Source organism: Spinacia oleracea, chromosome 3 (genome assembly GCF_020520425.1).
Source record: "Spinacia oleracea cultivar Varoflay chromosome 3, BTI_SOV_V1, whole genome shotgun sequence".
Taxonomy (NCBI): domain Eukaryota; kingdom Viridiplantae; phylum Streptophyta; class Magnoliopsida; order Caryophyllales; family Amaranthaceae; genus Spinacia; species Spinacia oleracea.
The window spans coordinates 112,117,338-112,189,426 of NC_079489.1; the positions used below are offsets into that span (position 1 = coordinate 112,117,338).

Here is a 72,089-nt window from a genome sequence, read left to right on the forward strand (position 1 = left end):
CGAACCAGTAGCGACCTATTATGGTCGACTTTCGACTTTGTGGAAGGATTTTATTGCATACGCTCGTGTGCCTCGGTGTTCCTGTGGGGCGTGTAAGTGTGATATTGTTGGACAAATTGCGAATATCCGGGCAGAGGATTACTTACATTATTTCCTGATTGGTCTTGATACTCCGTACGAGGCCATCCAAGCCCAACTGCTCGCTCAATCTCCTCTACCTAGCGTGGAGGAAGCATACTTGACGATATGCAATAATGAGGATCTTCGTGATGAACAAACTCAACAGGGACGCGCACTTGTGGTGGCATTCAAGGTAGATTCTCGTTTGAAACACCGTGACGATGATAATAGCAACAAACTTTGCAATCATTGTAACCGAGTAGGGCATGACAAGGAAGGGAGTTTTCAATTAATTGGGTTTCTAGAGCGGTGGCCGGGTGATCGGAAAGGAGGTCGTGGCTCCGGCAGGACTGCAGGCAGAGGTGGCCGGAATAACCGTAGCCGAACAAGTTGTGTCGGAAGCAGTAACAATGGAGGGGGACCAAATGCAGGGGCAGGTTCGAATATAGGGACACTCGTAAGGGCTAATAAGGTGCAAAGTCAAGGTCCACATAACCAGGCCTCTAATAATTCGAATGGGCTTGGAGACGGGCTTGCTGGTGTTTCAACTAGTCAAGTCCAACAAATTCTGCCATTTTACAACCCAAGGGAAAATCAAATTTGCAGGGTAAGAATACTAACACTTCCACTTGGATCGTTGATACAGGAGCGTCGAGTCATTGCACATACGACCTTTCGAAATGTACAGACAATCCCGAATAGTCCCGTAGGACTTCCGGATGGTCAAACAGCAAATGCAAATCAAAGCGGTTTGGTGAAATTAGAAGGAGGATTGGTGTTGGATAATGTGTTATTTGTGCCTCGTTTAAATTGCAACTTAATTTCTGTAACGCAATTAAATGATGAATCAAATTGTGTTGCTCAATTTACTAACAAAATATGTGTTATACAGGACCGGTCTACGAGGACGATGATTGGCCTGGGTGAACGAAATGATGGACTTTATTTTTTCCGTGGCGTTCCGTTAGTCAAAGTGCGTGCAGTTGAGACAAATTGTGTGGTCGAACTGTGGCATCACGAATGGGACATCCGTCGGAAAAAATAGTGAAGCTTCTTCCTTGTTATGGGAGAATTATTCTAGATCATTCCAGTTAATTCTAGTTAAGCAAGTTGCTGAATAATTTGTTTATACTTACCGTTTGAATATTAGGCGGGAAAGTTTGTTATGACAGTTGTTTGTATTTCCTTTAAAATAGGAGTTTGTTAGAATATTGTTAGTATTGGTGGGCTGAAGTGTCAGCTTATAAGGACCAATATACATCGCATTTGAACAATGAATACAATACAACTAATCTCCTAATCTCTCTCTTTCTCTCTCTTTGATTTCTTCTTCTCTACTCTACCTCTTCTTTTTCTCTTATTCTTCTTCTCTTTCCATCAGTAAACTCAAGCTGACTGCCATTGAAGGTGAGCACCTAAGCTCCCTTATCATTGGTATCAGAGCCAACCGTTGCCCAACTCTTTCGTTTCCTCATTGTTGAAGATTAGATCTGGCTCCTGCTGCTACTCGAAGGAAGGCAGCCATGGATGATCAATTCAAAAACCTGGAAAAAAGGCTAGAGGAGCAGAATTCCAAGTTAGAGGATCGGAGTAAGAAAATGGAGCAGAAATTTGATGAAATGTTGAAGTTCATGCAAACAATCAAAGATTCAACTACCAGTCATGAGGATACATCCTTCTCAAGCCCAAAATCCAATCACACCAGAACACTAGGTATGAATCCGAAACTGACTTTTCCTAAGTTTGATGGTTCAAACCCTAGAATTTGGGTTAAAAAGTGTTGCAAATACTTTTCTCTGTGTAAGATTTCTGAGGAACAGAAGGTGGATTTGGCCTCACTTAACATGGTTGATAAAGCTGAAAGTTGGGTGATGAATTACCTAGCAGTTAGGAAAAGTGTAATTGTTGATTGGAATGACTTTGTAACTGATTTGTATGCTTGATTCAGGGATAACACTGCTCAAAATGTGGTAGAAAACTTTAATAAGCTGTAACAAACAGGTTTATTAGAAGATTATGTTGATGAGTTTGAAAACTTAAGATCGATTATGATGATGAACAATCATATTTTACCTGAAACTTATATGCTGGAGAGCTTTGTTGGTGGTCTTAAGTCAGCTGTTAAACCCTTTGTAAAGGCATTTAAGCCAGACTCCATTTCTGAAGCCATAGATTTGGCTAGATTGCAGGAAGAAAACTTAGTTGCTACCACTCAAAAACCCTCCTATAAACAACCTTATTTTAACCCAAAACCTTTACAATCTGTACCACTCATAACCAGTAACAAACCACCACTCCTACCTACCCCACAAAACAAACCAAACACTACCTTATCTCTAACCAAATACCCCCAACAAAGAACTAAAAATTTCAGATATATACCTGCTGATGTGAGACAGGAGAAAATAGCCAAAGGGTTGTGCTATGACTGTGATGCACCCTATGACAGGAACCACAAGTGTCAATTTAGAGAACCCCAACTGTTTACTGTGGAAATTGCTGGTGATGAAATTGAAGAGTTGAGTGACAGTGAGGAATTGGAGGTGAATGAAAAAGAAGTTAGTGAACCACAAATATCCATGAGTGCATTATCTAGTAGTCAGGGGTTTAGCACCATGAGAGTTAGAGGGGTTGTGAAGGGTAAACCCATACAAATCTTAATAGACTCTGGTAGCACACACAACTTTGTGGATTTGAATGTAGCTCAAAAACTGGGATGTAAGTTGGAAAGTATACCCCCTCAAGCAATTACACTGGCAGATGGCAACCACTTAGACTGTCAACACATTTGTAAGGGATTCACATGGGCAATGCAGGACAATATCTTTGAGGCTGATGTACTGCTGATTCCTTTGGGAGCTGTGATATGGTGTTAGGTATCCAGTGGCTCAGTTTGCTTGGACCCATCTCTTGGGATTTTCTACAGTTACAGATGGAATTTAACTTCCAAGGCAAACAAATTCTGCTGAAGGGGATTCCTAGTAAGAGAATGAAGGTAATTGAAGGTGAACCCTCATCCAAACTGTTCACTACTGCAGCAAATTTGTGTTTGATACAAGTGCAGGAACAAACTTGCCTAGCCACAGAACTCAATGATCCAGCACTACAATCTATTTCTACTTGTGAGGAACTAGAAGAGCTTAAACTAACTTACAAGTGTGTGTTTGATGATCCTGTTGAATTACCACCATTGAGAGGTGTATTTGACCACTCCATTCCCCTTTTACCTGATGCAAACCCAGTCAATATAAGGCCATACAGGTATCCTCTCAAGCAGAGAGATATCATAGAACAGTTAGTACAGGAGATGTTAGATAGGGGTATTATTCAGAATAATGCTTCCCCTTTTGCTTCTCCAATGGTTTTAGTGGGTAAGAAGGATGGCACTTGGAGGTTGTGTGTTGACTATAGGGAACTCAACAATAGGACAGTGAAAAACAAGTTCCCAATCCCTGTTATTGATGAATTGTTGGATGAACTATCAGGTGCAGCTGTGTTTTCCAAACTGGATTTGAGGGCTGGTTACCATCAAATGAGAGTAAACCCATCAGACATGTACAAAACAGCTTTCAAGACTCACACTGGACATTATGAGTTTTTGGTCATGCCATTTGGCCTTACCAATGCACCTGCATCTTTCCAGAACTGGATGAATCAAGTATTCAAACCTCTCCTTAGAAAATGTGTTTTGGTATTTTTTGATGACATTTTGGTTTACAGCAAGTCACTTGATGATCATTGGACTCACCTTGCTTTGGTTTTTGAGTTAATGAAAGCTAATCAAATGTTTCCTAAGCTTAGCAAATGTGTTTTTGCACTGACAAAGTGGAATACTTGGGGCATTACATATCTGCCAGTGGAGTGCAAACTGATCCACACAAGATCAATGCAGTTCAAAGCTGGCCAGTTCCTGTCACTGTGAAAGACCTTAGAGGCTTCCTTGGGTTGGCTGGCTACTATAGAAAATTTGTGAAGGGATATGCTATGATTAGCAAGCCACTGACAAACCAGTTGAAGAAAGGTAGTTTCAATTGGTGTGACAAAGCTCAACTGGCTTTTGAAGCTCTCAAAACAGCTTTAGTTACAGCACCTGTGTAAACTTTGAGAAGCAATTCATTGTGGAAACAGATGCATCACAAAAGGGAATTGGAGCAGTTTTAATGCAAGATGGGCACCCATTAGCTTTCATAAGCAGATCTTTGGGGCCTAAGTGGCAGCAACTGTCAGTATATGAAAAAGAGTTGCTGGCAATTGTCTTTGCTGTCCAGAAATGGGAGCAATATCTTATGGGAAATCACTTCCTCATTGGAACAGATCAGAAAAGCCTTAAGTGGTTGCTTCAGCAAAAAATTTCAACCCCATTCCAGCAATTCTGGTTATCTAAGCTCATGGGCTTTGATTATGAGATTAGAGTGGGAAGGAAAATGTTGTTGCTGATGCTCTCTCTAGGGTACAGGGAGCTGAAGTCTTACTCATGACTTTATCTGTGGTTGATTCAAATTTGTCTACCCTGATCTTAGCCAGATATCAGTTGGATGACACTTTGAAAACAGTCATTCAGTCTCTTATTGATGGACACTCAGTGGAAGGTTACTCATTGAAACATGGTTTAATCAGGAAGAAAAATAGGATCTTAGTTGGACCAGATGAAGACAGAAAATCATTAGTGACAGAAAATCATTAGTTGGCAGCATGCTTCACCAGAAAGTGGACATGGAGGGAGAGAACTTACTCTATATAGGGTCAAGGCTATCTTTATTTGGAAAGGTTTAACCAGGAATGTGAGACACTTTGTCAGAAACTGTGTGACTTGTCAAGCTTCCAAATTTGACACCTCAGCTTACCCTGGCTTGCTTCAACCTCTGCCTATACCTGAAGAAGTGTGGGTTGATGTTTCCATGGATTTTATCACTGGACTCCCAAAATCTGGGGGTAAGGAAGTGATCTTTGTGGTGGTGGACAGATTGAGCAATTATGCACATATACTGCACATGTCTCTCTCTCACCCATATACTGCAGTTTCAGTTGCTCAATGTTACTTGGATAATGTTTTTAAACATCATGGCTGGCCTAGAACTATTGTGAGTGACAGAGATTCCGTTTTCTCAGTAACTTTTGGAAGAGTCTTTTCTCTTTACATGGTACTGAATTTCTGCTCTCTAGTGCTTACCATCCTCAAACAGATGGTCAAACTGAGGTAGTGAATAGATGTGTGGAAAATTACCTCAGGTGCATGACCGGTGAACATCCTACTGATTGGCACATGTGGTTACCTATGGCTGAGTGGTGGTACAACACCCATTTTCATACCTCAAGTCAGCTCACCCCTTATGAGGTGGTCTACAATCAGCCTCCCCCACTCCACTTACCCTATCTTCCTCAAGAATCTAGTAATGCAGAGGTGGATAGAAGCATGTTGAGGAGAGAATCCATGATTGACACACTTAAATTTCATTTGGCTAAGGCTCAGGAGAGGATGAAGGTTCAGGCTGACAGGTCTGAAAGGGTGTTCACTGTTGGGGATTGGGTATGGCTCAAGTTACAAGCTTATAGACAACACACTGTCCAGAGAAGGTCTAACCAGAAGCTGGCACATCAGTTTTATGGTCCATTTCTGGTGTTAGCTTCTGTTGGCAAGGTGGCTTATAAGCTGCAGCTCCCAGTGGATGCCAAAATCCATGATATCTTCCATGTATCCTAGTTAAAGAAGTTCAGAGGCTCCCTTCCTATTGCAGCTCGTATTCCAGATTGGTTTCATGGTGTTGACCTAGCCAATACTCCTCTTAAACCAGCTGCTGTCCTTCAAACTCGAGTAGTGAAGTTCCAAAATGCTCCTCAAGTCCAGTATTTGGTTCATTGGCATGGTTTTGCTGAACATGAAGCTACTTGGGAGATTGCTAATGAATTTGAAGCGAAATTTCCTTTTGTTACTCAGCCTTGAGGACAAGTCTGCTAATGGGGGAAGTTATGTTATGGGAGAATTTTCTAGATCATTCCAGTTAATTCTAGTTAAGCAAGTTGCTGAATAATTTGTTTATACTTACCGTTTGAATATTAGGCGGGAAAGTTTGTTATGACAGTTGTTTGTATTTCCTTTAAAATAGGAGTTTGTTAGAATATTGTTAGTATTGGTGGGCTGAAGTGTCAGCTTATAAGGACCAATATACATCGCATTTGAACAATGAATACAATACAACTAATCTCCTAATCTCTCTCTTTCTCTCACTTCTGATTTCTTCTTCTCTACTCTACCTCTTCTTCTTCTCTTATTCTTCTTCTCTTTCCATCGGTAAACTCAAGCTGACTGCCATTGAAGGTGAGCACCCAAGCTCCCTTATCATTCCTCCTGTTAGTGGTGTAGTTAGAAACAATAATACAGTATGCGATCTGTCCTCATGCTAAGCACACTAAAAATAGTTTTCCTGTTAGTACGAATAAAGCAAGTAGAATGCTAGATTTAATACATTTGGATTTATGGGGACCTTACAAGACACGTTCGTCGTGTGGGGTTCGATATTTTTTAACTATTGTAGACGATTTTTCTAGAGGAATTCGGATTTATTTGCTTCGAGATAAAACTGAGGTTGAGATTATGTTTATGAATTTTATTGCAATGAGTAAACGTCAATTCAATCAAGATTTTAAAATAAAACTAAGCGATAATGGGACTGAATTTAATTGTCTGTAAGGTTATTTCTATAAAAATGGCATTTTATTTGAATCTTCATGTGTGGGCACTCCTCAACAGAATGGTAGAGTAGAACGAAAACATCAACATCTATTGAATGTGGCACGAGCATTGCGTTTCCAAGCACAATTACCTAATTTTTTTTGGGGTGAATGTGTGTTGGCGGCATGTTATTAATCGAACACCTACTCCGTTGGTTGAAAATAAAACCCCATATGAAATGTTGTTCGGGAAAGTACCGTCGTATGACTTAATTCGGGTTTTTGGATGTCTTTACTATGCTCATAATCAGCGGAGTAGAGGAGACAAGTTTGATTCTCGGGGCGGAAATGAATTCTTATCTGGTATCCATTTGGTAATAAAGGGTGGCAATTATTTGATTTAGAAACCCGAGAATTTTTTGTATCTCGTGACGTTCGGTTTCATGAAAAGGTATTCCCATACAATGAGAGTTTGAACGGAGTTACTGAAAATATATGGCAAGGGGAGAATATGATAATGTTTGATTCTGATGATGATTTGGCATTGTTGGGTACTGCTGGTGAGGGTTCTGCGATTTATTCTACTGCTGGACAGCAGGGTCTGTCTGCTTGGTACAGTAGGCGAGGCGACCCAGAGGCGCTGCATATCCAGCCAGCCTGCGCCTGAAGCTTCGCCTCAGCACTCCAACGAGGCTCTGCATCCTGCCCCAGTGAGGCGCAACATAATGCTCCTAGTGAGGTGCTGCACTACTATTCACGCAGACCTCGCAACACCACGCAGCAGGCTGCAGTTGACCAATGCACGCAGAACGAGCCACGACAGGCAGCAGATGTACTGGGCGATAGATCAGCCGCGAGCAGCGATGCAACACAGTCACACACACTTGGGGACGGTGAATTAAATATAGGGGATGAACTAGGTAGAGGGAAGCGACAAAAATTCCCATCTGAAGATCGGAGAAAGCGACTCCAAGGGTGCGTGACACACACTATACGGAAAAATATAAGTCCATCATCAAATTCACCCTCGACGTCATTTTCCTCAGGTAGGCCCTATCCTATAACATATTTTGTTAATTATGACCGTATTTCTGCAGACATTTTTTTGCAGCCATTACAGAAGGCAAGACTCCAAAATCTTTTAAAGAGGCAATGAAGTATGATGCATCGAAAGAGGCTATGGGAGCAGAAATTGACGCCCTCGAAGGGCAAGGGACATGGGTACTAGAGAAATTTCCTCCAGGAAAGAAAGCACTTGGGAGCAAGTGGGTGTATAGGAGAAAAGAGATGAGGATGGAAATTTAATCAGGAACAAGGCGCGATTGGTCTGCTTAGGCAATCATTAGGTAGAAGGTACAAATTATTATGAAACTTTTGCCCCGGTTGCTAAAATGTCAACAGTATGAACTTTCTTAGCTGTTGCAGCAGTGAAAAATTGGGAGGTACATCAGATGGATGTGCACAATGCTTTTCTCTATGGTGATTTAGATGAGAAAATTTATATGAAAATCCCCCCCCCCCCCCCGGTTTTCATAAAAAAAATACTGACATGGTTTGCAGGATGAAGAAATCTTTGTATGGTTCGAAACAGGCACCTCGGTGTTGGTTTGAAAAATTGTATACGGCACTAACAAAGTATGGATTTAAGCAATCATGTTCCGATTACTCGTTATTTACTATGTCAAAGGGAGGTCTCCTCATCTACGTGGATGATATGATTATTGCCGGAAACAATGTATTTTCCTTGAACAGTTTTAAAGCATATTTGAGTCAATGTTTTAAAATGAAGGATCTGGGTCATCTGAAATATTTTCTAGGACTAGAAGTTGCCCGTAGAAAGAGTGGATTGTACGTGTGTCAAAGAAAATATGCGTTAGATATTATTTCAGAAACAGGTCTATTGGGTGCTAAGCCTGCAGATTTTCCGATAGAGCAAAATCATAAATTAGCTTTTGTAGAAGGAAAAGAGTTGGATAAGGGGGAGAAACACAGGCGTCTAGTGGGACGTCTAATTTACTTGGCGGTAACCAGGCCAGATTTTGCATATTCAGTCCATATTTTGTCACAATTTATGCAAGCACCAAAGGAGGAGCATTGGGAAGCAGCGTTAAGGGTAGTCCGATATTTGAAAAAGTGTCCGGGTCAAGGTCTTCTTTTACGTTCTGACAGTGCCTTACAACTAGAGGGATGGTGCGACTCTGACTGGGCTAGTTGCCCATTAACTCGTCGCTAACCGGATGGTTTGTTCTGCTGGGTCTTTCACCTGTGTCTTGGAAGACTAAGAAACAACATACAGTTTCACGTTTGTCAGCCGAAGCAGAACATCGTTTTATGGCAGCAGTAACTTGTGAGTTAAAGTGGTTGAAGCAGTTACTCCAAGATTTGGGTGTTGAGCATCCGCAGGGTATGAATGTGTTTTGTGATAGTCAATCCGCTCTTCACATTGCACAAATTCCAGTGTTTCATGAACGGACAAAACATATTGAAGCACATTGTCACTTTATACGTGATGCAATCAAATACGGGATTATTTGTCCTTCGTACGTCTCAACGAAAATACAGTTAGCAGACATTTTCACCAAAGCGTTGGGAAAAGCACAGTTGGAGTTTTTTCTTGGCAAGATGGGCATTCGAGATCTTCATGCTCCAACTTGAGGGGGGATGTTAAACTAAAATAGTAGTGCAGCTAGGATTCTAGTGTTTAGAGGTTTCTTATATACTTCGTATTAGTGTTAGACTAGGATGCAGCTATTTATTTCCTAGCTTCCGTAGAGTTACAAGACTGATTATTTGTACTGCTATATATTCTTGCCTCTTCAATAATATTAAACACAACTTTGAACAATATTTATCATTCTTCCTCTATGATTGTGAGATTTGTAATGTTTTCCAATTGAGGTAACCTTTCAAATGTTAATTTATGTGACTTAATACGGCGACCCTTGAAATCGCCACCCCAAAAAGAAAGAAAAACAAAGAACTTCGAAGATATATTTTCATCCTAAAAAAATTTGGGAACTGTGTTAATCTTGCATACACCTGGAAATATGTGATTTGGTGTTAGGCCATTATGATTTCTTATTGAAGATCCGTGTGTTGGGTGAATATCATAGGTCACATGGCACTGAACATTGTCCTGACTCTTGTGCTTAACCGTTCTTTATGCAGAGGCTTTTATAGGTATCAACATAGGAATGGATCTCTCTGATGCGCCTAGTCCAACTCAGGTTGTTGCTCTTCTCAAAGAACAAAAAATCCTACACATACGGCTTTTTGATTCTGATCAGGCTATGCTCCTTGCACTTGCAAACTCAGGAATACAAGTCACTGTCTCTGTTCCTAATGAGCAGCTTCTTGGAATTGGTCAATCGAATGCTACTGCAGCCAACTGGGTAGCTCGGAATATTGTTGCTCATGTACCTGCCACCAATATCACAGCCATAGCTGTAGGTTCTGAAGTTCTTACTGCCCTTCCAAATGCTGCTCCTATCTTAGTCAGTGCCATGAAATTCATTCATTCAGCTCTTGTTGCTTCATATCTGGATTCCAAGATCAAAGTGTCAACTCCACATGCATCTTCGATTATACTTGACTCTTTCCCACCCTCACAAGCTTTCTTTAACCGTACGTGGGACCCAGTCATGGTCCCCTTGCTGAAATTCCTGCAGTCTACGGGTTCTTATTTCATGCTTAATGTGTATCCGTACTATGATTACATGCAGTCAAATGATGCGATCCCCTTGGATTATGCCCTTTTCCGTCCTCTTCCTCCAAATAAAGAAGCTGTAGATGCCAACACTCTCTTGCACTACACCAATGTTTTTGATGCTGTGGTTGATGCTTCTTATTTTGCAATGTCGTATCTAAATTTCACCAATGTTCCTGTGATCGTGACTGAATCAGGTTGGCCTTCCAAGGGTGACTCAACTGAGCCTGATGCCACCATTGAAAATGCTAATACATATAATAGTAATCTCATTAGGCGGGTTCTGAACAACACAGGGACACCCAAACATCCTGGAGTAGCAGTTAGTACATACATATATGAATTGTACAATGAGGATTCAAGACCGGGATCGATCTCAGAGAAAAACTGGGGTCTTTTTGATTCAAATGGCGCACCAATATATACTCTGCACCTAACAGGTTCAGGGACGGTATTAGCAAATGACACCACAAACCAAACCTTTTGTGTTGCAAAGGAAGGTGCGGACCCAAAGATGCTTCAGGCAGCATTGGATTGGGCTTGTGGGCCTGGAAAAGTAAATTGTTCGAGTCTGTTGCAGGGAGAATCTTGTTACGAGCCTGATAATGTTGTTGCCCATGCAAATTATGCATTTGACACTTACTACCATAAGATGGCTATGGCATCTGGTACCTGTTATTTCAATGGAGTGGCTACTGTCACCACTTCTGACCCAAGTAAGTATCAGAAGGCTCCCAATTCTTGGTATCATCCTAAGAAATGCCCAGCTCTTTTTAAATTTGGGCGAAGCAGTTCTGAGTTTTTCATATAGCCGCTGTAGTGATTTTATTGTGGGTGCAGTTTATGATCTGTTGAATGACTATTTTATTCATTTATGCAGGTCATGGCTCTTGTATATTTCCTGGAAGGTATGCATTGATTTGTAGCCTCTACTGTTTGTACACTGAGTGTTAGATAGTTATTTTGTTCGAGTTTTGGTTAACCTCTCTATTGATGCTGTATGGGTTTTAGGATGCCAAAAGTTTCTGAGTTTACCACCAGGTAGGCATCTGCTTGTCATTCATATTTTTTGGTTTTCCTTTTGCAGTGGTGGAAGGAATGAAACCTTCACAAATAGCACAGCCCTTGCTCCATCTGAAAGCTCCACAAGTCATGGTACTCCATGTCACTTCTCTCACACTTATGCTTGGATAAACACATTATTTAGTAGTCTTCTTTTTTGGTACGCATTTCCTTTGTGATGTCAGTTGAAATTCTAGACGCCAAACCTGTAGCTTCACCATAATTGTTAAGAAGTTTGGTTTGGCGTAGGAGTTAAGACCCAATTTTGTTTATAGAGTAAGGGGTCAAAAACTCGAAGATGGCAGGAGGGGTTTTCATTTGTTGAGGATACTGTGCAGGCAGCTCGGTTCAGGGTGGATGATCAACCCGTCAAAAGAAAAACATGGGATGATCAATTGAATTTAATGTATCATATTATTCACTATTCTTGATTTACTCACCATCACTGGATAAAGGATACTCATTCATGTGATTGCCCAACATCAAAAATTTTATTTTTTATTTTTTATTTATAAAAATTAACAATAACAATTTTACGTCTTGGCAAATTCTTATAAAAGATGGGTAATAGATTTATTTGTATGACCATGTATTAAATTAAATCAAAATCAGAGTTAGTGATGCAGGAAGGATATTCCTTCACTACAAACTGATCTTCGAGAATGAAGATTTTCCAAAACAGAAAGAATAGATCAAGAGAAGAATGTTCAGAACAGAATTCAGAAGAGACGAATTAGAGAAGTAGGAATTAGAAAGGGAGAGAGAGAGATTAGAAGAGTAGATAGAAGATTATTGTATTATGTAATTCGATGCCCAATACAAAGGTCAATTGCCTTATTTATATAATGCTCAATTATTCAGTAAAAACAACTAATTGCCAAGCCAGCAAGAGTAGTTATAACAAACTTGTAACAAACTCAGATTTTGGCGCCAACAAGTCAACTTGAATAAGTTTGACTTTAAACTTCCTTATCATACCTCCCTTGTTCTGAAAAACTTGTCCCAAGTTTATGGTAAAGGAAAGGTTGGATATTTAGCTTCTAACTCAGCAGCACTCATCCAAGATGATTCATGGTGAGGAAAATTCTCCCATTTAACAAGATATTGTACTAAGGGCAGATTCTGAAATTTAATAACCCTACTATCCAAAATAGTTGTAGGTTTGTAAATTGCCTCTGAACTTTTTCCATGGAACCATTCTGGAATATGGGCAGCAATAGGTAGGTTACCATAAAAGGCTTTTAATTGGGACACATGGAAAACATTGTGAATCCTAGCTTCCTGTGGCAACTGAAGCTGGTAAGCTACTTTCCCAATGATAGTTGTCACCTGAAAAGGACCATAGTATTTTAGTGACATCCTCTGGTTGGCTCTTAACTGGACTGACTGCTGCCTGTATGGTTGTAACTTATTGCCGGAAACGAAAATATGGATCGTATCGGAAATATAAATATTATCCAAGTCGTAGATGTTGCCGGAAACGAAAACATGGTACGTATCGGAAAATATTATCGGAAACAGAAATATTGCCGGAATCAGAAATATTGTCGAAAACGGAAATATTGTCAGAATCGGAAATATTATCGAAATCGGAAAATAATTTCGGAAACGGAAATATTAAATATTTGTTCGAAACGGAAATTAATTCCGGAATCGGAAATATTAAATATTGTTCGTATCGGAAATGAATTCCGAAATCAGGAATTTAATCGGAAGCGTATCGTACGAATTAGCATCGGACGAGACTTGCTAGACGAAGGCCCAGCACGAAGCCAGGCCAGCCACACGCTTCAACACACACGCCAAAGCATCGCCAGGCCCAGCGCAAGGCCAGGCCCAGCAAGGCATGGCGCGCGCGGAACAAGTGGGCTGTGACGGACATGGGCTGCGAGCAAGAGCAGCTCGCGTGGGCCGCGAGGCTTGCGCGGGCCGTGCTCGTGCTCGAGCTCGTGTGCGGTTGTGTACAATACGAATCCTAAAGCTATTAGAATTCGTTCTATGATTAAATCCTAATCCTAGTAGATAGAATTTATTTAATAAAATCATAACAGGATTCTAATTAAACTAAATTGGTATTCTAATAGGATTCTAAGTCCTTTTCCATAATCCTATAAATATGTGCCTAGGGTCACAAATTTATATACAAGTTTCAAGTATTTAAAACTAGGATTTTTAAGCAGAAAAATCAGCCATATTACTTGCCCTATTAGCCAAAAATTTATAGAACCTTAAGGGCGATTCTAGTTGGTCAATCTTAAGGCGGATCCGGACGTGCTGTGGACTATCTACGGAGGGACGACACTTGGAGTCCTAAAGTCTTGTTCTTGTTCGGTTCGGGCGCAGCTAGGGAGGGTACGCTACAAAGTGTATGCATCCTAGACTAATTATATGATTATGTGCAATTAATATGTATCCTGGCATTAAGGTTTTTCCGCATGATTTATGTTGTTCATATGTATCATAACCTAACAATTAGAAAGGGAGAGAGAGAGATGATAGAGGTATTTCCCGTCGTTGAAAGAATACACCTCAATCAAACAAAATTTGTAAAACACCTAACTAACCGGCTATATTGACTATAGCGGCAAGCATAGGGATCGTCCCAAAGAAACAGAGCGAATTGAGTTTGCTAGTTAAGCTAGTTTAGGACGGAATTTGGTTTTGAAATAATGACTACGAATCTAAGCTATCAAACAAGTTTATCCAAATAAGGGTAGCGCTAGGGAATCGGGTAGGCTAGGGTAATCGGGGAAGGACAAAGGAATCACACAACTACGATGCAAGGACTTGAGAGATAGGGGAAAAGCAACTATTGACGTGCTCGCCACCGCTCGGATAGAACACGCTAAGCCTCTAATTAAGGAAAAGCTCTCGCATGATCCTAAAACAAGACAACTCACGATTGAGACCTACTTTTCACATGCATCATAGAGATTCACAATCTCTTGCCAAACCAAAACAATGCACTCCAATCAATCCTATGGAACTAGCATTTGCAACTACTAATTCTATAGTCATGGAAATCCTAGCATCAACTCAAGTTTAATCACATCAATAATCAACAATCATCCTTCAATTTCCCCCAATTTATCCCTAGATTCTCCCCTATCCCTAACTGGAATCTACTCAGTACTCATGCTTTTAACTAAGAAATTCAAGTATTCAAAGCTACTAGACATGGAATTGAAAGATTGAATGCAAGAATCAAGAAACTAGGAATTCAATTGAGAAATCAATGGAAAATTAAGCATCAATCAAAACTAAAATCAAAGCATTAAGAAATCAAAACTTCAAGAAGAATAGCAAAGCATAAAGAAATTGAATTGAAATTGCAAAAGAATTAAAGAGTTGAAGAGATTTACAACTTGAAGCTTCCTCCAATGGAGTTTCTCTCTCCTCAAAACAAAGCTTGAAAACTAAGAAATTCTCTCTAATATTCTGAAAAGTGTAATTATGAAGTTCTAAAATTGAATGATAATGAAAATTAAACGAAAAATCTATTTATAAGTTTCCCCAAATAGAAGCTAAAATTCGAATTATCGCAGCCCGTGTCGACGTTCGGTCGCACAGACCCCCTGTGCGATCGAATGGGAAAAGATGGTGCGAGCACACATCATTTTTCGTGCGAGAAAAAAAGCGAAGACTGAATTCCTTCGTCATGTTCGACCGCACAGAAATTATGTGCGATCGAACACATAGAGCCGTACGGTCGCACAGATCTGCATCTTCCTTGAGTCCACCACTTCTTCACTGTTCGGACGCACAAAGTATCTGTTCGGTCGCACATCCCCTGTTTTTGCTCCAATCTACTTGGTTTTCCATCATATTCCACAATATTCACCTATAATTCACAAGATGGAAAGAAACTATAAAAATACAACGAAAAACTATATAAACTACGAAAAATCATTATAAAACTAACACGAAAACCTAAGCTAGGAGCGACATAAATGTCGCTCATCAAACTCCCCCAAGCTAGGCGTTTTCTAGTCTCTAGCAAACTAAGCACGAAATAGGGAACAATGAACAATTATTCAGATTCTAAAAACTACAAAAATAAGAACTACAAGAATATAAAACCTAACTCACTTTCGTAGGAATCACGGTTGCATTTAAGCACATGCAACAAGCTCTTTAAACCCCACTATCGCTCATGAGGGCGAGTGGGATCTCGCAAGGGTTTCCAAAGAGAACCACCCATAACTCTTCCAAAAAATACAATCAAGGCAAGACCTAAAAGGAAAACAAACCAAGAAAAAGGAAAGAAAAGAAAAAGAAAAGAAAAGAAAAAGAAAGAAAGTAAAAGAAAATAGAAAAGAAAGAAAAATAAAACTACAAAATTCAAGAAAGGGGCCTTTATTATGGAACGAGCACGAAAGAATGCTAATATTACTAACCAATAAACGAATGCACGCTAACCAATGTCCTAAGTCGAATGAAGGATTCAAGTGTGAAGTAAAGAGAACTAAGGGTTCGCACTTATCAATTCCCCTTCAACCGAGCATACCACGTGAAATCTCTAGATCCCATCCACCCTTAAGAATAACTTCTCATGACGCCGTGAAGGCGCCAGAAGACAAGAATTGCAAGGGAGAAGAGAAGGTTACCCGACATCTTAGCATGACAATCCCATTCCATAAATTTGACCAAATCCTCCCTCCGCCAACAATGACTCAACTCAAAAGGGTCAAGAGGACTTTTTAGGGTCTATCGTATAGGCTAGGGGTAGGGTGTGGAAAAAATTTGGAAATTGGTGCTCAAACCTAAAGTGAAGCGCAAAATGAACTTACTCTAGCAATTCGAACCAAAACAAACTCATACCACTTATTTGGGGCACCCCCAAGCTTATCCAACAACAAAACTAAACTAAAACTCTTTATGAACTTTTCTTGATTTGATTTTCTCTTTTTTTGTGTTTCAATTGAAACTTTTCTCATTGCCTTGTTTTTCTCTATTTTTGGCTTTTTTTTTCAAAACTTTCTTTTTTTCTTTTTGCTTTTGCTTATTCATTTACTATATACAACATATTTCCCAAACTTTGCCATTCTAAACAATATCAATCATTTCTCAACATTGCATAATCATTCAAAACATCAAGCACAATAACACAAAGCTTCACTATCACTTCTAAGGATGAAAATAAAACAAAGGCTAATAGGCTTGTAATGAGCTTATAAGAAATGAAGGGGCAAGGCTCAAATGGATAGCAAGGGGGTAAGTGCAAACAAAAATGTATGAGAAAAATAGAAAATAAAGTCCTAAACTAAAAAGAAAAATAGTCACCGAAAGAAATGCCTTTATCGTCCCCTAAAGTAGTTCGGTCGCGGTCTCGGGAAGGAACAAGTCAAATTCGGGATATGAGAAATTCAATGCCAAGGATCCATGCCACTCAATATATGTATACATGTGTTTGGGCTAAAATGAACATGATCCTCACAAATGGGAGCAAATACTACCCTCTCCGGTTTCAAGTCACTAGAGAGATCGACACCGTCTTACCACAAACCAAGGGTTCAAGACTCATGCTACCCAAAGTTCTAACCGACTTTCTTAACACCTAAACCCTAGACTTGAACCAAGACATTGAAAACCGTGCACACATCTACCAATTAGGAATAATAGCATTCTAACCTACAAGTTCCATTTTTATTATGCCCGAATCAAGAATAAATCCTAAAAACTAGAAAAACTTGCCTTGACAAAAGGGAAAGGAAAAAACAATGAAAAGGGAAAGAAAAAGGAAGAAAAAGGAAGAAAAGAAAAGGAATGAAAATAAGGAAAACAAAAGAAACAAAAAGAAAACAAAATAAACTAAAATCAAAGAAACTAAGGAAAGAAAGCATAAAAGGTATATACAAAGCACACCAAGATGCATGATTTCAATGGCATGAAGAATCACAAAGTAACCACACAAATCAAACTCCCCCCAAGCTTGAATTAGGCCGTGTCCTCAAGGCCTTAAACAAAACATGGAGGGGCACAGCTACCCATCCAACCAAATGCCCCACAAGAAATATGCCCGTCCTAAAGAATGCATGTGAGTTAGAAAGAGTTTACCGGAGATGCCGTGGGAGCAAGTCCCGCAAAGAACCGGAAAACAAACAAACTCACCAAAAGATCAACAAGCAAGGCAATGATGGAGAATGCGAATCCACACCAAAAAATCTTACTAAGAAATAAAACTCAAAAATAGCTAAGAAAATGTTAGTATACAAGGGCCAAATGGCCAAAACAACCAAAAACCATCATAAGCTCACCATATATACACAACCACTCCATGTGGCAAGAAGATCAACAAACACCAACAACAATCATCAACTCCTCAAAGCAAACCCCCACGTCACACTTCTCCCCCCAAGCTAAATACAAGCATACCATCACAATATAAGATGGGGGAGAAGTGGAGTGAACCCTAAGAGGTGCTTGGGTCTTTCCCTTTACCCTTGTGATCATAAAGCCTCCAATATTCATCCATTTTAAGACGATGAGCATGGGCCTCTTCGTCGGTAAAAGAGGTGAAATTGTAGGTGGGGTCCACATCGGGACCCGAAGCATCGGTATAGGGAGGCCAAGCATATTCGGGCATAAGGGGGTAGTTTCCATGGGGAGGCTCTCCTTGGGGACCATCCCAACCTCTAACATATCCCTTGGGCCACCCAATGAAGTCCGCGGGCCAATCACTAGGCCGATCAACCGGTGGAGGTGTGGGATACATCGGATCACCACGATAGTCACTCCCACCAATTTTAGTGTAATCATAGGGCGGGTAAGAGGGGGGAGTGACACCGGATTGGGAAGGACCCGTCCAATACGGGTAGGTGGGAGTACGATCCTCATTCCAACAAGGGACGGGCCCTTGTTGGGGTGGATGATACAGATAGTTGACATAGGGGCAAAGTCGGGATAAGAATCCACCACGCAACATGATAATCGTACACCCGCCTACCGTAGTAGGACGAGTCAAAGTCGGGATAAGAATCCACCACGCAACTCTCTTGAGGAGCAAGAGAAGCCAAGGTACGAGCTTGGTCCTCTTGCCCTTGTAAGATGGCCGCAAGGGTAGATTCCAAACTAGTTAAATCAAAAGGAGAAGAAGAAGATGACGTACCACCATCATGAGGGGAAGGTCCGGGGGCTGAACTAGGAGAACGAGGAGGAGGACCACGAGCGGAAGGGTCGGTGGTGGTGGTGGAGAAACCGGGATTACGAGCAATCAAGTATCGGACACGAGGAGTCCAAGAAGTAAGGGTTGGGATGGGAAGATAACACCATTTAACCATCTTCACAATCCAAACAAAACGATCCTCGTCGACCGTGTATTGAAGCCATTTGGCTTGTACATCGCCCGGATGTTCAAGAACTCCCCACCGAGAACGGGCTCCAAGGCATCAAGATCCTTGGCATAAGGGTTGTTTGGAAGAACTCGAACAAGAAGAGTAAGTATGACCCCTAGGATTATGTCTCCCCGATTTAAGTGGCGATTCCGAACCCTAATGATCCGGGAAATGAGCAATTGGCCAAAATCAGAGATTCCCTTTTTCTCCTTTGTCGCCAACCACAAGTCCCCAAGCTTCGTGCCCGACAAGGCACTAGTAGCACCCTTGGAGAAAAGGGCGTAGATGAGGAGGCGACTCATGTAACGGATGGCCGGATGATGAAAAGAAGAAGATTTGGCCGACGCGGAGAGGAATTTCCCACTCTCTCCGGTGAGTGATCGCCACCAACTATGTTCATCATAATCGTTCACACATTCGGTCCTAGGGTTGGTGATGAGCCCAGATTCCGAATCGATGGAGAAGATTTTGTTGATCTCGTTGTTGGTCAATGTGTGGCGATTGCCAAAGTCTTGAAAGCTCAAATCCATCACATCATCCCCATCCTCATCTTGAATAATATTCTTCCGAGCTGAGGAAAGGAACTCTAAGGTCACCCTTGTGTATGTTGGTGCATGGAGTTTCACGAACTCTTCCCAACTGAGCCCCTTTATCAACTTGTCAACCTCCGCCTCGACTCCCAAAGCTCAAACACTCTCCCTATGGAAGAATATGGTGGGCTTGATGGCCCTCTTAGACAAATTGTCGAAGTATTCCCAAGATCGTTGATCTTGGAATTCAATACCATAGGTTTCGAGGTCCGGAGGAGCCGGAGCCTTCCTCTTAGATGAAGAGGTTCTAGGATTCTTCTTAGAGCGCTTAGAGGCCATGGTGTGATGAGTGTAGGCAAAGAAAAATCTACATAAAACAAACGAAAAACCAACCAAGATACAAAAAGAAGGAAAAAACTAAGTTAGTTCACAAACTATCACAATCAAACAACCAAACTAGGTAAAACTATACCATCTCAATCAAACTAGCTAAAACCATCACAATCAAACACCAAAACACTACACTAGCTCCTCAACAAGTTCAAGCCAACAATATTACTCCACACATTGCTCCACAACCAAACAACATCACTTCCACAACCAAGAACAATCAAACTAGCCCGAAAACTCTACTCAATCATCATAAAAAGTCTAGAGTTCATGTAGAATAAGAAATGGAACATGCATAACTCATCTAGACAATTAAAGAATATTCACATAATCAAACATGCATCAATAATCTCCCAAAAACCACACATTTAAGAAATTTCTAAAATGACATGAACATGGCAAAAATTGGAATGAAATTGAAAAATTAAGGGAAAGAAATCGTCACCACAAGTAAAGTAAGTAGCAAAGATCAATCCCAAGAAGCCCCAAAAGCTCCAAATGCACCAAAGCTCACAATTTGAAAATTTCTTCAAAAACCCTAACTTTGGGGGGGGGGGGGGGTGTTTTGCAAAATCTGAAAAATTGGGGATTTAGGGATTTGGATGATGAAGATTTTGTGAATGAGAGTAGGTGAGAGTGAAATTGGTGAGAAGAAATGAGTGAGATTAATGGAGAGATGGAGTATGAAGGGAGAAGAAGAAAGGTTATGGAGTTTGAGAGTGAGAAAATGTCGAGTAGAATGATAAAGAACGAAGGGGGGCTCGCGATTTTGTGCAGAAAAAAGAATCTGGAACTTCCCCTGCGGACTTGTGCGATCGAACAGAAACAGTTGTTCGATCGCACAAAAGCTGTGCGACCGAACTGAAATTGCTGTGCGATCGAACAAGATCTTTGGTTGGCTACTGATCTCAAAATCACTTTTGTGCGACCGTTTAATAGAACACTATCGCACAAAGGCACCCCTGTGCGATCGAACAAAAAGTTGTTCGGTCGCACAGGACCTAATTTTGCAAAAATGAAGCAAGCTTTCCACCTTAAAACAAAAATAAAGCTAACAAAGGAAGATTAATACACAAAAACGAATTAAAATTAAATCTAAGAGTTAGACAACCGGGTTGCCTCCCGGGTAGCGCTCGTTTAACGTCATTAGCTTGAGAAATCCCCCCATTTTCATGGGGGGTCAAACACAACCAACTCGGGGTCATCACGAGTCAAAAATCTCTTCTTTGCCCCTTTGGGCACAAACAACTCACCCAAACTGCAACTCATGGAATGAGGATCAAACCAACTCTTCTTGGGCTTAAGTTTGCCTTTCTTGGTCTTCTTGCTCATGGATTTCTTACCATTGGGAGCCGAAGTTTCTGCTCCAACATCATCTAGACCCATCCCGAAGATCTCGGGAATGGTTATCACATCATCAAATGAATCACCTAACACCGAGGAGTTCACAAATACCTTCTTCTCCTTGATGGTGTCCCTAGCAAGCTTATCATAAAACTTAGAAACACAAGAGTCGTTAGAAATGTTAGCATAACGATGTTCAATGCATGCAATAGTGTCTAACTTCATGCAACTCTTCTTCTTGGAACAACATTCATTATCAATAGGAAGCTTAAAACTAGCCTTGGCATCTCCTGCCTTCAAGGTGATAAGACCACCTTGAACATCAATGAGAGCACCCGCCGTGGCTAAGAATGGCCTCCCTAAAATAATAGGGGTGTGGGCGTCCTCATTAATATCCAAGACAATGAAGTCAACAAGAAAGGTCAACTTCCCTATCACAAGGGGGACATCATTAACCCTACCTAAGGGGTACATAACCGAGCGATTGGCTAGTTGCAAAGACATAGGGGTAGGGATGAGATCACCAAGGCTAAGCTTCTCATAGATTTTGTAAGGCAAAATGCTCACGCTTGCTCCCAAATCTCAAAGAGCGTTATCGAATTTCAGCTTTTGAATGCTACAAGGAATCGAGAAAGTCCCGGGATCCTTGAGCTTTGGGGGAAACCGGCTCAAAATCAAGGCACTACAATTCTCCGTGAGATGCACGGTGTCCTTGGGGCCACAAGTTCATTTTCCACACAAAATTTATCTCATGAACCGAGAATAATGTGGCATTTGCTTAAGCGCCTCGGTGAAAGACAATGACACATAGAGCTTACTAATAGTATCTAGAAACTTGGAGAATTGGTCATCCAATTTCTTTCCGACAATTCTTTGAGGATAGGGGAGAGGAGGAGTAGGGAGAGGTACAAGAGTAGCCTCCGTTGGCTTTTCACCATCAATCACGTCATTAATGCGAGACTTCTCTTCCGCCACATCACAGCCCGTAGACTCATTTCCCTTAGATCCTTCTCCCCTAGAGCAAGGAGCATCAACAAGCTTAGCACCATCATCTAAAATCTTCCCACTCCTAGTCATGACCACATACATTTTCTTAGGGGCTTGACCTTGGGGTGGGAGACTAGTATGCACTTGTTGTTCCTTGATGGTTCTAGCAAGTTGTGTTAGTTGGGTTTCAATCATTTTCAAATGAGTATTGGATTGCTTGAATCCATCCTCAAACTCAACATTTTTCTTGGCTTGCGCCCCCAGGAACGACTCCATAAGGGCCTCAAGGTTAGACTTGATAGGCGGGAGCGGTGGAGGTGCATTGCCATAACCACTAGCATTTTGTTGGAATGGGTTGCCATAGGTCCTTGTCCCATTGAATCCGGGAGGTGGAAATTGAGAAACACCATATTGACCTCCCGGGTTCAACGGATAACCCCCACTAGAGGCAACCCTAAATTGCCTATAAGGATAGTTGTAACCCCCTCCACCTTGATGGTTAGGATTATAACTACCTTGATTGTATTGGGTTTGATTTCCAAGACCGTGAGATTGACCATAGGGTGCTTGGCCTTGATAGCCTTGCACCCTATAGCCACCTCGGCCTTGACTATCATACCCACCTCCTTGGCCAAAGCCTTGGTAGGATACATGCATAGGAGGGCCTCTAGGTGCTTGCCTATTAAAGTGTTGATTAGGGGGGTCATCATATCTAGGCCTCTCATTCATAGCATGGGCATATTCCACATCAAAATCACCTTCATAACAAAGGCCATAATCCACATAAGAAACATTATGCACTAAAGGACATGCATTAGGGAAATGCCCATAATCTTGACAATTATCACAAAAGGATGTACCTAAAGGCATGGTGTCATAGGAACTCACCTTGCTCTTCCCCTTTGTGAGAAGAGTAGCCGAAGGTGGTAGAATTGTTTATGGTGATGGGGGTTGAGTTGGAGTGCTCTCTAGCTTTTCTAATCTCGAGCTAAGCTTCTCGATAATCCGTGCTTGCTCCATAGCATAAAATGACCCCTTACCATCATCACTTCTACTTTTGCAATCATAGTTCCTTGTACCAACGTGCCAAGCTTGGTAATTTTGCACTACATCCTCTATGATTTCTTCTATTTGATCTTCCGTTTTGTTCATTATGGGACCACCCGCCCCCGCATCTAGGCTTGTCTTGGAGGTTGGGCTCAATCCCAAATAGAAAGTTTGGAGGAGCAACCACTTAGGAATCCCATGGAGAGGGCATTCTCTTTGGTATTCTTTGAATCGGTCCCAAGCTTCAAAAGCGACTCATCCCGCTTTTGCTCAAATGATTGAATCTTGTGACGATACTCCGCCGTCTTCCAATGAGAGTAGAACTTGCTCAAAAATGCGCTTATCACTTCATTCCAAGTTCGTAGTGAGTTTGGCTTGACCTCCTTGTCAAGCCAATCACTAGCACGCCCTAAAAGAGAGAAGCGGAATAGCGTCAACCTCACATAATCCAAAGTCACTCCATTGTGTTTGATTGTATCACAATAGTGCTCGAATTATTTCAAGTGCTCATGCGGCGATTCGCTACTCTTTCCGCAAAATGGATGACTTTGCACCAAATTGATCGCGGGCTTGATCTCAATTTTTTTGCATTGGTGGTGGGCGCTTGAATCCCACAAGTCGCCTCAAAGGCTCCCGGAATGCCTAAGTTCTCGACAGGAAGAGCCATTGTCTCAATGGTATGATCAATTGCTTCTTGTTCCGTAGCTTCACTCGAAGTCTCGAATCTATTGTAGCTTGATGAACGGGTTCGGTTACGCCTCAATCTTCGCAAAGTCCTCTCTAACTCTAGGTCGAGAGGGTAGAGAGACCTATGACGAGTTCGGCCCCTATCTTGCATACAAAACTCAAACAAACCGTGAGCAATGCAAAAGAAATATATATAAAGCAAAAAATGAAATGTTTTTGTATTTTCTATGGTTAAACTAGACTCAACAAAACTCAAAAACAACAACCGTTCCCCGGCAACAGCGCCATTTTGATAGAAGTATTTCCCGTCGTTGAAAGAATACACCTCAATCAAACAAAATTTGTAAAACAACTAACTAACCGGCTATATTGACTATAGCGGCAAGCATAGGGGTTATCCCAAAGAAACGGAGCGAATTGAGTTTGCTAGTTAAGCTAGTTTAGGACGGAATTTGGTTTTGAAATAATGACTACGAATCTAAGCTATCAAAGAAGTTTATCCAAATAAGGGAAGCGCTAGGGAATCGTGGATAGGCTAGGGTAATCGGGGAAGGACAAAGGAATCACACAACTACGAATCAAGAACTTGATACATAGGGGAAAAGCAACTATTGACGTGCTCGCCACCTCTCGGATAGAACACGCTAAGCCTCTAATCAAGGAAAAGCTCTCGCATGATCCTAAAACTAGACAAATCACGATTGAGACCTACTTTTCACATGCATCATAGAGATTCACAATCTCTTGCCAAACCAAAGCAATGCACTCCAATCAATCCTATGGAACTAGCATTTGCAACTACTAATTCTATAGTCATGGAAATCCTAGCATCAACTCAAGTTTAATCACATCAATAATCAACAATCATCCTTCAATTTCCCCCAATTTAGACCTAGATTCTCCCCTATCCCTAACTAGAATCTACTCACTACTCATGCTTTTAACTAAGAAATTTAAGTATTCAAAGCTACTAGACATGGAATTGAAAGATTGAATGCAAGAATCAAGAAACTAGGAATTCAATTTAGAAATCAATGGAAAATTAAGCATCAATCAAAACTAACATCAAAGCATTAAGAAATCAAAACTTCAAGAAGAATAGCAAAGCATAAAGAAATTGAATTGAAATTGCAAAAGAATTAAAGAGTTGAAGAGATTTACAACTTGAAGCTTCCTCCAATGGAGTTTCTCTCTCCTCAAAACAAAGCTTGAAAACTAAGAAATTCTCTCTAATATTCTAAAAAGTTTAATTATGAAGTTCTAAAATTGAATGATAATGAAAATTAAACGAAAAAGTTATTTATAAGTTTCCCCAAATAGAAGCTAAAATTCGAATTATCGCAGCCCGCGTCGACGTTCGGTTGCACAGACCCCCTGTGCGATCGAATGGGAAAAGCTGGTGCGAGCACACATCATTTTTTGTGCGAGAAAACAAAGCGAAGACTGAATTCCTTCGTCATGTTCGACCGCACAGAAATTCTGTGCGATCGAACACATAGAGCCGTTCGGTCGCACATATCTGCATCTTCCTTGAGTCCACCACTTCTTCATTGTTCGGGCGCACAAAGTATCTGTTCGGTCGCACATCCCCTGTTTTTGCTCCAATCTACTTGGTTTTCCATCATACTCCACAATATTCACCTATAATTCACAAGATGGAAAGAAACTATAAAAATACTACGAAAAATTATATAAACTACGAAAAATCATAATAAAACTAACACGAAAACCTAAGCTAGGAGCGACATAATTGTCGCTCATCAAGAGATTAGAAGAGTAGATAGAAGATTATTGTATTATGGATTTCGATGCCCAACACAAAGGTCAATTTCCTTATTTATACAATGCTCAATTATTCAGTAAAAACAACTAACTGCCAAGCCAGCAAGAGTAGTTATAACAAACTTGTAACAAACTCAGATTTTGGCGCCAACAAGTCAACTTGAATAAGTTTGGCTTTAAACTTCCTTATCAGTTAGTGAATGTAAGAGGCTAACAGACGTGACCAAAACATTTGGCCAGACCACTTGACATAATACATAATCTTCACAAATAATTTGAACTTTCACTTTCTTCACACAATTTAGCAGACGTTCTTATTGTAGGGAGTATCTTCGGAACTTTTTGAAATGTGATTTTTATGCATTTAACAAGTTGTGTTTACAAATTACAATTTAGTCAAGTTACACAAAATATAACAAAATTGCAAAAAGTCATATGTGCGCAAATGACTCGATCTTTGCAATCCAACCTAAAGGGGGCCGTTTGGAGTTATGGTTAATTGCACTTTGATTTTAGAATATTTCAATACTTAGAAATTCTCTACGCTTTGAAAACGAATATTTTGAAAGAGTGGCCACCAAACATTTTAGGATGGTTTGGAAGACCATAATTATTCTAATAAGGCAATGTCTTTGAAACATAATTAGGGAAACGGGCTCGTGAATGACCCATTTATTCGGATTGACAAGGGTTTATGCAATCTTAGCTTAGACATTGAGTTTAGATTGGTTTTGCAAGCAATTTAAAAAATTTAGTACTAGAATCCGTGACAACTTAGATTAATGAAGAGAACCTAAGTCCGTTTGTCCAAAATTACCTTATTAGGCGTGGGTAATATATTCACATAAGACTAATAATTTGTGACCATTTCATTTAAGCATAAAAATTACTCCATCTGATTTCATGTGTTAGTCACTTTTGGAAACTAAGACAATCAACTATAAAGACACTAAAGGCATCTAAGTATCTAACCCATGTGGGTATGAAAGAAAAATAATTAATGGTTTTAAGTGTAAATCCCCCCCCCCCACCCACAAGTGGACCACTTGGACATTTGTTTGGGACAAAATTGGAATTACAATTGTGATAGAGTAATAATGAGGATAAGTGTTAGACAAATGAGGAAAGATTCTAAAAATGATTGACAAAAAAAAAAATCAATATGAAAAGAAGACTAAATTTCAAGAACCGAGGAAGTACATGGATCCTAAAATTCAATTTTCAAAAAGTTTTCTTATTTCATGTTATTGCAATTATTAGGTCTTGTTGAGCAATTAAAGAGGCGAAATTAAATTAGGGTGTGTTATGTTCAACTTATTTGACCTGAACTTATCTGGTCTGAAATTATCCGAACTTATCTGCATTTATTGGAACTTATTGAAACTTATTGGAACTTATCTGAACTTATTTGAACTTATTGGAACTTCTTGAAACTTATTGGAACTTATTACTAATAATATTAACCATAATAACAATTACATAATAAAAAATCATAAATAATAAAAAATAAAAAATAAACAATAAACAATAAACTATAAACAATAAACAATAAACAATAAACAATAAACAATAAAAAATAAAAAATAAATAATTATAATAATAAATTATAATAACAATAATTATTATAATAATAATAATAATTATTATTATTATTGTTATTGTTATTAATATTAATATAAATAATAATAAATAATAATAAAAATTACAATATTAATAATAATAAATAAAAATATTATTATTATTATTGAAACTTATTGGAACTTATTGGAACTTATTGAAACTTATCTGAATTTATTGGAACTTATTGAAACTTATCTGAACTTATTGGACCTGAAACTTATTTTTTTAAGGTGAACAGAACGCACCCTTAACAAGTAAAATAGTGCAAATGTCCATACTATGGCAATTTAGTTAACAACCTACAAAAAGAGATTAGTAAATACAAATATAATTAATATGTATGATTCATTCATTTAATCAAATTTTGAAGCTACATCAATAAAATCAAGTTAGACATAATAAAAATTAAAATGCATGAATCGCACATAAACATCAACTTTTGTACCTAAAATAAATATGTTACTCCCTCCGTCTCTTTTGTTTCTTTACGTCTAGTATTTTGCACGTGTCATAAAGACTAATTAATGTGCATTGAAATACTTCTGTTTTTTATTGGAACAAGACAGATTACGTTAATTTATAATGTTTTCACTTTTATCAAAATTCTGATATTAGAACAATGAGAAAAATTTAATGTCCTAGTGGAAAAGCGTCAGATATTAAATGACCAAATGAATTTAATTGGTTAAAATAACCATTTTACAAAATTTTTGATAGAATATTAAAGCATTTATGTGATAATGTAAAAGGAAATGTGAATAACATTTTACAACAACCAAAAAGGAAAACGTAAAGAAGAAAAGGAGGCGGGGGAGTAATGGTCATGAAAAATATTACTTCGTGATTAAATATGCATAATATGTGTGTTTAATTAAAATTCACCTACAACATTTTTTTTTGATGGTAAATTCACCTAAGGTTGGATATGTGTACTCAGATTTCCGCTGATTTTGTTCTATGAACCTGTCTCGGTGGGGCAGAGTTAAAATGTTTTGCAGGTAATGAAGATCGAGTCTGAATTCAGGTTAAGGATGCTTAGAGTTTCCAAAGGTCTTATATGTTTCAAGGCTGGATTGAGAATTCTCCAAGTGTAATTAAGTCATTCCAAAGTATTAATGGGTTATTAATGAGTTGTATTATTTCTTCTACGAGTTTCTAGTTTATAAATGTGGGTTCTATATCTTTGTTTAAGTTGTAATTAAGTTAAGTGTTATTTTGAGTTAAGTTTGATTAATTGGAGGCTAAGGTTGATTTGAAGCAGCTCGTTAAGGACATATTATTACAGGTGGTATCAGAGCCAATGTTGTTTTTGGGTTCGTTGTGATCTTCATATCATGACGTGTGAAAATGAAATTGTTGGTATGAATCTCCTCACCAAGAGTTGAGCTTTGAAGTTTGACAGTGATTTAAGAAAATTAGAAAAAGTTGTTTGTGGATCACAATGATTAAGGTTTTGTGCTTCTACCTGAGGAAGCGAGAATTCATCTGAACCTAATGAGTTATTTTAGTATTATCTTCAATAAATTGAGTCGGAAAGCTTATGAATTGATCTTTGATTGTGGGAATATGAATTAGATTTAATGCATGAGATTATTTGTGGGAAAATTTGGTCGAACTATTTTGACTTTATTTGGTTACTGATGTGGGCTTGAATATATCTCCCACAAAGCCCAAAGAGGCAGCCTACGACTCATACTGGTCAGATGGGCTCAGACCTAGAAAGAAGGCCCAAAATCTTGGTACCCCACCAGAATAAAGACAGAGCCCCATTTGGCAGAGCCCATTCTCTTTGAAAGCCGGTCCAAATATGGAAGGTCCATCATTGCAGGCCGAAGGCCACGTGTCCTAAATCCCCAAGGGGCACGCATCCCATAGCTAGGGTTGAGGGTGCAGTCCCCAAGAAACCCTAGCACTATAAATAGCTCAGATCCCAAGGTAAAAGGGCATTCAATTCTTGCCCACCAACAACAAACTTATCTTTGCTCTGCCTTCTCTCTACAAATTACTTATCTCTCTAGCTTATACTTACTTAAGCATCGGAGGGAATATTCCTACGGGAATATTCTTGTTTTGCAGGTTGCCAGAAGTTCATGCCAGGTCATACTTGATACCTCCGAGGAGCGCGTGCCACGTCAGCACCGTAAAAGATCCCACAACATTTGGCGCCGTCTGTGGGGAGGTACAGTGTCATGGCTGAACTTCAAACTGACTGCGGAAAAACCAAGGGTAAATTAGAACTCCCAGCCAGAAAAGGAGTGTTTAAGGACGGGTCCAACACTCATTGTGACGCGGCAGCTAGCCAGCCTGTTGCCGTCATTTCTATTCGACCCTTGCTGGATGGTCCTCACGAAGTCAATCTTAAGCACGATAATCGTAGGATGGTAGAGTTTGTGTCAGAAGATCCTGACTCACCTATGAAGAGACGCACCCTGGAGGAAGCGAGTCGGCATGTCAAGGAGGTTCGTCCAGGAAGAAGGACGAGACGAATTTTACAGAAGAAAAATGAGGACCGTTACTCTCTAGAGGCTCCTAGAAGACAGCATGAGAGCGTTGCCCGAAGGAAGAAAGGCTGTGGCTCCAAAGAAAAAAGGGGGCGAAGGAGGACGTCCTCTGGAGGTCCCTTTAGGTTCAACACGGCTCTTGACGAGATCCTCCTTGCTGAAGGACCGAGTCTGGGAATAGAACCGTCCCCCCGACGATTGTCCACCTCTTGCCCACAAGTACCTTTCTGTGCTTTCCCAGGGCATGACACCCAAAGTTTTCGGATGTTGAGGAAGATATTAACTGATCGCGTGGCTGAAGGACACCTTCGCCAGTACGTCCATCTAGAGGACGCACGTGAAGAAGTGAGCCCCACCTCTAAGTATTCAAACGAAAGAGTTATGGTAATATCAGGAGGAATAGCTGCAGGAGAAAAATGTAAGGAGGGACGGCAAAAAGGTCCACCTCATCTTCGCCCAGCACAAAAGAACCTACCCTCTGTAGAAATTTCCGAAGACGACTATAGAAGGGCGGCCGCGCCATATGACGATGATCCTCTGGTTATAGAGGTTAAGGTGGCTAATCTTAAGGTAAAGAGAGTACTGGTGGATACGGGGAGCTCGTCCGACATAATCAGTCTGCAATGCCTGCGGAAATTAAGGCACAATCCAGAAGACATAGAAAAAGTTTACAGGCCCTTGGTAGGATTCGGAGGGAGCATCATTCGTCCAATTGGCTCCATTTTGCTTCCGGCTTCTGTTGGAATTCCCCCAGTAATCAAAGAAGTCGTCATTAGGTTTATAATAGTGGAAACCTCACCACATTCAACATCATACTTGGTCTTCCAACACTCAACGACCTAAAAGCTGTGATCGTCCCTCATTTACTGTTGGTAAAATTTGTTGGAAGCGACGGACGCGTTGGATCTCTCTATGGAAATCAACAGTTGGCCAGGGATTGTTACTTATCGACATTGGAGCCAACGGCCTGAGGAGCTTCTCCAAAGGGAAAGGAGCAAGCTAAACCTCCGGCAAGCCGCCGTAAAACCCGGGACATACCTACAGAGCACAATGCGGAAAGACGACCTGAGCCAGTGGGAGCACTTTATGATATAATTCTGGACTTAGCGGACCCGTCTCGAACAGTCCCCATTGGGGTCCACCCTGACGACCCCATGTCAGCAGCATTAGTGCAACTACTCCAAGAATACAATGAGATATTTGCCTTCACGGTAGAGGAGATGCCCGGTATAGACCCGGCGGTGGCCGTGCATAAGTTGAATGTGGACAGTGCTGTGAAGCCAGTACGACAAAAGAAGAGGAATCATGGAGAAGCAAGAAATTTGGCCGCCGCTGCCGAGGTTAAGAAACTAATGGATGCAGGCTTCATACGCCCGTGCCAGTACCCAGACTGGGTAGCAAACGTAGTCCTGGTACCCAAGCCCAATGGGACGTGGAGAATGTGTGTTGATTACACCAATCTCAATAAAGCATGCCCTAAAGACAGCTTCCCACTGCCAAAGATAGACCGACTCGTCGACTCCACCGCCGGACATGCCATGATGAGCTTCATGGACGCCTACTCCGGATTCCACCAGATTCCATTATGGCCCGAAGATCAGGAGAAGACGTCTTTCGTCACGGAACAAGGATTGTACTGCTACAAAGTAATGCCGTTCGGTTTAAAAAATGCCCCTACTACCTTTTAACGGTTGGTAAACACAGTTTTCGTAAAGCAGCTGGGGAGGAATATAGAAGCCTATATTGACGACATGATTGTAAAAAGCAAGCAGAAGAAGGATCACCTCGACGACTTGAGAGAAACCTTTGAAACCATCAGGACATACCAGATGAGACTCAATCCCAAGAAGTGCATATTTGGGGTATCTTCTGGCAAGTTCCTTGGCTTCTTGATTGACGAAAGGGGCATTGAAGCAAATCCGGACAAAGTGCAAGCGGTCATTAATATAACGTCGCCAAGGACGGTCAAAGACGTGCAACGCCTCACTGGGTATCTCGCCGCCTTGGGACAAAGGGCACCCAGTTTGAGCTGGAGACAAGTGTCACTACTTTTTCAATACCATCAAAAAGGGCACCCAGTTTGAGTGGACGTCGCAAGCTGAGGCTGCCTTCCTCCGCCTAAAAGAACATCTGCATACTTTGCCACGACTGGTCAGCCCTCTCTTAGGGGAAGTTTTGTATCTGTACCTTGCCATCTCAGAATACGCGCTAAGCGCCGTCTTGCTTACAGAGAGGGATGGAACGCAACTACCTGTGTACTTTGTCAGTCACATGCTGCAGAATGCTGAACTCAAATATCCAACAGTCGAAAAGTTTGGCTTTGCTCTATTCTTGGCTAGTAAGAAGCTTCGTCCATATTTCCTGGCTCATCGTTTGGTAGTATACACGGATCAACCGCTTAAGCGGCCTTTCACCAACCTTGAAGCGTCCGGAAGAATGCTCAATTGGGCAATTGAGCTTCACGCGTTTGATATCTCGTATGAACCGAGGAAGGCAATAAAGGGACAGGCATTTGCTGACTTCTGTAGACACCTACTTTTGTCCCCATTCCCGCAAGGGAAAGGTTCGATGATAAAAGCATAAAAACTCCACTTGACAACGCATCTCCTATAAAATAAATGAATCTCGATTCCCCATTTCATTTCACCCTAAACCTGCTATTTATGGAAACCTGCTAAAAATAGTAACTGCCGTAAAAAGGTAGCTTCTAAAAGTGGCAAATCATAAAAGATAGAAACTTGTCAGAATTAGGTGTTGCATTCCAACATAAATCCTAAATGAGATAGAAAACTGCGAGAATCCTATTCCTAATATGATTCGGAAATAAGAGTTACGTATTAATTGAAATCCTAACGAGCCTAGAGTTCGTAACGGGCCCGGATGCATTCCGTCACAAAATTGATACGCGCTAAAAGACTCGAATTAATCTCAAACTCTACGGATTTCAGGAATCCGAATCTGACTAAAGAAAACAGCCCAGACCCTATTTTCAACGCCTGGCTCTGGGCGCCGAAATCATCGGCGCCCAGGCCTGGGCGCTGAAAATACCTGGGTACGTGTTTTTTCCTAATTCTTTGTGGATTAGAACTCTGCAATTCTATCTTTCCACGAACTCTTCCCTATAAATAGCCCCCTAAATTCGACGTGAAAGGACACACAACAACACACAATTATATTCTGAGTATTGACTCCAACCCTTAGCCTAAGCCTCTCGCTGCGAAACTGTTCACGCGTTCTGTCGCAATCGATCCATAAATCGAACAGAACGTATCCTGTCCCATAATTGAGATTCGTTAAATAAAAAGGAGAAATAGCAAAGTCAAAGTGGTTAGTTTTCTGAGAACCGTGACGCACCTCTCAAGGGTGCGTCGTAATGTGTCCCTTTTCGATGATTTAACTGCTTTCCTCGCCCTTTTTATGAATTGTTAAACTAACCTAATCTGATTGTTCTATCACGCCTAACAAATATGATATTTTTGGGAAATCGGATTATCATGCTAGGTCCCTTAATGCTATTTAAATCAGATAATCACGATCGAATTAGTATTATATGTTGCATATTGCTAAAATCAACTCAGATTAGTTTAATAGTTAAAGCATGTCCCTTCAATTATTTATGCTGAGCTAGTAAGGATATCCTGCCTCTGGAGTTATCGACGAGCGAAGTACTCCTCTCGGTAGTTACAGTCCCCCGGACCCTCAATCTCTACCTTGCGGGTGTATATTGAGAGATCCCCACACCAGGGATCACAAGGGAACCTACGGCCGTTGTGGTCAAACATAATTGCACTCCCTTTATGTCACGATAACCGGGTTTTGTCAGTTTTTCTCACTGTCGTTAAAAACTGAATGGCGACTCCTATATTACTAGTCAATTGGGTGTATACTCACAGGAAATCCAATTACACTTGATTGAATAAAAAGAATAGTCACACCCACGAAAGACGAGGTCACGCATTAGCCTCGCGCTTTTCCGACCCCCTCACAGTGGCGACTCCACTGGGGATAGTGAAGGAAATACTCGTGCTTGTAGGTAATCAAAATAGCCGAAGGGTGAAACGATCCTACCCCGCGTTTATTTCCCCATCAAGTTGGGACGACCTGAAAATCAGCATATTAATGTGAACGGGCAGAACATCATAACGAATCTGGGCTCCCTCGGGAGTTGGGACTAAGGATACCTTTTTTCGCCAATAGGGGGGTGCATACGCCGCGCATGTTTCCCACTCGGTACTTGTGTAGGTAGTACACCTATCCCGAACCCAATCGCTCGCTCATTAGGTCCCTCTCGCCTGCATGCCCCCTTGGCTTGCACTTGCGGGTTGGCCTCTTGAGCGAAATTCGTCTGTTGAAGACACTACCTCGACCGGGGCATGTGTTGGATCTACGATAGAAGCGGTACCAAGCCAGGCGCAAATACTACCCATAGAAGCCTATCATAAACTACGTGACATATTTAATTTTCAAATCTATGTTTGTAATGTAGTTATGTGTAGCGAACTATGTGACTATGTTATGATTGTGCGTAAGAATAATGCTAGACAAATAATGCTAGAAAACCAACGACCTTAAAAATTGCCCAAACATTCATGAACCAATTGGCCAAAGATTTATACCAACATACGTGTTCCGCAAGCCCGAACGATCGCCACAAAAATAAGCGACGCTCGGGATGGCCTGTAACGAATCCCACAAACTCTACACAACGCGTAAAGGACGTTATAAGGCAAGCACGCAAAATTAAAGTCGCGAAAACAAAAATATGCGAAAGCAGAAAACGAGAACCAGCCAGGGACGCATTTTCAACGCCCCTGGTTGGGCGCCGATATTTCTGACGCCCTACGCTGGGCGCTGAAGTTGCTGCCTGGCCTTTTGGTCAGGCACATCAGCCTCGGTGCCCGCGCAAAAAAAAAACATACGTAGCAAAAAAAAACTTTTCGGAAAAAATTGCTGCGAGGGCGTATGAAAAGGCACTCGATTCTAAAAGCGACTAAAAAATAAAAAATAAATAACTCTTTGTGTCGTTGTTAGGCCTCCTACGACGACAATGCTCGGCACCAAAACCGAGCATGCTAATTAAACAACCTTGAATGTCACATGGGCAAAATATTCAAAAAAATAATGTTCGAATAAAGTCTTCAAGAAAAAATAAATGTTCAAATAAATCCGAGTCTAGACTAGGCTATGCCAAAGTACAATCCAAATCCTAAGTCTTAGTTGTCTTATCCATAGAATCGGTCCTAATGCTTGGTGTCGTTCTGCAAGTTAAAAGGTTAAACCATATTGAGTCTCCCCTCCTAACATTTAAATCAATAAGCACCCATATGTAATTGTCATCCCTTAATAAGAATCCACGGCCTCAGTACTCTCTCTCACCAATAAAAAGAATATATTATAGTATTTGCAAAATGGAAACGGTCACATTCTGGAAATCATTCCCCCATAGTCGCATAACCCCCAAAGTGAACCTAAGGTGTCAATACCATTAGCAAAAAATTAATGGCCTCAAGGCTGATAATCACATTGGGTCACGACTATCATAGTCCTCTCGAGTCACTCGCTCCTTGAAATACTACTAAGTACGGACTAAAAGATTTTCCATGAATGCAACATGACCAACCATGAAAATACCCAAATCGGCATACCAATAGGGCTACCATTGGGGTAAAGCAATACACACTAAGAGAGAAGCCGCACTAATGATTCTAGTCTTGCAAAAATAACTACCTTGCCAACATTAAACAAAATGGCGCATGACAAATGAACACCCAAGGGTTAAAATCTAAAGTGTCAACCAACAAAAGTTATGGTCCAATTAGCCTAAGTCTGAGAGTTGCTTGGTCAAGTATTATAGGCTTACGCCACGTCATTATTTTGAGTCTAGGCCACCTCCTTGTATTCATACACAAGTTATAATCAGAAAGATTAATGAAAGTTTGAGTCTAAATCACAACTTCCAATTAAATCCCAGAAACTGGAATCTGAAAAGAAACAAAAAATTACTTTCGATGTAATTCTTTCGTTAAAATTCAATAAGGTAAAAACAACATTTTGAATCTACGCTATTTGCATATTTTAAGAAACGACTAAATACGCTTGCAAAGTAAGACAATTTAAAGGTCCACCCTAGGCCTACTAAAATTAAAGGTCCACTATAGGCCTACCAAACGAGGCTCATTCAGTCTCGCCTCGTGACTCAAAGACCACAACCATCTACCTTTTAGCCTAAATAAAAAGAGGGGAAAACCCGAGCGAAAAGAAAAATAATAGAAAGAGAAAAGGGAGAGCGAAAAGAGCAAACCATGAAATATTAAAAAGAAAGAGAAAAGGGAGAGCGAAAAGAGCAAACCATGAAATATTAAAAAGAAAGAGAAAAGGGAAAAGAGCGAGCCATGAAATACTTAGCCCGTACCTCCCAAAGTGCGGAATTTACCCAAGTAAACGAAGGAAAAGAATTGTGTCAACCAATCCAAATCATAAAATTCTACGATGTCTACCCTTTCCAATCCTTATGCTCTTAGACGCCTTCGCTCTGGGGTCCCTGTGCAGCTCATTTAACCCGTCCATGTTCTCATTGCCATAACCCAAGAAACCATTACCTCAACTCTTGTTTTTGAACTTGTTATCAACCACAAACCCCGCACGGCCATTGACACGTGCGTCATGCCCATCATTTCCAAAGTCCAAACCTGTTCTTACACCACCATTAGCATAATGACCATATAACTTTTGTGGATACATCCTGTTGATATACCCTTGAGCCGTCCCCATACTGCTCATTGGCCTTGATTGATGTAAACTCGTGACACTAGCTTGAGGCTGCAAATTGTGAGTCCTAGCAGATATAATCCTCGTGCTTGACTAATGCCTATACAAATTATCCTATCTCATTCAACCCATCTTTCAAACCGTCTTGAGTCACGAGTAAAAAAGGAAGACAAATGAAAAGTACAAAAAAAAAAAATAATAAAAAAGCAAACTTTGCAAAGCGCCTTTAAAAGTTCGTCTAAAAAGAAAAAGAAGCATTTAGCGCACCAAAAAAGATCCTCCTAGAAGTCATTTTCAGCGCCCAAAGCTGGGCGCCGAAATCATTAGCGCCCCAGCCTGGGCGCTGAATCTCTCTGCTTGCTAAAATTTGTCCAGAAGTGCTCGTCATTTTATCCGCACATGCACGGAAAAATAACGAACACTTGGAGGGGTACAGCACGAATTCAGATATACGTACCACCAAAAAATACATGTACTCAAAAAATATGATATAAAACAAAATTTTTGGCTTACGGCAAGGCAGCAGATTTAAATAATAAAAAACTTCACTTATTCTACCATTTCAAATAATATGTTTCCACCTCAGAACATACTTGTTTAAAATCGGCATTCTATGAAACCATTTTCTAGGCTAAGAACTACGCAAGACCTAATTCCAAATTAAATCTATTTAAGGCGGATACGTAGGCAATCCATGATTCGGTCCAACCAATTTGCAAAAATATTAAAGCCTATAGAATAACAAGAATAAAAATAGAAGTCCCTTATTGAAATTTAATTACTTGCAACCCAAGTCGAAAGCAAAATTTAAGTCAAAGGAAGAATCCAAGTCACCAAGATGCCAAATTAATGAGCACACATCGAAAAATAATAAGGGCACGTACCCTTGCCAGAAGGAGCACTCACACTCCTAGGCACTTAGCCAAGACTCAAAAGATCGCTCTGCCTCAATTGAATGGGGGCTAGGGCAAGCGTCCATGACCTCTAAAGTACTCGACTTGACCCTCCCTAAAGCGAACTAACTCACTTAAAGACTTTCTTTCACCACTAGACATAGTCGTTCGCTTAAAGACCTTCTTTCACCACTAGACACAGTCATGATCGCCAACAAGTTGTAAGGGCAGTAAGCTTGCAATAAAGAGGATTATTCTACGGCATCGCCCCATCGTTCCTTCGAACTCAGGGCACCCGTTCATGGTAATTCAAATGCTTGCTAATCCCCTTTGAAAAAAAAATGGTACATTGTCAATAGGACTTGGCACTTAACCAAGGCTCACCCTACTCAGGAATATGACATGGGCATCTAAAATCGAAATCTGAAAGCATCATTAATGGGAAGACATAACAGCAACTGGGGGCTAAAAAGTGAAATGAAAGAGCTAGGGAAAGAACTAAGTATACCTTGACCTTTTGTGCAGACATACACCAAGTAAATCTAAGTCAATTTGAAAACGGTTTATATTCCTGCAATTCTGGAAAAGATGGCCCTAAAAGCCTAAAGCACATGCCAAACGGGCACAAGTATATCTTGACGCCTGCACCCTGGCTTCCAGCAAATCCTTAGACAACATTCCAAAAATCGTAACAGTATTTTGATTCACTCATGTAATCCTGTACGAACCCTTCTATAAGTCAACCTACTTAGGACACCTCGGATTGTACACAGTAGGACTCGGATTTTAAATAATTTTCAAATGATTTTTAAAGACTTCTTCGGACAAATAAAGTGTCGTTGGTTTAAGCTTAGTGTGCGTCCATCTGAACGTTGCAAGTGAGTCAAAAAGATTTTTAAAATATGATTATGGGTAAAGAAAGGCACCTAGATTTTAGTCAAGGCACACTTCAACATGTGACTACCTTGACCATGGCAATGTCGCACAATACGACATTTACAAGAGAAGCAGCAAAATCACTACTCGAACAGACCTCGCACTAATCGAGTCTGGTTCAAACTATTCATGATCCGTGTCACCATGAATGCATAAATGTATGCAAAGCATTATAGCACCAAGCCAATCCCGTATCTACAATTAGAGGCTTGAGAAAAACACTCTAAAAATGCTCGAAATGACGATTTTATCGCAAATTCTCGACGCTAATGCTATACATACACAATCCTAAGCTTTGATCGTGTAAAACGAACCTTAGAATAGCTACAACCCCTCCCAAATTCTAAGCACTGCTTAGAATATATAAAGTCACCCCACTAACAAGGGTAACTGAAAATCGCGAGTCACCAAAACTCCGATCAAACCACTGCACATAACGCTCGCCCTTTAAAGCGCCCGTTACACAATCTACATCGTTCCAAAGCAAAAGCGAAAGAAAAAAAATACTGTCAAAGTTCTGCCCAGAAATCATTTTCAACGCCCAGTGCTGGGCGCCGATATCTTTAGCGCCCCAGCCTGGGCGCTGAATCTTTCTGCTAGCCAAGTTTTACCCAGATATAAAAATAAGAAAGAAACACCTATGAATCCTCGCATCGAACGAAGTAATAAGCCGTGCAAACCCACGCAGAAAGTGCTACACTTATTCGAGCACCTGAACAAGGCATGATGAAATACTCCAATGCAAATGATATCCCAACACCTGGAAGAATGTTCTAAGACACGCCGTTAGGCCACACAAGCCTACGTCGCACCATAAGTTCAACCGTCCCACGGTACAAGTATAAAAGAAGAGTAAGGCATGTTGCACTAATGTAGGCACGACCAAGAGCACGTGTAAAAGAGGCAAAGACTACTTATCGCCCAAATTCAAAATGCAAGCCACACGACTTCTACATTAAGGATTAAAGGTAGAAAAATATTACCTACCACGGAAAGGATAGCTCGCACCTACACGAGCGGAACCCCAAGGCATCTTTCTCGAAAGAACCTACAAAAATCGTACGCCAAAAGGAAGCATCCCAACATGCATAGCAAAATAAAAAAAAATCTCGAAGCAAATGTTTGAACAATCGAAAGGGCACGATGTTTGAGCCCACTTCATGAATGGGCCTGAACCCTATCAAGCTTCTAAGCAAACTATTCAAAATCAGTCGTTGCTCAAAAAAAAATGAAACAATTCAAGCGATCTAATTAATGGGCCGCACACAACGGCCATTCTATGAACGCTCGTTCGCACATACATATCACCATTCACGAACATGTTTAAAAAAATATAAAAGTCTTACACCTCAAGGTATGTTCCTCGGGCCATATAGACTCGCCCAACTATCGCAATAACTATACGCCTTAAGAGCAACAGTTCCTTAAAATAATCGCCCCAAAGCAACAAGCACCGTAGTCCACCAATCGGCTACGGCTTCTCAAGAAAATCATCACGTTCTAAAAACAAAGAAAAAAAACAAAAGAAGAGAGAATACATAGAACTTCCAAGTGAAATAAGCGAATGAACAAGAGGCCAACTATGTCATCAAGAAACCTCGCCAGAAATTATTTTCAGCGCCCAGCGCTGGGGGCCGAAATCTTTAACGCTCAGGCTTGGGCGCCGAAAATGATCACAGACCAAAAAAAAAACAGCTCTGACTTCTATAGGGCCCTGCCATATTCATTCGACTTTAAAATTGCCGAAAGTCGCACCTCACGGCTTTGTTAAAAGTAGCACGCCACTACAAAGATCGCTCGCACTTACGAGCGCAATCCCAAACACGATCAAGGACATTACGAAATGCGTATCCCCAAGGAACCTCTTCAACAAGAAATGACCGTCAAGCACGAATTCTTGGGGGCTCGAAAGAAAATATAGAGTATACAAAGTTAAAAACAATATTCCCAGACTACGCTATACGAAGTCCTGTGTTTGGATGTCTCAAAAAATAAAAAAAATAAACCGGTTTACGACCTCAAGATAAAGGTCGCCGTTGATACCTATACATAGTCCCCTAATCAAGGACCCAGGTAGTGGCAAAATTGAGCCGTAAGGACTAACTCAAAACCATAAAGGATGATGACTTCAAGACAATGTTCTGTCTAAGCATGTTGTCAACCCACATTCAGGTTGCAACTAAATCCGAGCATCCCTCGAAAGAATTCGCTCCTGCAAGAATAAATGAAAAGAAATTCTCAAAAGAAATCACAAGAAAAGAAATGAAATAGGGACTTGCCCACCTCAATCGGGCAAGATCGCGGCACACGAATCCCAAATCGTAAAGACGAATTCAGGTTCGCTCACCTCCAGCGAGCGGGGCGTCCACTCTTAGCGGACAGGGCTCGCCCACCTTCAGCGGGCGGGGTCTGCGTCACTAGCCGCGCAGGTCCTCAGTTTTCGAAAAAATAAAGTCTTCAAATTTAAAATATGCTCGCCATCTTCAGCCGGCGGGGTCTACGGCGCAAACCACGTAGGTCCTTATTTTCAAAAAAGCAAAATAAATTTCAAAATAGATTCGTCCACTTCTATCGGACGGGGTGTCCACCCTCAGCGGACAAGGTTCGCCATCTTCAGCCGGCGGGGTCTACGTCACAAACCGTGTAGGTCCTTATTTTCAAATTTCAAAAACAGATTCGTCCACTTCTATCGGACGGGGCGTCCACCCTCAACGGACAGGCTCTCCCACCTTCAGCGGGCGGGGTCTGCGTCACTAACCGCGCAGGTCCTTAGTCGCTGCAGCGATAACTTTTGCTGGATTTTCCTTCGTTTTACGTCCTATAAAAACATGGGTGCTGGATTTTCCTTCGTTTTACGTCCTATAAAAACAAGGGGGTTTTCTCGTTTAGCTAGCCCTGAAAATGAGAATCTTTAAAAAAAACGTTTTTACCTCGTGATTGGGCTTGGCCAGGCCCAATTACACTTTATAGCTTTGATTTTGAAAAACTCTGTAGCTACTCCCAATGACAAAGTGAGGGAGTTTCTACGCACCTTTAGATCCTTCCAATGACAAAGTGAGGAAGTTTCTATACTATCGGTTGATAAATCCCAATGACACGTGAGGGATATGTCGACACTTCAAGTGATGACCCTTAAGTCAAATGTTATCACTCGGGGGCTCGTGAGACCCTCGCAAAACAGGTCACATACACCATGGCTTGTGTGACGCACTCCGTCTAATACTTTGACCATCGTCTTACTCCAAGACTCAGTCAAAGTGGGGGCTAACTGTAGACACCTACTTTTGTCCCCATTCCCGCAAGGGAAAGGTTCGATGATGAAAGCATAAAAACTCCACTTGACAACGCATCTCCTATAAAATAAACGAATCTCGATTCCCCATTTCATTTCACCCGAAACCTGCTATTTATGGAAACCTGCTAAAAATAGTAACTGCCGTAAAAAGGTAGCGGCAAATCATAAAAGATAGAAACCTGTCAGAATTAGGTGTTGCATTCCAACATAAATCCTAAATGAGATTGAAAACTGCGAGAATCCTATTCCTAATATGATTCGGAAATGAGAGTTACGTATTAATTGAAATCCTAACGAGCCTAGAGTTCGTAACGGGCCCGGATGCATTCCGTCACAAAATTGATACGCGCTAAAAGACTCGAATTAATCTCAAACTCTACGGATTTCAGGAATCCGAATCTGACTAAAGAAAACAGCCCAGACCCTATTTTCAACGACTGGCTCTGGGCGCTGAAAATACCTGGGTACGTGTTTTTTCCTAATTCTTTGTGGATTAGAACTCTGCAATTCTATCTTTCCACGAACTCTATCCTATAAATAGCCCCCTAAATTCGACGTGAAAGGACACACAACAACACACAATTATATTCTGAGTATTGACTCCAACCCTTAGCCTAAGCCCCTCGCTGCGAAACTGTTCACGCGTTCTGTCGCAATCGATCCATAAATCGAACAGAACGTATCCTGTCCCATAATTGAGATTCGTTAAATAAAAAGGAGAAATAGCAAAGTCAAAGTGGTTAGTTTTCTGAGAACCGTGACGCACCTCTCAAGGGTGCGTCGTAATGTGTCCCTTTTCGATGATTTAACTGCTTTCCTCGCCCTTTTTATGAATTGTTAAACTAACCTAATCTGATTGTTCTATCACACCTAACAAATATGATATTTTTGGGAAATCGGATTATTATGCTAGGTCCCTTAATGCTATTTAAATCAGATAATCACGATCGAATTAGTATTATATGTTGCATATTGCTAAAATCAACTCAGATTAGTTTAATAGTTAACGCATGTCCCTTCAATTATTTATGCTGAGCTAGTAAGGATATCCTGCCTCTGGAGTGATCGACGAGCGAAGTACTCCTCTCGGTAATTACAGTCCCCCGAACCCTCAATCTCTACCTTGCGGGTGTATATTGAGAGATCCCCACACCAGGGATCACAAGGGAACCTACGGCCGTCGTGGTCAAACATAATTGCACTCCCTTTATGTCACGATAACCGGATTTTGTCAGTTTTTCTCATTGTCGTTAGAAACTGAATGACGACTCCTATATTACTAGTCAATTGGGTGTATACTCACAGGAAATCCAATTACACTTGATTGAATAAAAAGAATCGTCACACCCACGAGGGACGAGGTCACGCATTAGCCTCGCGCTTTTCCGACCCCCTCACAACTTCATCGCGGAACTGACCAAGCCACCCTATTTGAAGAATGAAAAAACCCAGTGGATAGTACATGTGGACGGCTCTGCCACTCAGAACGGGTCAGGAGCCGGCATTATCTGTGAATCACCAGAAGGAGATATCTATGAATATGCAATGCGGTTTAACTTTCAGGCGTCAAACAACGAGGCTGAATACGAAGCCCTGATATGTGGAAATTCAGATGAGCAGAGCCGCAGGGGCAACAGATGTCTTGGTTTTGTCTGACTCGCAGTTAATTGTCTATCAGGTCAAAGGAGAGTACGAGGCCAAGGACGAGGCCATGATAAGATATTTGGAAAAAGTCCGCCAAGAAGCTCAACAGCTGTTTAACTTTGAAGTAAAACACATACCCCGGTCTGAAAATTACAAGGCAGGCGCTTTATCTAAACTGGCAAGCTCAGCATCCTGCGACACGCCACGTTATGTATTGTGGGAGGTAAAACAGTCCAAAAGTATTGACGCCTCGAGAACAGACATCTTGGACCGAACAGCCACCTGGATGGATGACATTGTCAACTTCAAAATGAATGGAGTACTTCCTGATGACCCCAAGCAGGCAGAAAGATTACAAAAGAAATGCACATGGTTTGAGATATGGAATGGAACACTATACAAAAAAGCCTTCTCACGGCCACTTCTCCGCTGCGTAACCCCCGAGAAGGGGAAAGAGGTACTGGAAGATCTTCATCAGGGATTATGCAGCTCCCACATAGTAGGGAGGGCCCTGGCCGAAAAAACTTTAAGAACCGGATACTATTGGCCCACTCTCAAAGAAGACGCCCTCAATATGGTCAAGCGTTGTGATAAATGCCAACGATTTTCTCACCTAATCCGACGACCAGCACAGAAACTGACGCTAATCACCAGCCTTATACCTTTTGCCAAATGGGGGATGGACTTATTAGGCCCCTATACGACGGCACCAGGAGGACTGCGTTACGTAATAGTAGCCGTCGACTACTTCACTAAATGGGTAGAAGCTGAAGCTTTAAAGAACACTAAAGCACAGGATGTGAGAGCATTCATCGGGAAAAACATAATCACAAGATTTGGCGTGCCTCAGTCTATCGTCTTCGACAATGGGCCACAATTCAAGACGCCCAAATTAGAAGATTGGTTGGCCGACCATGGTATCACAGCATGTTTTGCATCAGTAGGACGCCCCCAAGCTAACGGACAAGTAGAGGCATTCAACAAGATTATCTCTGAAGGGATGAAGAAGAAGCTTGATGAGGCAAAGGGTTTATGGGCCGACGAGTTACCCAATGTTTTATGGTCTATACGGACCACGGCAAAAAATTCCACAGGAGAAACACCATTCTTGTTAGCTTATGGGGCTGAAGCCGTCCTACCCATTGAAATGTGCGAACCCACCCTGCGCGTCATGTTGTTTAATGAAGATGCCAATTGGGAAATGATGAAGGCGGCCTTGGATTTCTTACCAGAATCCAGAGGGAATGCGGCTCTACGACAGCAGCTATACAAACTCCGAATGACGAGGGAGTACAACAAAAGGGTTTTTAGAAGAATACTTAAAGTTGGAGATTTTGTACTTAGGAAAATGGAAGCCGTCGGACGCGCCAATGAACAAGGGAAACTCACCCCTACTTGGGAAGGTCCGTATGAGATTTACGAGGAGGTTCGAGACGGAACATACCGGATCCAAGACATGCAGGGACGTCCGATTTTGCGTACATGGAATGCGGATAACCTCAAGAAGTACTTTTTCTAGATTGACACTTATCTAGATTATATGCATTGTAAAGACGTCTAGAGCCTAGACGCACCATGTAGCATGTTTTGAACATTAAATGAAAAATTCACTGCAAGCCGGTCTTGCTGGGAAATCCTTATGAAAAGAATGTTATCAAATCTTTCGGAGAAATGCAAACTAATGCTCTCCCAAAAGACTAGTCGTTTAAAGGCCTAAGAAGTGGCCCAGATTAGCACCCTCACTAGGCTGATCACCTAGAACACAGGGGTTACACATTCCTAACACAGTTATAAAAAGTAGCAAAATACCTTGGCAAAAAGACCAGGGCAGACATCTGACGTCTCAAATTGGGGGCATCGGACGTAATCATAAAAAAATATGAATGATAGCTAAAAAGCAATAAGACGTTCAAAAGGGCATCATGTCATTCCCAAAAAGTTAGTCATAATTACAAGAATTATGCACAAAGCCACCAAGCATGGTGTCAAAAGAACATGTGCAAAAAAAAAAAAACATTAATAAATACAAAGACGCGTAGTAACTCATTCCTCATCCTCGCTGGGCACGAACTCAAGAGTAGTGCGTCCTTCCTTTTGAGCCTTCTCCACCTCAATCTGATAGGTGAGAAACTTCTCAAACCAGCTGAAGGGACGTTCACTTGCAAATTCAGCATTCCATGCAAGCTCCATACCCCTTCGGATCGATTTCTCACCTAGCATGGCCGACTGGTCGAGAACGCTCTGTGACGAAGCGACTTCCTTGCTAGCCGCCTCCAGCTGAACCTCCAACTCATTAAACTGAGTCTCCAGACGAGAAAACTCCTCTTTCTCCTTTATCTTCTTGGAAAGATCCTCCATTTCAGAAAAGTTCTGATCAATATGCAGGAGACGAGCTGTGTTCTCAGCATTTTGGGAGGCCAGGGCGGTAGTCACAGCGTCAATCTGCTCCCGCCTGTCGAAGCGAAGCTTCTCCAGTGCAGCAAAATGCTGGTCACCACACTGATCGGGCAGAAGACGGTGACGAGCTTCTTCATGCACCAAAGCAGTGCGCCACTTTTTCAGTGAGTCCAGCAGAATGAACATCTGCGCAAAAATTATAAAAGTCAAACAAAAAGAAACGAGTGTGTAAAAATAAAGGTATAACGAAACTTACGTCCAGCGCTGAGGACTGCATGGCGGCAAGCATATTCTCGGCCGCCTCAGGAAGAGTTTCAGCATATTGGGGAGGAATGACATTGCGCATCAGCGTCATTATCTTCCTACAGTCATGAGAATTGAACCCGCCTGAAGAAGGGATATGATCCAATTCAGCATCTATGTCTTTCTGAGGATCGGGAATTTCTATAGGAAAAACAACGGCCTTAGAATCCCTGGGGGAAACTAGAGAACTGCTAGACGAGGAACGGAAGGTGGTTACGATGTTGGAGTAAAACTTACCCCTAGAATTCCTAGCTCTCTCCGCCGTCCTCAGAGGGATGTTGCGGCGGATGACTTCAGGAATCCCCGCAAGAGGATCAACTGTCTCTCCAGTTTTCTCCAAGCTAGGAGAAGCGGATGCAGCCTTGGGGACGGCAAACCCCTTAGAAGCCTTCGACGTCACTGACTTGAAGACGGGTTTTCCTGTGCCGCCAGCCCTGCGTTTAGAAGTAGGAGCCGCGTCCGTGGTCGCCTTCCTCGTCTTCTGAAGAAATGAAAACATAATTTGTAAACAACAAAGGGAATCACATCGGAAGATTTGATCAATACCTTCTCCTCAGCAGGAGGGGGAGCCATTTGCTCAGAAATGGCCTGCTCGGCTGCCTGCTGACGCTTCCAAGCTTTGAAGGTACTGGCGTCGAGTACCTTCGCCAACCAAGACGGCATATTCACTTGGCCTTTGGAGGCATCGTCTAGCTTACCCATGGCCTCGTCTGAAAAAAAAATAAATTAAGACATTAGTGCGGTTTTGATTAAACAGTGAAGAGTTGGAAGTATAGATACATTACCTCTCGGCATATACGGACACAAGCCTACAGCCGAGAGGAAAATGGGATTTCTCAATTGATCCAGATGAGGCAACCACCCCTCGGGTATGTAGGCCGTCTTGTCCTTGATGACGAGCGGCTTGACCTTGAACAGCGACGAGATCCGTTCCCAGAGCTCGGAGGAGACGGGAGGTAAAGAAGCGCCTTTTCCAACCAAGTTGGGCTTGACGTTCCAGCGTCTCATCCTCTCGCACATCTCCAGATTGGTGGTTTTGATAACCACCCACTTCTTCCTCCAGTGATGCCACTTAGACGCCTTCCCCATCACCGTCCGGTAGGCCCCCTTGTATGTAAGAATCAGCCAGCCCGCGGCGGCTCTCGAAACTTGGGACATAGAGGCGATTCTTAGGAACGCCGGAAGGGAAGGGGTGATGCCTGCAAGCTCGCAGCGAGCAATATAGCCAAACACACCCGCCCAGGAGTTCGGGGACATTTGGCTCAGGCCAATATTAAAGCCGTCCAGCAACTCCACCACAAAGGGGTGAGGGGGGAATCTCATACCCAGCTTCAGAAACGAGCCGTAAACGGCGAACTCTCCTTTCACCAGTCCAAAGCTGGTGCAATCCATGCCAGCCGGCATACGAAATTTGTACTCCGAACCTAGATTCAGAGACTCCCCATAGGCCTTCCCCTCGAGGGTGAGAAAGTTCAGCCACGTCTGAAGTGGGAAGATGACGCTGGGATGATGGTGACCTTCCTCCCCACCTGACGTACTAGCCGGCGCGACATCAGTGCTTTCAGGGACGTCCTCTATAGGAGAAGAGGATTCTCCTTCGAACTGCTCCTCGTCTTCTATTCGCGCCATTAAATCCTGCAACAAGCCAAGACTTGTCTCAAAACAGGGACAAACTTGAAAAAAAGAAGACGTCAAAGGGACAAGATGACACCCTTAGTTTGACGAGACCCTTGCATGACTAAGAAGAGAATTCGGAAGAATCAAAATCAACAAACACATTTTTCCAAAGAAAGCATTTACCTGATAAATCAAAAGAGTTTGTGAAAGAACTTGGATGAAGAACTGCAAGAACACGACTTTGAAGATCGTGGCGGTGCTACGGTGGATTTCGGTGGATGTAAGACGCCGGAAATCGCCTTCTCCAATTGCTCTCAAATGATCACTGGAAATGAGGGGGGAAATCACTCAAATTGGCCACTTATTTATAGAGGGGTAAGAAATGATTACCCCTGCCACGCGTCATCACCTCGTTGGACACTCCAAGAGCAGTGAAAACTAACGTCTGTTTTCACTCCTCATGAGGGGCAAATGATGTGGGCTTGAATATATCTCCCACAAAGCCCAAAGAGGCAGCCTACGACTCATACTGGTCAGATGGGCTCAGACCTAGAAAGAAGGCCCAAAATCTTGGTACCCCACCAGAATAAAGACAGAGCCCCATTTGGCAGAGCCCATTCTCTTTGAAAGCCGGTCCAAATATGGAAGGTCCATCATTGCAGGCCAAAGGCCACGTGTCCTAAATCCCCAAGGGGCACGCATCCCACAGCTAGGGTTGAGGGTGCAGTCCCCAAGAAACCCTAGCACTATAAATAGCTCAGATCCCAAGGTAAAAGGGCATTCAATTCTTGCCCACCAACAACAAACTTATCTTTGCTCTACCTTCTCTCTACAAATTACTTATCTCTCTAGCTTATACTTACTTAAGCATCGGAGGGAATATTCCTACGGGAATATTCTTGTTTTGCAGGTTGCCAGAAGTTCGTGCCAGGTCATACTTGATACCTCTGAGGAGCGCGTGCCACGTCAGTACCGTAAAAGATCCCACAACAATTACGAAAGGGGAGTATAGAGAACGATACACAATAATCTATGATCTATAGGAAATGAAAATGGGTGATAAGATTGTTAGTCGAGAATATTAAAAATTTGAGCTTCTTGGGTTAGTTAGTAAAAGTTGAAATGTTTAGGGAATGGGTAAATCGATTAATATAATTGCAATTATTGATTATTGCTTATGGAACCTTATGAGTAATTTAATTGAGTGCGTTATATTGTTAAAGATAGGAAAACATAGAAATTTGGGCAATTTTATGAGAAAATACGAAATGGTGGTCGAGTTTATTGTTTGTTCGAGTTATGAGGAGTCATATGTTAATTTCAGTCTGAAAGCTAGTTTTGATTTATTCGAGTTAAAATACCTGGTAACGGATGCTGATGTGAGGAATGAGCCGTTGTAGAGGTTATGAAGGATTTACCCTAGATTGTTTGTTATAAGATTCAAAAGTTTAAAGAAGTAAAAAGTAGGTGAGCCTTTTAAATTACTTGATCCGTTAAGGTTTTTTAAAAAATAGACTTGAGGATTTCTGCTATAATGTGATTATTAGAAATTAAGCTTTGAATTAGAGATTATAAATGATATGATTTTTGGCTCGTGAAATGTCTATTTGGAATGGAGGGAAAGGAAATAGGCCGTAGTGGTTGAAAACTATGTTAAAAGAATAATCATAGTTCATTTGACTTTATAGCATACGCATTTTAAATACCTTGATTGCTTATTTGAATTGATTAGACTTAGAATTAAGAATAGATAGTTTGGTCCTAGGAATTAAGGTATTTGTGATGAAGAGTTGGGTGTGATGAAGAAGAATCAAAATATGAGTCGTATATGGTTTGGTGTTTCTGAAATGCGAACCTACCATTTTAATGGTCTTAACTTTTTCGTTTTTGAATTTCAATTAATTTTTTTAAAAAAAACTTGCTTAAAGAGAAATATAAAATAATAGTCAAGTTTTAAAGATGTTTTAACAAAATGTTCATCATAATTTTAATAGAATTATTATTTCTTTTATTTTTATTTTTATTTTTATTCTTTACAAGATGACCCGGAATATTATTTATCAAACTCTTTCCTCCGAGAGAATTCCATATTCCATTCACTCTCTCCTAACTAAGGATGTATGTGTTACATTGTCAATCTATCTAACCCTTTTATGCTTCAATATCAAGCAAGGTCGACGCTCGATTCATTGTTGCTCAGATTCAAAACCCTCATTGACTTCCTTGAAATTATGACCTTCCTTGCTCAGATTCAAAACCCTCATCTCTTGAAACTATGACCTTTTATCTTGAAGGAAATAATGCCCTTGGTCTAAGTATGCATTTAATGTTAAGTCTAATAAATGCGGTTCAGTATTAATTAACAAGTTAATAATTCAGTGAGATCAAGTGAGCTGAATGCCTAGCTAGAGGCCGCTTCAGTTCAAGTGAAATTAATAATATTAATCCACAGCTTACTCTTGACTGAACCCGTAGGGTCACACAAATAGTACGTAAACGGATCAAGTATTTAATGGCATTAAATACTCCATCTATGGATATTCGGAATCGACGGATCTTGGTTTCAGTGGGAGCTAAGATCGTCAAAGGCAAACAATGAATACTCCGGAAACCATGATATTGCCGGAAACGGAAATATGGATCGTATCGGAAATATAAATATTATCCAAGTCGTAGATGTTGCCAGAAACGGAAATATGGTACGTATCGGAAAATATTATCGGAAATGGAAATATTGCCGGAATCTGAAATATTGCCGGAAACGGAAATATTGTCGGAATCGGAAATATTATTGGAATCGGAAAATAATTCTGGATACGGAAATATTAAATATTTGTTCGAAACGGAAATTAATTCCGGAATCGGAAATGTTAAATATTGTTCGTATCGGAAATGAATTCCGGAATCGGGAAATTAATCGAAAGCGCATCGTACGAATTAGCATCGGAAGAGACTTGCTAGACGAAGGCCCAACACGAAGCCAGGCCCACGTCCAGCAAGCCAAGCGCCCAACACAACGCAGCCAAGGCCACGCCAGGCCCAGCGCAAGGCCAGACCCAGCAAGGCCAAGGCGCGGCGTGCGGGTGGGCTGACGCTCATGGGCTGCGAGCTGTGTCTGCTCGTGTGGGCCGCAAGGCTTGCGCGGGCTGTGCGGCATGCTCGTGGTCGTGCAACGTTTGTGTTCAATACGAATCCTAAAGCTAATGGAATTCGTTCTATGATTAATTCCTAATCCTAATAGATAGAATTAGTTTAAAAGAGTTTTAATGAAATTCTAATTAAACTAATTAGTATCCTAATAGGATTCTAAATCCCTTTTCATAGCCCTATAAGTATGTGCCTAGGTTCACAATTTATGGACGAGTTTTTCAAGTATTCAGAGTGACATTTTGAGAGCAAAATTCAGTCATAATATTGCTCACATTGGCCGAAAATCTTAAGTACCTTAAGGGCGATTCTAGTTGGTCAATCTTAAGGCGGATCCGGACGTGCTGTCGACTTTCTACGGAGGGACGACACTTGGAGTCCTAAAGACTTGTTCTTGTTCGGTTCGGGCGCAGCTAGGGAGGGCACGCTACAAAGTGTATACATCCTAGACCAATTATACGATTATGTGCCATTAATATGATTCCTGGCATTAAGGTTTTTCCGCATGATTTATGATGTTCATATGTATCATAACCTAATAGTGGTATCACGAGCCTCTTATTAATTGCATGATCTATTATTGCTTAACATGGTTAAATTTTACAAATTTGCAAAGAATTAAAAAGGGGTGATTAATTTTAGTAATTTTTAATTAATTGCAAATTGCGTTTATTTAATTATATGTACGCAGTTTTTCGGCAGTTTCTTCGTTACTCAACCAAATCGAGTGATTTTTGTGTCAAATCCGCATGTAAAAGGCATTCTAAAATTTTGACAAAAACACTATTTTTCGGCCGAACCCAGAATTCCCAAATTCGAAGCCTAACTATGACTTTTCGGAGGTTTTAGTTTTTCGAACGCAAAAGTTTGTAATTTCAAGATGTTAAATTGAATATTTGCGATTCTTGTTGTTAAATCTTGAATTTTTGATTGACCTACTGTATATGTTTAACAAATTTGAATGCCTAAGCTTGTTAATTATAAAACCTAATTTGTAATTGTAATTAATTTGTTGAAATTTGAATAATTTAGAATTTGATTTTATTTTCATAATTAATTGACGATTTAATTAGGTATCCATGATTAAAAACCACCATAAAAATTGTTAATTTGTGATAAATTTTAAATTTATATGACCTAGAATTGAATCCGTGTTAATCGGAAATTAATTTATTAAATAAATTTTCGATTTTTCACCCTAAAATTATGACACTACTAGAAAAATCGGATACATGGGCAAGTCATAATTGCCTCTAAAAATGGGGATTTAGCCTCTAATGAGTTTTTGAAGCAAAAAAGTGGATGCCTCTAATAAATCTGTCGCTAATTAGTTGTTGCCTCTAAAGGCCCCTTTTTGAGGCAACACAATGTGTTGCTTCTAAAATCTCATACATATAGAGGCAACCATATATCCTTGCCTCAAAATATAATTAGAGGCAACCCCATATTATTGCCTCAAAATATAATTAGAGGCAAACATATATCTTTGCCTCAAAATATAATTAGAGGCAACCACATATTATTGCCTCGAAATATAATTAGAGGCATCCGTATATTCTTGTCCCAAAATATAATTAGAGGCTAACATATATTCTTGCATCAAAATATATTTAGAGGCAATATTAAAAGTTGATTCTAAAGACACTATACATTTAGGGGCAGCCATATAATTTTGCCTCAAAATATAATTAGAGGCAAAATAAAAAGTCGGGGGCAACCATATGGTTTTACCTCGAAATATAATTAGAGGCAGTATTTGTTTCTAAAACGACGTATATTTAGGGGCAACCATTTAATTATGCCTCTATATATAATTAGAGGAAATATCTTACTTTTAAAATAATGATATTTAGATGCAATCTGATATTGTTTTAGAGGCACCGAAAATAAAGATTGCCCAATTACAAAGGCAATATCTAAATTTTCAATTAATTATATTTATATGAAATCGAGATTGTCATCAAGGTTTTTAGTTGTTACATTTCAAACCACGATCACCTATAAGCTCTTCTTTTTTGGTAAATAAGTAATATTATTAACCAAAAGCAAACCAATATTTTGTACAAGCTCAACTAAATAAAACACCCTAGGCTTTGCAACAACCTGCAAGCCCAAAACAACATAAACTAAGCTAGCTAACCAAACTATAAAACCACAAAAACTACAAATCTCAAACCAAGTCGGTCTAAAATAGGTTTAACTGACCACCACAATACATCCACAACAGCCTAGTTATGCGACTCAGGCTTAGATCAGAGACACCTAAGCAAACTAAACAAGACATACAACAGCAGAACATCAGGCAATAGATCAGTAGCAGGAAAAAAAAATTGAACTTTAGCATAGATTATAGATATAAGAAAAAGAAACCCATAAAATTTGAACTATATATGATTATAACATAAATAATATGACGTAATGGGAAATTGAAGAACTTACCAACCACCAAGGAGATTGAAAATCAATCTGATGAAGCTAAGGTGTTGATGGTGCTGAGAAGCTGACATAATAAAACAGATGAATCATGAACATTAAATATGATGAAACAATATCATGTTGATACATCATATATTGCATATTACATTCAAGCTTTTATTTTTCTTTTGTTAACATGCGATTTCTTTCAACCATTCCTTATAGTAGAGCAGACATCCAGTATGTCAAACCACAAAGAAATCAGATAAGTCACGGCATAGGAACACAATCTATGATGCCTCGAATATAATGTGGCCTTTATCTGAAGGAAATATGTCCTTCACCCAAGGTGCATTAAGTCTAATACCAAGGTTCAGATTAATTGCGAACAATAAATTCAGTGAGATCAAGTGATCGGAACAGCTAGCTGGAGCAATGCTTCCGATCAGTGAGTTCTAATGGATATTGAACTCACAACTTACTCTTGACTAAACCTACAAGGTCACACCAATGACACGTAACAGATCACCGGATTAAATGAATCGGAAATTCATTTAATAGCTTTTCGGGATTTAAGTTGGAAACGTATTATACGATACGACCTTGCATCGGAATCGTATATCGTATCGCGAATATTCGTAAGCTAGGCGAAACGAATAAATCGTATCGTACGAGGGTGATTCGTCGTATACGAAACGATAAATAATATATCGGAAATATATTAAACGCGAATACGAAGAGCGGCCCACGAGCCGAGTGCACGAAGCACTCGAGGCCCATGGGCGCGCGCTAGGCGAGCAAGCAAAGGCCAAGGCAACACGGCAGCGCTAGGCCCATGGCCGAGCATGGCTGTGCGTGTGCGCGCGGGCCTGTGCAGCGACACAGCCACAGCAAGCGAGGCCCATGGCCCAGCGCGCTGTGCTTGTCGCACGCACGGCTTGCTGGCCGGCCTTGCCTACGGGCTTGGTCGGTTCATTAAGGTTATGTAAATAACCTCATGACCTAATTTCCACCTACTGCAATTACAATTCAGATTACACACAACCCTAGGAGAAAACAGAGAACCCTAATTCTCTCTGTGCCTCCATAGTGTGTTCATCCCAAAAAGCAAATCTCTTGATCGATTGTCTAAGCTACGATAATCAAGACGGATCTGATCGTGTCGGTGAACCAAGTAGAGGAACGACAAGTGGAGTTCTTTTTTCGTGTTTGTTGACGGATTATTGTGGAAAACACGCTTCGAATGTAAGTTTGCTTAATCTGTGCTTTATACATGTTTCCTGGCTTTGGGGATTGTTCCGCACATGTTATTATGTTTAACTGTATTCCCCTACAGTGGTATCATGAGCCTTATGTATTCAAAGCATGAATTAGCATGATTATTATTGTTTTTACATTGTCGAAATTTTTGGAATTTTTGTTGATTTTTCGGAATTTTTTCGAATTATGGGATTAATTGCGAAATTGGCAGTTCTGAAATCAAAAATATTCGCTTTTTCGATTTTTAAAACCCTAATCTGATGGAAAACGATTTTCTAAGATCAAATCATGTGAATAGAATTGCGAAAACAGGCCTCGAAGCATCAGTTTTTGGGCGTTTTTGTTAATTTTTCATTAAAAATTAAATGTGTCGGACAGTAATTCAAATAAAAGGTCGACCTAAACTACTCGGAATTGCTTGAAATTTTGACACAATGTTTCTGAGTACATTCTTGATCTATGGTAAAAATTTCAGATTTTTCCGATAAGTATAAACCCTAATTTTGCCTTTCCCCAATTCGTAAAATTTACAACCCTAATTGAATTTTAATTAATTTTGGATTAATAAATTCGGTTAATTGGGGAAGGGGGTATAATTTCATGGGTCAGTGGCTAATTTTAAAAATTATTGGATTAAAATTTTGAATGGTTTCGTTAATTTTAATCGCACTTAAACCAAATTATTAATAATCTGAAATTTAATTGTTTATGAACGATATAAAGTTTCGGATTTTATTAATTAAAAGTTCAAACTTTAAAGTTGATTCAATCGTTCTTAAAAGTTTAAATATTGTTAGCCCTTGATTTATTAATTTTACGAAATTGGATTGTCGTTAAAGTTTATTAAATCGTTAAAAATCGTTGTTTTTCAAAAATTAAATCGTAACCTTTTTTGAAAAATAAAATTAATGCAAGTTCGTGAATTAAATTTAATTTTAATTACGTTGGTCCGTTTTACGAACCAAAAACACGAACATGGGCATGATGGAAGTATGGCTCGTCGAGCCATACGAGGCCATTGTGCTCGCCGTGCCATGCGACACGGGCAGCAGCACGAGCTGCGTGCCTCGTGCGCGCTAGGAAAGGCAGGGGCGGGCGATGCCTGCGGGGCTGCGACGAAGCAAAGCGCGATGCTTGCGACGTCGAGCGCCCACGATGCACAACACACACGCAACGCAGGGCAGCTAGGCTGCGGGTACGCGATGCGCATGCGCAAGGCATGGCGCGCGACGCGTGTGGGCGAGGCATGGCGCGCGAGCGATGGGCGAGCGATGGCATGCTATGCGGTGCGATGGGTTGGGCGCGCGTGGGCAATGCTCGTGTGCTCTTGGGCCTCTCGCACGACGGGCTGGGCGCAAGCCTAGGCCGTTTGATTAATTTTTTTTAATCGTTTAATTAGTTGTGCTTCGTGTATTTGCATTAATTTGGGCTAACGGGATTTTTTAATTTAATATTTTATTTGCTTGGGCCAGGCCGCGAGTTTTAATTTAATATTTCATAATTAATTATCCGGAATAATTATTGGTTTGAGTGGGAGCCACTAAATGAAATTAAAATGAAATAATTATTTTAATTATTTCGTAGGTCGCATTATTTTAATTAAATTCAATTTTAATTAGAATAAAGTCTAAGGATTAATAATTTGGAAATTGATTAATCTTTTAGGACGCGTTTATGTGAACGTGAATTTTAATTAATTCACGTAAATACTTGCATATTAACATGGGCCATTCGTTTTAGCATACGAATGGGTGAATGCATAGAATATATATTTTATGCAATGCAGGTACTCCAAGTGACTAGTATGGCCAAATTTAGGATAGTTAAATACGGTCTGCGCACCGTTCTATCTTTGAATGTAAAGTTTTAAATATGGTCTGTGTACCATGGAAATTTTGATGTAATTTATTATTTTCAAGTATTTCTAAGTTTAGAACTTTAAGTTAGCATTTGAACGAAGATTCAAGACGATGCCAAGCTAACAAGGAGGTGATGAAGATTGGATGCTTCAAGACAAGAAGTTTTGGGCCATACTAGATCACCAACTATTTATGCAATTTAATATATATATTATGCATGAATGTATGAATGTATGTATGCTTTGCATGAACAGGTTGTTTCCTATGAATCGATTAGTTTTAAGTTCACTAAATAATCGAACCAACATAGAAACAATTAGGTCCAAGTAATATTGAGTTTCAAAATTGCCTTCCAAATCAACACTTACAAAAATCTAGGGATCTAAGATAGTAGGTTTACGCTAAAGCGAGGTGCTAATTTAGTTGACTTAGATGGTAAGGCGTCCTAAAGGAGCACGTTGATTGTGGTTATAACTCAAACAACAATGGCATTAAGTTGTGGCAATGGGATAAATTATGGCATTAATTTATTAACCAAGAGTAATTTGGAGATTACTAGCAATAGGTTTTGCTTACCTAAAATCTTAAAATACTTAAGACATGCTAAAGCTGCTTAAGGATTTAGGAATTTTGGGGTCTTGGAATCGTTTCATTCATTTCGGACCATGTTTTTGCTTTTTGCATGAAGGAAATGTTTTAATAGCTTTAATGATTGCATGTTTTGCTTTTATTTCAAAGTTATTGAATTGTATGAATGGTTATTTATTGCAAATTCTTTTCGATTGTAGTAATCAAAAATGGCCGCAAACAATAACACTTTCAACCTGCGTTCAATTCTCGACAAAGAGAAGATGAATGGAAACAATTTCCTCGACTGGCAAAGGAACTTACAAATAGTTCTTATGCATGAGGAAAAGGAATATGTCCTTGAGGAAGAGTTACCGGAAGAGGCTGGGCCGGAGGTAACTCAAGCTGCCCTTAATCGTTGGATTCAGGCCAACGGGGATGTCAAATGTGTGATGCTTGCATCCATGAGTTCTGAACTTCAGAAAACGTTCATTAACTCGGATGCTTACCAAATCATCTCGGAGTTGATGAACATGTTTCAGGACCAAGCCAGAATCGAAAGATTCGAGACTCAGAGGTTGATCCTTGAGACTAAGCTCAAGAAAGGAGAACCAGTGAGCCCACATGTTCTTAAAATGATTGGACTCTTTGAGAACATGAGAGCTCTAGATTCTGACGTCTCAAATGAAATGGCTATTGACATCATTCTCCATTCGCTTCATAATGGCTATGATCAGTTCAAGTTGAATTACAACATGAGCATCATGGAGAAATCTAGAGCATAATTGATCTGTTAGTTGGTTTTTTGACCGATTGGTGTTGTATTTGTATCATTGAATCGTATTTGGAGCAAATGGTGCGAGTTATGCATTAAGATATATTCATTAATGATGAGTTAAACGGGGAAGTATTATAAGTGTTGTAAATTATGTGGCAAAGTCAATTCGTGTGTGAGTAATATTAAGTATTATTCTTTAATGATTGATACGTTTAGAAAAGCAAGTTTTATGGTTTTCCCAAGTATTCTTTAAATCATAAGACTTTGTGAAATTAATTTCAAACGTTTTAAAGGGCTTGTAGCAAGTGATGTTTTCAAATGTTTGAATTAACAATTTAGTTTCAAACAAAAGAAAAACAAATAAAAACTAGACTAAAACTATTTTGAGCCACCTATAAAACATATTTAAGGTTGGATATGTGTATTTAGATTTCCGCTAATTTTGTTCTATGAACCTATCTCGGTGGGTCAGAGTTAAAATGTTTTGCAGGTAATGAAGATCGAATCTGAATTCAGGTTAAGGATGCTTAGAGTTTCCAAAGGTCTTATATATTTCAAGGCTGGATTGAGAATTCTCCTAAGTGTAATTAAGTCATTCCAAAGTATTAATGGGTTATTAATGGGTTGTATTATTTCTTCTACGAGTTTCTAGTTTATAAATGTGGATTTTATATCTTTCTTTGAGTTGTAATTAAGTTAAGTATTATTTTGAGTTAGTTTTGATTAATTGAAGGCTAAGGTTGATTAGTAAGCAGCTCGTTAAGGACAGACTATTACACACTCTCTCAGATTAGTTCTTATTGTTGTGCCCCTGATTGTTCCTTCCTTGAAAATTTTCATTTTCATTCACATTCATATTCCTCTTGAGATTCCCTTGGTTTCCCCAAGTATTAAAGTCCTTTCTTTTCTCCCCAACTACAACATTTTTCTTGTCCCTTCTGGACTGCAGGCCATAAATATGGCCAGCTCTTCCATACACAATATCTAAAGATGTAAGGGTTTCCCCACCTTCCCAGCTGGATCTCATCAGTCAACCCTTGCTCAAACCTTTGCGCCTTTAGCTCCTCCGTGGCTACAACCTCGGGTGCAAACCTCGACAGTGTTATAAATTTTCTATAGTATTCAACGATGGTCATACTCCCCATCCTAAGGTTTGTGAATTCATAGGCTTTTTGTTTTCTCATAAAAGGAGGATAAAACTTCCCCTCAATGCAATAACAAATGAGTCCCAATTAAATCCCTCATCAGCACTAAACCTAGCTCCATTCTCTCGCCACCACGAATCACCTCATCTTTTAGGTATAGGACAGCTTGACCTACTCTCATGTTTTCAGGACAGTTTAACGCCCCAAAGAGTTTTCCAAACTCCCTAATCCAGTTTTCTAGGAAGGTAGGATCTGCTTGACCCTTGAAGTATGGTGGTTTAACTTTAGAAAGTCTTTCAAACATGTCCCCAGCAGAATCGGAGCGCTTAGTTCTTTCCTGAGTCAGCTTTTCCGCCAAGAGGCGAATAGCAGCAGCTAGGTCATTATTGTTGGCCATTCTAGAGCGCGACCTGAAATTAATATATTCTACTTTAGGTTTGAAACACCACTTACATATCATTCTATACAGTGTAATATTTGATTTGACCATAGAGATCGCCTAAATGAACATAATTCACGTAAAATAAACAATCATTCACGAAGGTGCCAAAATCACTTACGAAGGTGCAACAATTATTTACGAAGGTGCAACTATTATTTCAAGGTAATCCCCTCGATCATTCATAAACGATATTCACATAAAGGACATTTAATTGAGGAACAATGAATAAAAGCTCAATCAACACGAATAATAAAATAAAATAAAAATAAAATATTCCCATTTGCGTGCCCAAAACAAATCCTTGACCACTTGGATAATTAAATACTTAACTTTTACTCCCTTTGTCCCTTAATACTCGCACTGTTTTGACTTTTTGCACTATTCACATAATTCACTTTGACCCTATTTTATTTCTAGTATATTAAAACAAATATTAGAATATAATATATTGTTTGATTCATATTAATGTATATTTTAAAAAAATTAATATTCTTATAAGTTTTTATAATGTGTAGTTAAAGATATTGATGGTCAAAGTTGAATTTGTATCTAATACCCAAGAAGTTGAATTTGCAAGTATACAGTCTATAACGAAAGTACTTGAAGATGGAACGACAGTTCCGTTCTTCTTATCTTCCTTAAGTTTCAAGCAATCTCTCTTCCAATGCCCCTTCTTCTTATAGTAGAAGCATTCAGGTTCAGAAGTAGTTTGGCTCACCTTCTTCTTTTCAGACTTGGTGCCGCCAGTTTGCTTAGTTGGGCTGGCTTTCTTGCCACCTTTCTTAGCATTCCTCTTCTTGCCATATTTCTTGAACTTCCCCCCACGCACCATAAGCACATCCTGCTTATCACTTTTGAGCGTCTTTTCAGCGGTTTTCAGCATACCGTAAAGCTCAGTGAGCATTTTGTCCAGACTATTCATACTGTAGTTTAGCTTGAACTGATCCTACCCGCTATAAAGAGAATGGAGGATAGTGTCTACAACCATTTCTTGAGAGAACTGCTGATCCAGCCGACTCATGTTCTCAATTAATCCAATCATCTTGAGAACATGTGGACTTACGGGCTCACCCTTCTTGAGCTTGGTGTCAAGAATTTTCCTATGAGTCTCGAATCTTTCGACTCGAGCCAGATCTTGGATCATGTTCTTTAACTCACTGATGATTGTGAAAGCATCTGAGTTGATGAACGTTTTCTGTAGATCTGCACTCATGGTTGCAAGCATTAGACATTTCACATCCTTGTTGGCATCAATCCAACGATTGAGGGCTTCCTGAGTGACCCCTTCGCCCGCGACTTCGGGCATCGCCTCTTCCAGGACATACTCCTTTTCTTCCTGCATAAAAACTATTTGCATGTTCTTTTGCCAGTCAAGGAAGTTTTTCCCGCTCAACTTCTCCTTTTCGAGAATTGATCGGATGTTGAATGAATTGTTGTTTCCCATAGTTGAAACTACAATTGAAAAGAATAAACAAATGAATAACCATTGATAGTTTCTCTTAATAAACTTAAATTCTAGCATTCATGCATAATTCAATATTTATTAAGCATTTTATTCGAGTTTTGTGTTCCGACAGGTGTGAATAAAATGAATCCAAGATCCTTAAACTATTGAAGAATTAAGCACATTATGTATTTAGACTCAATTCTAAAATATTTTAGGTAAGCAAATCCTTTGCTAATAGTCTAGAAACTACTCTTGGTTGATAGGTACGTCTAAGAACTTATTAGGTAAACCTATCTCATTTGCCACGACATAAAAGGACTCCTAACTTATATCGTTGAGTTTCACCAAAACTAACACGTACTCACAATTATCTGTGTACCTTACCCCTTTAAAATCAACAAGTAACACCTCACTGTGGCGGAAAACTATTACTTGGATTGATGTAAATGTTATCTAAGTAAGTGTTATTTTGGCATGGCACCTTTTAACTCAATTTTTAAAGTTTGGAACTTAAGGCTCTTACTATGTTGGTTAGATTTTAAGTGAACTAAAATCCTTAATCATGCAACATAATCAAGTCATAATCTCATGCATAATTAAGACATATTTGAAATAATAAGTAACTTAAAGCATGCATAAGATTTAAATGTGATCTAGTATGGCCCGACTTCATCTTGAAGCTTCAACTTCAAACTCCGTCTTTGAAAATGGATTGGAAACCCCGTCTTGAATTTCACCATGGGAAGAGCCATTTTCTTCAAATAGGATTTGCTATAATTAAAACTAATTACTACTATTTGATTGTACGCATACCATATTTAAATAAAAAATTTGGTGCATAAGACCAATTTTTACTTTCAAATTAATGGTACTCAGACCATATTTACTATCCTGTTTGGGTCATACTAGTCACTTTCCATAACCTGCAAAATAGTACATTTACAATATATCATTCACGCATTCATTTATCAATGAATGGCCCACATAGAAAGTTAGTAGAAAAAATCATGCATCACATAAACATTTGCAGCAACTAATCAAAGGTTCCAACAATCTACAAATTATTCAACCTTATTAGTTCTAATCGAGTTGTTTTAACCTTGAAGGAATGTAGACCTATGTTAGGTTATGATACATAATAACGAATATAAATCATGCGGGAAAACCATAAATGCCAAGATTCCAAATTAATTGCCACATAACAATTAGCATAATTAGGATGCATACTCTTTGTAGCGTGCCCTCCCTTGCTGCGCCCAAACCGAACAAGAACAAGTATTTAGGACTCCAAGTGTCGTCCCTCCGTAGAAAGTCCACAGCACGTCCGGATCCGCCTTAAGATTGACTAACTAGAATCGCCCTTAAGGTTCTAATATTTTCGGCTATTATGGGCAAAGTGTATGACTGAATTTTTGCTCAAAATTGTTACCTTTGAATACTTCAAAACTCGTTATAAATTATGAGCCTTGATCTCATATTTATAGGCTATGGAATAAGCAATCGAATCCTACTAGGATACGAATTAATTAAATTAGAATCCTAGCAGAACTCTTATTTAATTAATTTATCTTTTAGGATTAGGAATTTAATCAACAAATGAATCCTATACGCTTTAGGTTTCGTATGTGAACACAAACACACACGCACGCACAACAGCCCACGAGGGACGCCATGTGCGCGCGCGCGCAGAGCCTGAGCAGCGACGCAGCCCATGCGGCCACGAAGCCCATGAGGCTGCTTGCAGCCTTCGGCGCGCGCTGGGCCTGCCTTGCGGTGGGCCTGGCGCAGCCTTGGGCTGTTTGTGTGCGCTATTGCTTGCTGGACGCGGGCCTGGCTTCGTGCTGGGCCTTCGTCTAGCAAGCTCGTCCGATGCTAATTCGTACGACGCGCTTCCGATTAATTTCCCGATTTCGGAATTCATTTCCGATACGAACAATATTTAACATTTCCGATTCCGGAATTGATTTCCGTCTTGAACAAATATTTAATATTTCCGTTTCCGGAATTATTTTCCGATTCCGATAATATTTCCGATTCTGACAATATTTCCGTTTCCGGCAATATTTCCGATTCCGACAATATTTCCATTTCCGATAATATTTTCCGTTACGTACCATGTTTCCGTTTCCGGCAACATCTACGACTTGGATAATATTTATATTTCCGATACGATCCATATTTCCGTTTCCGGCAATATCATTGTTTCCGGAGTATTCATTTATTTGCCTTTGACGATCTCAGCTCCCACTGAAACCAAGATCCGTCGATTCAGAATTTCCATTAGATAGAGTATTTAATGCCATTAAATACTTGATCCGTTTACGTACTATTTGTGTGACCCTACGGGTTCAGTCAAGAGTAAGCTGTGGATTAATATCATTAATCCACTTGAACTGAAGCGGCCTCTAGCTAGGCATACAGTTCACTTGATCTCACTGAATTATTAACTTGTATAATTAATACTGAACAACATTTATTAGACTTACCATTAAATGCATACTTGGACCAAGGACATTATTTTCTTCAGTCTCCCACTTGTCCTTAGGGACAAGTGTGCATTTCCTAATTCCTTTGTCGCTTGATGTTTGCTCTTGAACATAAGGTAAGAGTTGTCATCCTTATTATGTCCAGAGGTGTTTCTCGGTTTCAGAGTTCAAATGATCAAATAAACAGATAATCATAGCCTATGATTCATTTGAGCACGGCCATACAGTTTCTAGCTCTCCGAGTGGCCTTGTACAACTTTCAGCATCTCATCCCGATTTATGGGAGGACAATCCCAATCTTGCGATCTTGAGATTAGACTTCGTTTGATAGGTGATTACCCGAGCGTTGCCTTTATAGCCTCCTTTTACGGTGCGACGGTTGACAACGTCAAAGTAAGCAGTTCTCAAACAAGTAATCTCAAATCACTCAGGTATTGAGGATTAGTGTCTAATAATTTTAATGAAATTTACTTATGACATATTTTCATCTTTTATAGTAAAGTTTCATAGGTCTGTCCGATACTAGTCTTCCCAAAGTAAGTATATATGCAATTGATTACGAAATTGCCATGTCCACATAGTTCAAGAAATAGAACTACTAGTCATCTTGCATTCTAGTCGTCTAACGTTTTCTATGCGTCCATCTTTATAGAAAACTCCGACCAGGGACCATTTTCAACTTTTGACATTCAAGTTCACTTGATAGACATTTCTTAGTCACATGACTAGTCCTGACAGTCTATCTTGAATATATCGTCAAATTGAAGGGACTCATCATTTAATAAACCACAAATTAAATGGAAAAATGAATTCTATTCATTTAATGTGAATGATTAACCAATAATGTTTTACAAAGTATTAAACTCTAAGACTTTAAAACATTAAATAGGGAAATCAAAGCCATTCTCCAACATGCTTGATTCCCATAGCTGCAGTGTGCGAGTTGTGCTTCGCCTGCGGCAGAGGTTTAGTTAATGGATCTGAGATGTTGTCATCAGTTCCAATCTTGCTTATCTCGACTTCTTTTCTTTCCACGAACTCTCGTAGAAGGTGAAATCTACGAAGTACATGCTTGACTCTCTGGTGATGTCTAGGCTCCTTTGCCTGTGCAATAGCCCCGTTATTATCACAATATAGAGCTATTGGTCCTTTAATGGAGGGGACTACACCAAGTTCACCTATGACCAGGAAGTCATCTTTGTGCCTTTTCAGGTACTTCAGAATGTTCTTGGCAGCAGTCCAATGTACCTCTCCTAGGTCTGACTGGTATGTGCTCGTAGCACTGAGTGCATACGCAACATCCGGGTGTGTACATATCATAGCATACATTATTGAACCAATGAATGATGCATATGGAATCCCATTCATTCGGCTACGCTCATCTAGTGTTTTTGGGCACTGAGTCTTGCTTAGAGTCATTCCATGAGACATGGGTAGGTAGCCTCGCTTGGAGTCTGCCATATTGAACCTTTCAAGCACCTTATTGATATAAGTGCTTTGACTGAGTCCAATCATCTTTTTAGATTTATCTCTGTAAATCTTGATGCCCAGTATGTAGTGTGCTTCTCCTAGATCCTTCATCGAAAAACATTCCCAAGCCAAATCTTGACAGAGTTCAACATCGGAATGTCATTTCCGATAAGTAATATGTCGTCGACATATAATACTAGAAAAGCAATTTTGCTCCCACTGACCTTCTTGTATACACAAGATTCGTCTGCATTCTTGATGAAACCAAAGTCACTGACTGCTTCATCAAAACGTATATTCCAGCTCCTTGATGCTTGCTTCAATCCGTAGATTGATTTCTTAAGCTTGCATACCTTTTTAGCATTCTTTGGATCCTGAAAACCCTCAGGCTGTGTCATAAACACAGTTTCTGTTAAAACGCCGTTTAAGAAAGCGGTTTTGATATCCATCTGCCATATTTCGTAATCGTAATATGCAGCGATTGCTAACATTATCCGAATAGACTTTAGCATTGCAACTGGTGAAAAGGTTTCATCGTAATCCACACCGTGGACTTGCCTGTAAGCTTTTGCAACCAATCTAGCTTTGAAAACTTTAAGTTTCCCATCCTTGTCCTTTTTCAGTTTGAAAACCCATTTGCTTCCTATGGCTTGGTAGCCATCTGGCAAATCGACCAAATCCCAAACTTGGTTTTCAGACATGGAGTCTAATTCAGATTGCATGGCTTCTTGCCATTGCTTGGAGCTAGGGCTCGTCATAGCTTATATGTAAGTCGCAGGTTCATCACTTTCAAGTAATAGAACTTCATAGCTCTCGTTCGTCAAAATACCTAAGTACCTTTCCGGTTGAGATCTATATCTCTGCGATCTACGTGGGGTCACATTTCTAGATGGTCCTTCATTCTCACCAGATACTTCTAAAGATCTCTGAGTTTCATCCTGAATGTCATCTTGAGAATTCTCTAGAGTTTGTTGTTCGACTCGAATTTCTTCTAGGTCTACTTTTCTCCCACTTGTCATTTTGGAAATGTGATCTCTTTCCAAAAAGATACCATCTCGAGCAACAAACACCTTGTTCTCAGATGTATTGTAGAAGTAATACCCCTTTGTTTCCTTTGGATAGCCCACAAGGATACATTTGTCAGATTTTGGATGAAGTTTGTCTGAAATTAATCGTTTGACGTATACTTCACATCCCCAAATCATAAGAAAAGACACTTTTGGAGGCTTTCCAAACCATAACTCATATGGAGTCTTTTCAACAGCTTTAGACGGAGCTCTATTTATAGTGAGTGCAGCTGTATTTAGTGCATGTCCCCAAAATTCTATTGGCAGTTCGGCCTGACCCATCATTGATCTAACCATGTCTAGAAAGGTTCTGTTCCTCCGTTCCGACACAACGTTCCATTGTGGTGTTCAAGGAGGAGTTAATTCTGACAGAATTCCACATTCTTTCAGATGGTCATCAAATTCATAGCTCAGATATTCACCGCCTCTGTCAGACCGCAGTGCCTTAATCTTCTTGCCTAATTGATTCTCTACTTCACTCTGAAATTCCTTGAATTTGTCAAAGGATTCAGACTTATGCTTCATCAGGTAGACATAACCATATCTACTGAAGTCATCAGTGAAAGTGATAAAGTAGCTGAAACCACCTCTAGCATTTGTACTCATTGGTCCACATACATCTGTATGGATTAAACCCAATAGTTCAGTTGCTCTTTCTCCAACTTTAGAGAAAGGTTGCTTTGTCATTTTTTCAAGTAAACATGATTCGCACTTACCATAATCCTCTGAGTCAAATGGTTCTAGAATTCCTTCCTTTTGAAGTCTTTCTATGCGTTTCAAGTTAATATGGCCTAATCGACAATGCCACAGATAGGTGAGTTCTGAATCATCCTATTTGGCCTTTTTGGTAATTATGTTATAAACTTGTTTGTCGTGATCTAATAAATAAAGTCCATTGACTAATCTAGCAGATCCATAAAACATGTCTTTAAAATAAAACGAACAACTATTGTTTTTTATTAAAATGGAAAATCCCTTAGCATCTAAGCAAGAAACAGAAATGATGTTTTTAGTAAGACTTGGAACATGGAAACAGTCTTCCAGTTCAAAAACTAGCCCAGAGGGCAACGACAAATAATAAGTTCCTACAGCTAATGCAGCAATCCGTGCTCCATTTCCCACTCGTAGGTCGACTTCACCCTTGCTTAACCTTCTACTTCTTCTTAGTCCCTGTGAATTGGAATATAAGTGTGAGCCACAACCTGTATCTAATACCCAAGAAGTTGAATTAGCAAGTATACAGTCTATAACGAAAATACCTGAAGATGGAACGACTGTTCCGTTCTTCTGATCTTCCTTAAGCTTTGGACATTCTCTCTTGTAATGGCCTATTCCATCACAATAAAGACAGCTTGATGTGGACTTGTCCTGCTTTGTCTTCTTTCTTGAATTAGCATTGCCCTTGGACTTTCCACCTTTCTTGAAAGGTCTCCCTTTAGCCTTGAGTAAATCTTTGGCTTCACAGTCGAGTATTATCTCAGCCTTTCTGACAAGGTGAACAAACTCTGCAACTGTTTCTTATCTTGGTTCACTTAGGTATAGTTGCTTGAAGCGATCCATTGTGCAGTGAATTGAGCAAGATAGAGACTGCCATCCTTTCGCTTATTGGTGTTCCTAGCAGACTTAGGCGATCAAAATATGAAAGCATAAGCTCCACATGGAACCTTAGTGGGACGCCTACCCTTTGTTTAGTGCGAAGGAGCTGAACATGTGTTTCTTGGACCTCCATCCTAAAACACCTGTTGGGAGAACCAACCTTTAGACCAGACATTGATTCAATCAACTCATGGACGTTTAGGTCCCTGTCCTCTGTGTTTCCACGACAGGTATCCCTCAGATTCTTGATGAGCGTAAAAGGTTCGTAAGCTACAAACCTTCAAGCCCATTCATCAGGGATATTGTTCAGCATGAGACTCATAACCTTTTTGAGATCCTCATCCCAGGCGGCAAATCTTTCAGGGGTCATGTCTCTGGCATAGTAGCTTGGCATGGGATGTAACAGTACATACTCAAGTCCATTGAGTCTGACTACTTCAACTAGCCTAGCTTCCCATTCAAGAAAATTTGTTAGGTTCAGCTTGACCATAAGCTCAGAACCCATGATGATGTTTTGATTGTTGTTTTCCATAGTTAAAACTACAATTGAAAAAGAATAAACAAATGAATAACCATTCACAGTTTCTCTTAATAAATTTAAATTCTAGCAAACATGCATAATTTATCATTTATTAAGCATTTTATTCAAGTTATGTGTTCCGGCAGGTGTGAATAAAATGATTCCAAGATCCTTAAATCATTGAAGAATTAAGCACATTATGTATTTAGACTCAATTTTAAAATATTTTAGGTAAACAAAACCTTTGCTAATAGTCTAGAAACTACTCTTGGTTGATAGGTACGTCTAAGAACTTATTAGGTAAACCTATCGCATTTGCCACGACATAAAAGGACTCCTTACTTATATTGTTGAGTTTCACCAAAACTAACATGTACTCACAATTATTTGTGTACCTTACCCCTTTAGAATCAATAAGTAACACCTCGCTATGGCGGAAAACTATTACTATGATTGACGTAAAGGTTATCCAAGTAAGTGTTATTTTGGCATGGCACCTTTTAACTCAATTTTAAAGTTTGGAACATAAGGGTCTTACTATGTTGGTTAGATTTTAAGTGAACTAAAATTCTTAATCATGAAACATAATCAAGCCATAATCTCATGCATAATTAAGACATATTTAAAGTAATAAAGAACTTAAAATATGCATAAGATATAAATTTGATCTAGTATGGCCCGACTTCATCTTGAAGCTTCAACTTCAAAGTCCGTCTTGAAAATGGATTGGAAACTTCGTCTTGAATTCTCCATGGGAGACCATTTTCTTCAAATAGGATAAGCTATAATTAAACTAATTACAACTATTTGATGGTACGCAGACCATATTTAAATTAAAAAAAACTTTGGTGCATTAGACCAATATTACATTCAAATTAATGGTACGCAGACCATTATTTCTATCCTATTTGGGCCATACTAGTCACTTTTCAATAACTTGCAAAACAGTACATATGCAATATGTACCATTCACCCATTCATTATCATGAATGGCACACATAGCTGGTTAGTAGAACATGTTATGCATCACATAAATATTTGCAGCAATTAATCAAGGGCACCAATAATCTACTAATTATTCAGTCCTTATTAATTCTAATCAAGTTGTTTAACCTTAAAGGAATGTAGACCTAATTAATCATGAGTTTATGACTAAAGGCTCCCACTTAAACCAATAACTTTATATGCTTTACTAATTTTAAACATAAAATTGTATTTCTAGTCTAACCGGAAACGTACAAGTTTAATTAAAATTTAAAGCTCATATAAAATTATAATTGAATCCGCTTTTTGATTTATTTTAAGTTGAATTAAACAATTAAATTTAAATTAATTCAAGGTTTTAATTTTAGTAAAATAATTAGTATAAATTATAATTTATAATAATTATAATAATCAAAATTAAATTCCGAGAAAAAAATTTAAATTATTAATTTTAAAGTTAATTAAAATTATTTCCGAACTGAAAATCTCAAATTAAAATAAAAACGTATGAATCGTAGCAAGACGAGGCACTTGGGCTTGCGCCCAAGCCTAATCGAGCCACGAGGCTGCTGCGCCCCGTACGACTAATCGCTGCACAAGGCACGAGTACCAGCGCCACACGCACACGCAACCATCGTTGGCCACGCTGCGCGCAGCCCCTGTGCTTCGTCGCGTCTGCTTGCTTGCTTGGGCGAGCCAGGCGCGCTGTGGCGCAGCACCATCGCTGCCCACACACGTCTCGCTCGTCGCTTGTGCCTTGCCCCATCGCCCTCGCCCATCGCATAGCACACACCCCCAGGCTGGGCCTTGCGCGCGCGCCTAGCTTGTTGCTCGCGGCATTCGTACCGCACGGGTGACGAGCTCCCTTGCTCGTCGTCGCGTGCCCGCACTATACAACACCCCTTAAGGGTAACATGTAGCGTCCATTGCTCTGTGCGTGCAACATTTATGAGCGTTTTTCATAAAAATTTGAAATTTTTTTAATTTAAAATTATCGAGAAATTAATAAATCATATTAATTTCATAATTTTAGGGCGAAAAATCGAAAATTTATTAATCAATTAATTTCCAATTAACATGGATTCAAATCTAGGTCATAAAAATTTAAAATTTATCATAAATTAACAATTTTTATGGTGGTTTTTAATCATGGATACCTAATTAAATCGTCAATTATTTATGAAAATCAAATCAAATTCTAAATTATTCGAATTTCAACAAATTAATTACAATTACAAATTAGGTTGTATAATTAACAAGCTTAGGCATTCAAGTTTGTTAAACATATACAGTAGGTCAATCAAAAATTCAACAACAAGAATCGCAAATATTCAATTTAACATCTTAAAATTACAAACTTTTGCGTTCGAAAAACTAAAACCTCCGAAAAGTCATAGTTAGGCTTCGAATTTGGGAATTCTGGGTTCGGCCGAAAAATTTTAGAATGCCTTTTATATGCTGAATTGACACAAAAATCACTCGATTTGGTTGAGTAACGAAGAAACTACCGAAAAACTGCGTACATATAATTAAATAAACGTAATTTGCAATTAATTAACAATTACGAAAATTAATCACCCCTTTTAATTCTTTGCAAATTTGTAAAATTTAACCATGTTAAGCAACTATTGATCATGCAATTAATAAGAGGCTCGGATACCACTGTTAGGTCATGATACATATAAACGAATATAAATCATGCGAAAAAACATAAACGCCAGGATTCCAAATTAATTGCCACATAACAATTAGCATAATTAGGATGCATACTCTTTGTAGCGTGCCCTCCCTTGCTGCGCCCGAACCGAACAAGAACAAGTCTTTAGGACTCCAAGTGTCGTCCCTCCGTAGAAAGTCCACAGCACGTCCAGATCCGCCTTAAGATTGACTAACTAGAATCGCCCTTAAGGTTCTAATATTTTCCGCTATTATGGGCAAAGTGTATGACTGAATTTTTGCTCAAAATTCTTACCTTTGAATACTTCAAAACTCGTTATAAATTATGAGCCTTGATCTCATATTTATAGGCTATGGAATAAGCAACCGAATCCTACTAGGGTACGAATTAATTAAATTAGAATCCTAGCAGAACTCTTATTTAATTAATTTATCTTTTAGGATTAGGAATTTAATCATCAAACGAATCCTATACGCTTTAGGTTTCGTATGTGAACACAAACACACACGCACGAACATCAGCCCACGAGGGACGCCATGCGCGCGCGCGCGCAGAGCCTGAGCAGCGACGCAGCCCATGCGGCCACGAAGCCCACGAGGCTGCCTGCAGCCTTGGGCGCGCGCTGGGCCTGCCTTGCGGTGGGCCTGGCGCAACCTTGGGATGTTTGTGTGCGCTATTGCTTGCTGGACGCGGGCCTGGCTTCGTGCTGGGCCTTCGTCTAGCAAGCTCGTCCGATGCTAATTCGTACGACGCGCTTTCGATTAATTTCCCGATTCCGGAATTCATTTCCGATACGAACAATATTTAACATTTCCGATTCCGGAATTGATTTCCGTCTCGAACAAATATTTAATATTTCCGTTTCCGGAATTATTTTCCGATTCCGATAATATTTCCGATTTTGACAATATTTCCATTTCCGGCAATATTTCCGATTCCGACAATATTTCCATTTCCGATATGTACCATGTTTCCGTTTCCGGAAACATCTACGACTTGGATAATATTTATATTTCCGATACGATCTATATTTCCGTTTCCGGCAATATCATCGTTTCCGGAGTATTCATTTATTTGCCTTTGACGATCTCAGCTCCCACTGAAACCAAGATCCGTCGATTCCGAATATCCATTAGATAGAGTATTTAATGCCATTAAATACTTGATCCGTTTACGTACTATTTGTGTGACCCTACGGGTTCAGTCAAGAGTAAGCTGTGGATTAATATCATTAATCCACTTGAACTGAAGCGGCCTCTAGCTAGGCATACAGTTCACTTGATCTCACTGAATTATTAACTTGTATAATTAATACTGAACCGCATTTATTAGACTTACCATTAAATGCATACTTGGACCAAGGTAATTATTTCCTTCAACCTAATCAAAAGTTTAATGACTAAAAGCTCCCACTAAAACCAAGGATTTACATGCTTTACAAATTTTAAACATAAAATTGTATTTCCTAGTCCAACCGGAAACTTACAAATTTAATTAAAATTTAAAGCTCATATAAAATAATATTTAAATCCCTTAATTTTACTTTCAGTTGATTAAAATTAACTAATTAAATTTTATCAAGGTTTTAATTTTATT

General features: G+C 40.0%; 1 protein-coding gene, 1 long non-coding RNA gene and 1 other non-coding gene across 4 annotated transcripts in view; 2 read left to right on the top strand and 1 right to left on the bottom strand.

Moving 5' to 3' along the window:
* The window catches only part of LOC110792255 (glucan endo-1,3-beta-glucosidase 3), a 17,194-nt gene extending 5,096 nt beyond the window's left edge, over nt 1-12,098 (top strand). Inside the window, exons 1-4 of one of the 2 annotated variants that reach the window (XM_056840674.1) lie at nt 7,853-8,142; nt 9,958-11,211; nt 11,376-11,403; nt 11,583-12,098. In XM_056840674.1, coding sequence (XP_056696652.1) covers nt 9,984-11,211; nt 11,376-11,403; nt 11,583-11,736 — 1,410 coding nt within the window. In that variant the 5' untranslated portion in view covers nt 7,853-8,142; nt 9,958-9,983 and the 3' untranslated portion in view covers nt 11,737-12,098. Of the gene's footprint in view, nt 1-7,852; nt 8,143-9,957; nt 11,212-11,375; nt 11,404-11,582 lie in introns of those variants that run through there. The other variant, XM_021997071.2, reaches the window with a different exon arrangement.
* Nucleotides 12,099-23,382: 11,284 nt separating this feature from the next.
* Nucleotides 23,383-23,484, top strand: LOC130471034 (small nucleolar RNA R71). The gene has a single exon (XR_008931728.1). It is a non-coding gene; the product is annotated as a small nucleolar RNA R71 (small nucleolar RNA).
* Nucleotides 23,485-24,987: 1,503 nt separating this feature from the next.
* LOC130470474 (uncharacterized) lies at nt 24,988-53,736 on the bottom strand. The gene is made up of 2 exons (XR_008930887.1): nt 53,219-53,736; nt 24,988-25,517 (listed from the first exon to the last, which is right to left on the bottom strand). It is a non-coding gene; the product is annotated as an uncharacterized lncRNA (long non-coding RNA).
* Between the last annotated feature and the right edge of the window lie 18,353 nt (nt 53,737-72,089).